The 63,823-nt window shown below is 37.9% G+C and overlaps 1 protein-coding gene across 3 annotated transcripts; it reads right to left on the bottom strand.

The window, feature by feature from the left end:
* Positions 1–26,914: 26,914 nt before the first annotated feature.
* On the bottom strand, positions 26,915–60,257 carry Gmnc (geminin coiled-coil domain containing). 3 transcript variants are annotated; one of them, XM_021209860.1, is made up of 6 exons: positions 60,079–60,257; positions 58,521–58,651; positions 35,119–35,293; positions 33,424–33,512; positions 32,464–32,580; positions 26,915–30,460 (listed from the first exon to the last, which is right to left on the bottom strand). In XM_021209860.1, the coding sequence occupies exons 2-6, from the start codon at positions 58,539–58,541 to the stop codon at positions 29,843–29,845; spliced, it is 1,020 nt and encodes a 339-aa protein (XP_021065519.1). In that variant the 5' UTR covers positions 58,542–58,651; positions 60,079–60,257; the 3' UTR covers positions 26,915–29,842. The 3 variants fall into 3 exon arrangements, with proteins under 3 accessions (XP_021065519.1, XP_021065521.1, XP_021065520.1); XM_021209862.1 differs by lacking the exon at positions 35,119–35,293; XM_021209861.1 differs by lacking the exons at positions 58,521–58,651; positions 60,079–60,257 and adding an exon at positions 37,374–37,779.
* Positions 60,258–63,823: the final 3,566 nt, after the last annotated feature.

Here is a 63,823-nt window from a genome sequence, read left to right on the forward strand (position 1 = left end):
GGCATATGATCTTCACAAGACCAAAGGCCTTTCCTCCCATTGATGGCCTATTAGGCCATTCTCTGCTACATATGCAACTAGAGACACAAGCTCTGGGAGGGGGGTTAGTTCATATTGTTGTTCCTCCTATAGGGTTGCAGATCTTTTTAGCTCATTGGCTACTTTCTCTAGAACCTTCATTGGGGACCCTGTGTTCCATCCAATAGATGACTGTGAGCATCCACTTCTGTATATGCCAGGCACTGGCATAGCCTCATAAGAGAGAGCTATATCAGGCTCCTGTCAGTAAAATCTTTCTGGCATATGCAATAGTGTCTGGGATTGGTGGTTGTATATGGGATGGATTCCTGGGTGGGGCAGTCTCTGGATAATTCTCCCTTCCCTCTCAGCTCCATACTTTGTCTCTGTAACTCCTTCCATGGGCATTTTGTTCCCCATTCTAAGAAGGAACAAAGTGTCCACACTTTGGTCTTCCTTCTTCTCGAGTCTCTTGTGTTATGCAAATTGTATCTTGGGTATTCAAAGTTTCTTGGCTAATATCCACTTATCAGTGAGTGAATATCATGTGTGTTCTTTTAGGATTGGTTCATAACCTCTCTTAGTTTCATTGTGTCTCTGTTTAGTTTCTGTTTCAATGACCTGTATATTGGTGAGAGTGAGGTGTTGAAGTCTCCCTCCCACTATTATTGTATGGGGTTCAATATGAATTTTGAGTTTTAGTAAAGTTTATTTTATGAATTTGGGTGCTCATACATTTGGAGCATAGATGTTCAGAATTGAGACTTTCTCTTGGTAGATTTTTCCCCTTAATGAATAGGAAGTGTCCTTCTTCATCACACTTCATAACTTTTGGTTGAAAGTCTGTTTTGTTAGATATTAGGATGGCAACTCCTGCTTTTTTTCCTTGGACCATTTGCTTGGAAGACGTTTTTCCATCCTTTTCCTCTGAGATAGTACCTGTATTTGTTGTTGACATGTGTTTTTTTTTTTGTACGCAGCAAAATGCTGGATATTGTTTGCATATCCAATCTGTTAACTTATATCTTTTTATAGGTGAGTTGATCCATTAATACTGAGAGATATTCAAAAGAGATGATAGTTGGTTCCTGAAATGTTTGTTTTTGTAGGTGGTTTTATGAGCTTGTGGCTCTCTGCTTTTGACTTTGCTGTGAGATGCGAAATACCTTGTTTTTTCTTTGGTACAGGTATTGCTTCCTTATATTGGAGTTTTCCTTCCAGGATCGTCTGTCAGGCTGGGTTGGTAGATAAATACTGTTTGAATTTGGTTTTGTCCTGTAATATTTCTACTATACCCAGTAAAACTCTCATTCAACATAGAAAATAGCCTGGGTTGGCATTTGTGTTCTCTTAGAGTCTGTATGACCTCTGACCAGGCTCTTCTGGCATTCATAGTCTCTGTTGAGAAGTCTGGTATAATTCTGATAGGTCTACCTTTGTATGTTATTTGGCATTTTCCCCTGCAGCTTTTAATATTCTTTCTTTACTCTGTGCATTTAGTGTTTTGATAATTATGTAATGAGAAGATTTTCTTTTCTGGTCCCATTTATTTGGTGTTCTATAGGTTTCTTGTACCTTTATGTCCATCACTTTCTCTAGGTTGAGAATATTTCTTCTATGATTTTGTTGAAGACATTTTCAGGTCCTTTAAGCTGGGAATCTTTGTTCTCTTCTATTCTGATTGTTATTGGATTTGGTCTTTTCATTGTGTCCTGAATTTCCTGGATGCTTTGGGTTAGGAGTTTTTTTATGTTTTAATTTTCTTTGATAGTTGTATCAATCTCTTCTACTGCATCTTCTACACCTGAGGTTCTCTCTTCTGTCACTTGTATTTTGTTGGTAATACTTAGATCTGTAATTCCTGACCTCTTTCTTAGGTTTTCCATTTCCAGGTTTGTTCCAGATCCTCCTTAAAGGACTCTGTTATCTTCATGAGATAGAATTTTAGGACAGATTCCTGATTTTTCAGGTGTGTTGGTGTATTCAGGGCTTACTGAGGTGGGATAACTGGACTCTCATGATGCCCACATGTTTTGTCTTCTGTCACTTATTGCCTTTTGCTTGCCTTTCACCATCTGGATATCCCTGGTATTTGTTGATCTGGGTGACTGTATGGAATCTGCTTCTTTTGTCCCTTGGTTGCTTCAGGTATCCTGGTAAGCTTGTGGCCCTGTCTGTATCAGACCACCTGTGGGGCCTTCTAATGGAGTTCTTCACAGAGGCAGAGAAGCTGCTGATCTGTTTCCCTGATGGCAATCGATCTCCTGGGAGGCCTTCAGACTGTTGGGTCTTCTGTGAAACAGTCAAACTGTTATCTAACTACACTGAGTGCAGCTGATCCTCAACTGTTCTGGGAGCAGCAGATCCTCAAGTGCTCTGAGGTCAGAGGGTCCTCTAGAATGGATCAGGTCATAGAGTCTTCATGGTAACAGACGAACTAGAAGTCAGCAGCAAGGAACAGGCAGAAGGGGTGGACAGGATGGAAGGAGCATAATTAATTTTATAAAACATAGTATATAAAATGTGTTTAAAAATGTTATTAATTATCTTGTATTAACACCTTTCTGGTGCCTTTTAAACATAGGAGCTGGAAATTCATATTCATCTAGTGAATTTTAACATTAAAATGAGCAAATGCATTATTATTTATGGAAATTACTTTACAATCAATTTGAAGAACCAGCCTTTCAGTCACCAGCACTTAAAAATAGTAACTTATTTTTATATAATACATAGTAACCTCATACAAAAAGTTAACATGATTAAGTTTATCTAAATTTATAACTATATTGCAACCCCAAATTATATTTATCCAGGATGTATTCATAAACAGCATCTGTACAAAAGAGGAATAAAATTTTTGTTTTTAAAAGTGACATTAAGACTCAAGTTAGACATGGAAAACACTTTTCTCATATTTTTAACCATAGTATTTCATAGACAGAAATGTCAAAAAACACTTTCAAGGGTTGACTGACATCAAGTTCATCCGTGCAACTCCTGCTGCCCTCTGAGAGAGCATGATGTAGGACTCTAGTACCTTTGCTTCTCTTTGACAAATTGTGAGTTTCCATGTTAACCACCACCTGCTGCTTGAGAGAGAGAATCAAAGTTGCTATGTGGAATCTACACCTAGAAACAAATCTGTTTGTACCAGATACTTTCACAATTATAACAATCAGAAGTTAACACAAATTCCCCTGGAGTTCTAGAAATTCTAAAAACAGCAGGAAAAAGGAAAGAGATAGTCATGTTCTCCAGTTACTTAAACATGAAATAAATTTATATAAAGTGTTTTATAATTATCACAGTATACCAAAGGCACAAGACTACTGTCTATTTGTCTAGAAGCCATCCCTAAATGTAGGTTCCTACTTCCTTATCATTTCTTAGAAACCTTTCATGTCCTCATTTTTATGTGTGGAATGTAGAAAACATTCTCGTATATTTGGAAGAGTGGAGTCTTCAATCCTAGGACCTTTCTTTATGACCCCATTCTTTCTCTTTCTAAGGAGGAAACAGAGAGGACAGAAGACACATCCTTACAGGATCTTTTGCTACTAGTAGTTGAACTGAAATTCTAACTGCATTATTAATAACTCCTGGCTAAATCCAAGTATGCAGAATGCTACATAGCTAATTACTAAAGAATTATATCTGTTGCTTGAATCAATGAAAATAAAAATACAAGCAAATATGAAAAATATTTACAGTGATGACAAATTGACCCAGGTCTGGTGTCCTCTATTTTAAAGAAAATATTTTTACCCGTGACTGTTTAAGTATTTATAAAGTTAGGTGGACAAACTGGCCCAAATTATGAAATTCTAGAACAGCTTCATATTAGTAGCAACAAAGTAGAGATAAAATAATCTTTAGCAATAAGTATATAAAGTAAATTATATTTCAAGAAAAGTAACAAGAATCAATCGCCTATGGCAAAACAGAGTATGTATCAATTCTTATACCCCAACCTTCCATGACATTATCATTCCATGTTTCTAAGATTCTTTACAGAAGAGTTCTTCCCCAACATCCAATGAAAATGTAATTATGATGTTGCTTAAGAACATAAACTATAGTCAGATAATTTTTGAGTTCCAATCCAAGACCACCTCTTTCCTTACAAATTCTAAGGGTCATTTCTGTGTAGCTGTAATATTGCATACAATCATGCTTATAAAGTTTATCAATCCATGAGGCACGTAGAGTAACAGTCAATAATGTTAATGTTTATTCAGCTTAGAATGGAGTTTATCTTTTTCTTTATTTACTTCTCTCTTTCTCTTACTCTTCCTTGTGTATGACTCTTCCTCCATTTCCCAAGCTCTTCTCCCTCATTCCACCCTGTTTTTCCTTCATTTAAAAGGTCTATACTTATTTTCCATATGCTGCGAACAAGTCTGCCTTGATGAAACAGGCCAAGGGCCAGGGGTCTTTTGAGAATCTCTAGTGTCTGGGCTCAACTCACTTGTAAGCTCCATTGAGCTAGGGAGAGTGCCAGATATGGATTTAATGAACCGCACTGTAAGTAGGTCTGAATTCATTGCAACTAATACAATTCTTTTTTTCTCTAACCCCGCCAAAATTTCTTGACATCATGCGTGACCTCCCATTACTTCCCAACAAAAGCTGGCAAGCCTAACCTGACTGATAAAGCAAAGCATACCAGCAGGCGCAACTGCTGAGTACCTCCATGCTAAAATGAACAGCACATTCCACAGAGATCCTAAGCAGCTCAGCCAAAGGGAGAAGAAAGAAGGAAGGCCCATAATCCCCTAGGAATACTGATATTTCTTCATTGAAAATCGTGTATACCCTAGAATCCAAAACTATTCTAATAAGTGTACCATGTTCTAAGATGTCATTTTCAAGTGACCCCATAAGGATTAACCCTCACAAAAAGAATCACAGATATCCTCCTGATGGTACAAGACTTTACAGTCTTTGAAGTTTCTGCTAGCAATTCCAAAGAAAAAGTGGTATGCCATATGTTTGAAAAGGTTTAGATACAGCTCAGCCTGATGTGAAATTCGTCTTCAATGAATGCTGCATTGCATTAGAAATGTGCAAGGAAACATTAAATATAAAGAACAGGAATTTGTTTCGTCTCAAAGGTTTTGACATTTCCTTCATGCTTTTGCTGAAAAAAATATTAAACTAATTTTTTTGTTAGGCGCCTTACTCTCCTATGAGCTCAAAGGGAGGTTTACATTTTTCATGACTAAAATACCATGTGTTTCTCCAAGCCTTTTCTATGATGAATATGTAAAGGACGTTAATGAATAACCATTAAGACAAACATCTTGTAAAACACCTTAAATGGGACATATGCATATATAATGCATATACATATATGCATGGAGGACAGTATGATTATGTTATAATGTGCAAATGCATGAAGATAAAATCTTGGTAAAAAGTACTAGTGACTTTTCTCAGTGTTTTAATCAAATCCTTGAATAAAAAAGTTAAGAGAAAGTATTGTCAGGGTTCTCTAGAGTCACAAAACTTATGGGTAGTCTCTATACATTAAGGAAATTTGTTGATGACTTACAGCCTGTAGTCCAATGCCCAACAATGGTCAGCAGCAGCTGTGAATGGAGGTCCAAGGATCTAGCAGTAGCTCAGTCCCATAGGGCAAGTAGGCAAAGAACAGAAAGAGCAAATCTTCCTTCTTCCAATGTCCTTATGTAGGTCTCCAGCAGAAGGTATGGCCCAGATTAAAGGTGTGTGCCACCATGCCTTTAATCCCAGATGACCTTGAACTCAGCAATCTCCCTGTCTTAATCTTCTGGGATTCATAGCCACTATGCCTCAAGATCTCCATGTCAAGATCCAGGTCAGAAATGTGTATGTTCCAGCCTCAAGATCAGGATCACAGGTGAGCCTTTCAATTTTGGATTGTAGATCATCCCAGATATAGTCAAGTTGACAACCAAGAATACCCAGTACAAAGAAAAATGAGTATTTTGGTTCAGGGTTTATAGCTTTTATTGTAGGGACGGAATGGAAATAGTACTATGAGGGAGCAACATACGTCACATTTCCTTCACAGTCAGGACACAGAGATGAATCAGAAAGTGGGGCCAAGCTATGAAATCTCAGGTCCAAGAACAATGGCCTATGGTGTCCAGCAAAGCTCTATATCCTAAACTTCCAGGCATGCCCAATCACCTGTGCACAGGTTGCATGCTTCTTGGGATAACTATGGCAATAGCCCAACATATTTGTAGACCACAATGAAATATCATAATATTAAAGGTTAGTTAGTGGTCCTGAGCCTTCCTAACACTGTGACATTTTAATACAGTTCCTCGTGTTGTGGTGATCCTCCAACCATAAATTGTTTCACTGCTACTTTATAACTGCAATGTTACTACTGTTATGAATCATGATGTAAACATATTTGGAAACTGAGACCCACATGTTGAGAACAACTGGGTTAGATGTTGCTGAGAGATTTTGCAACCTTCTTAGGCACCGATACCAAGAGTCACACAAACTGATGGGACGCATTCACACTTAAATCAAAAGTAACACCTAAAATTTTTGTTGATTGTAAGCCACTGAGTTCCATTTCTTTAGTATTTTATAAAACGAATAACATATTTCTGGGGAAGACTATAATTTCCTATTGTAGATTACCTTGTACCCTCCTATCTAGCTATAGACAGCTATCTGCTACTAAAACCTTTCTCGTCTTTTACCTTCTTGTTCATAGGCTTTAGCGAACACTATTCTATTCTATTTCTTTGAAGTTAGCACTTTCAGTTTTCTCATGAGTGACAAGATGTATTATTAGTGCTCCAATATCTTTATTTCATTTACAATAATTAAACAATATTTTACTCCACTTATTATTATAGATCGTGGGGTGGGGAAGAATGGTGTTGAGAATTTACTGCCCTCAGAAAAACTCATACTCTAGCGAAAAGGACCTGAGATGAAATGAATTGACAGTTGGAAAGGAACTAATTGAGTAGGAAATGTTTATGTTCCATGGGAGAAAAAAACAGGTGAAGTTAGAGAAAGGCATTCTCCAAGGTAAAGGGCATATCCAGTCCAAACTGTAAAAATAATAAAGCAGTCAGAATACTGATATTGTCATAATGAATTCCCACTGCATCGTAACCAAAGCACGGTTTAAATGAAGTTAGATGAAAAGACACAGTATTTTATGTTTAAGATTCAGTCCTTTCAGGCTCCTGTCAGCAAGGACTTATTGGCATCCACAATAGTGTCTGGGTTTGCTGTCTGTATATGGGATGGATCCCCAGGTCAGACAGTCTCTGGGTGGCCTTTCCTTCAGTCTCTGCTCCACACTTTGTCTCTGTATTTACTCCTGTGAGTATTTTGTTCCCCCTTTTAAGATGGACTGAAGTATCCACACTTTGGTCTTCCTTCTGCTTGAACTTCATGTGGTCTTTGAATTGTATATCAGGTATTCTGAGCTTTGGGGCTAATATCCACTTATCAGTGAGTGCATATCATCTGTGTTCTTTTGTGACTGAGTTACTTCACTCAGGATGATGTAGGATACTGGGATAGCAGAAAAAGGCATAACAAAGTGACTTATGAACTCTATGGACTATGAGAACAGCCACCAAGGTAAGTTGTGTGCACATGTTCATGAAATGAAAGTAACCAACCTCTCCCACTCAACAGGAAGGAATTCATGCTTGTACTGCAAACCTGATCAAAGCTCAAAAGCCAATGACAGGGAAGATTCTAAGGTTCACAGGGGTGGGGGTATACATGGTATTAATGTTTAGGTAATTGGCATATCATAAATTATCTTATGAAACTTGATGTATCAAAAAACATTGTTTTCAGCCTTATCATCAGCCTTTCATCATAGCAGCCTCTTTCTAGTAAATTGTGGTGATTTCAGACTCATCATTGTGCAAGGTGTTGAGAATAAGTGATAAAAAAGTGCTTAGTTTGAAGGAAGACAGACATTCATACTGTCTCCTCTAAGCTTTGGGGAGCATTGCCTAAGTAGTGACAAAAAGGATATGAGACAGCAAGATAGGGATAAAGACAGTGAAATATCATATTCTGGGTAAGAGATACATCATAAATAGATGCTCACAGTGGCTACATATACCTTCACTGAACAGCACATACCTGGCTACTGACAGCCATGGTTGATGCTCAGGGAACCCTAATTCTCCTTGCTAACCATTTGCTACTCATAAATTCAGGACTTAAGATGTGATTGCCTTCACTGTTGTAGTCAATGATGACCCTGCCAGCATTCAGTGGACAGTTCCAACCCAACAGTCACAAATGTGAACCTCATTAAACTAACCTGGCCACAAAACCAACCCATACATGGTGAATCTGGGAAAGAGACTAATAAATCGGAAGGAGGACATTGGTAGGTATGGGAGAGAGCTATGAGACAGTGTGGACAGGAGACAGAGTAATTGGAAAGCATTATATACACAGATGAATTTGTCAAATAACTAAAATAATTAATAGAATTTTACCTACTATAAGCGACTATTACCAGGCACCTGCTTAATCACTGCTACAGTTAATTTCACCAATTATAAAGGTATGTCACTGCACAGTAGTGTGCACCAGTCCATTTGGATATGCATGTAAAGGACATACTTTTGTACTGAGCTTCTTCAAGACATGCAGCAAATTATTTATGCTACTTTCAAACATTATTTCTGAAATGTCAATGATGGTTTACAAATTTGTAATACGGTGTTGGAGACTTTCCTTCATCACTCAGGGCAGCAAGTGATTATCAACTAGTGCACTGACACATTTGAAGAAATATAGAGCCCTTTGAGGATCCCTGAGTGACTGTATTCATTTTTTATCCCGGAAGTGCACACTTTCCAAGGCAGTGACATCTGTGCCCAAAAATTGAGAATAGCCAATATACTGTTAGCTAGGCTAGCGAGAAGAAGATGCTGTTGGTCAGTTACTTGGTTTTCTAGTGATTACAAGTCTTACATTTGAGCTAAATGTAGATAAATGTTATGATCAGTCCAAATTCACTCTACATTTTGAAATTAAGTAAGGTAATTTATAATGAAGTCCATTACTCTCACAAAAGAAACATCCACTTCAATTTGGACCAATCACAGAGTGACCAGTTTGATTTCTTTAGTTACACAGTTTTTTTCTCACATTTTTATTAGATTTTTTTCTTTATTTACATTTCAAATGTTATCCCCTTTCAAAATTTCCCCTCCAAAAATTCCTTATCCCCTACTCCCTACCCCTGCTCCCCAACACACCCACTCACATTCCTGGCCCTGGCATTCCCCTATCCTGGGACATAGAACCTTCACAGGACCTAGGGCCTCTCCTCCCATTGATGACCAGCTAGGCCATCCTTAGCTACATATGCAGTAAGAGCCATGAGTCCCACCATGTGTTTTCTTTGGTGGTTTACACCCATGGAGCTCTGGGGGTACAGGTTAGTTCATATTGATGTTCCTCCTATGGGGCTGCAAACCTCTTCAGATCCTTGGGTACTTTCTCTAGCTCCTTCATTGTGGACTTGTGCTCTGTCCAATGGATGACTGTTAGCATTCACTTCAGTATTTGCCAGGCACTGGCAGAGCCTCTCAGGAGACAGCTATTCCAGGGTCCTGTCAGGAAAATCTTGTTGACATCTTCAGTAGAGTCTGGGTTTGGTGGTTGTGTATGGGATGGGTCCCCAAGTGGGGCAGTCTCTGGATGGTCATTCCTACAGTCTTTGCTCTGAACTTTGTCTCTGTAACTCCTTTCATGGGTATTTTGTTCCCCCTTCTAAGAAGGATTCTGAGCTTCTGGGATAATATCCACTTATCAGTGAGTACATATCATGTGTGTTCTTTTGTTGTTGGGTTACCTCACTTAGGATGAAAACATCCAGATCCATCATTTGTCTAAGAATTTCATAAATTCATTGTTTTTAATAGCTGCATAATACTCCATTGTGTAAATGTACCATATTTTCTGTATCCATTCCTCAGTTGAGGCACATCTGGGTTCTTTCCATCTTCTGGTTATTATATATAAGGCTGTTATGAACATAGTGAAGCATGTGTTCTTATTACATGTTGGAGCATCTTCTGGGTATATGCCCAGGAGTAGTATTGCTGGATCTTCCAGTAGAACTATTTCCAATTTTCTGAGAAACCGCCAAACTGATTTCCAGAGTGGTTGTACTAGCTTGCAGTCTCACCAGCCATGGAGGAGTGTTCCTCTTTCTCCACATCCTCACCAGCATCTTCTGTCACCTGAGCTTTTGATCTTAGCCATTCTGACTGGTGTGAGGTGGAATCAATATGCCAAGCGATTCCACAGACACTCTTTTTTATTTTTTGTTCACGTGCATCACATATATCCATTTAGGCAACTGAACTCCATGAAATTGCCAAATGCATATTAAGCTATATATCTTTGATAGAAATAGAAATTTTGTATGGTTCAACCTAATAGATAGTTATGCTGATGGGAGCAGTTGGGGCTGCCAAACTCTATATCTTTCATGAAAACATTTTGTTCTAATGGAGTCACTTAAAATAAAATTAGAGGGGTTTGAAATGTACTCTTCTGTTATCATCTCTTTTCTTCATTTAAAGAAAATCCATTTCCCTGAAATTTCAAGGGTCCTTTCTAAACTTTCATAAAGGATGGTGATGCTAGTAAAATATGCAGTCGATAACTTGGGGGCAAAAATTATGGGCATTCAATGGCATATATTTTCCAAAAATGTAGGAACAGGGAAAGACACAGATTAAATCTCATATCGCTAAACTTGATAGTTAAGATGATGGTTGTATGAGTCGAAAATCATGTTTTGCCTACATCATCACACATAGTAAGAATTTCAGAATCTGCGAGGAAGGGAGTAGAGTTTTATATAACTAATTATAAATCAGTAGGGTTTGTTTTCATTTTAGTTTTGCTTGTTAAGTATATGTATATTTATGTGTGTGTGTGCGTGTGTGTGTGTGTGTGTGTGTGTGTGTGTGTGTGTGTGTGTGTGTGTGTGTGTTATATGGACACTGGGAAGTGAACCCATTTCCTCTGCAAGAACACAATGTGGTCTTAATCACTGAGTCAATTCTCTAGAACAAGGTGGTTTGGTCTTTCGTTAACTCTTTGTTTAGTTTGAAAAACTGTCATGTGCAGCCCAGATACTCGGAAACTTGCTAGATAGAGCACGTTTGCCTTGAACTTCTGATCCTCCAGCTTCTACCTCTTGAATGCTGTTACAGAAATAGGCCAGAAGATCAGGCCTGTTGTTTTGCTCTATTCTGCTTTGTGTTACCTACCCACAGTTGATTTTATTTACTTCATATTTAAATTTTTGAATATTTATCATCTTTATAATACTTACTGATTTTCTCCTCTGAGAAAGTTATGTTTTAACTTGACCTACATAAGTAGATCTAAGAACGTCCCAATACTGAATTAGCGATCTCCCCTCTTCCACTCACCTTATGTTTGTTAGGACCCTTTAATTCGATAGGTCAGGTTTGATATAATGAATAACATTCATGATGGTAAATAGAAGTCAGTGAACCAGCAGATTAGGAAGCCCATGACCTGATTGTTCTGACCTTTCAGAGTACTGTCTGTCAACCTACTTGGCAAAATGTTTTCACTCTTTCTATTCAAGCATATCAAGGGTCACTTAAATTTTAAGGGATTAAAATTGTCCTCAGTTTGACATTAGTTAAATCTACCGTTATTTTGTGATCCAGCATAAGGGACGATATGTGGGTCTCAATATGTTTTCTTCTGGGAATTTGAGTGTGTGCCTGACTAGGGTTGTGTGCCTTGGCAGTGATAAACTACTTTTAAAATGGAACCATATTTTATGTTTCCTCATTCTATACCACAAAGACATATGCAAATCAAAGACATCAGTTTGACCTAGAATGCCAACCACTGTTCATTGTCTTAACAGATAATTGTAACATGTAATCCTTTTCCATACCTTAAATATCTTGGTCCTTAAAAAGTTTACACAGGGATATTTTAGGCACACATAGTAAAATGTAGCCAAAAAAAATGTTGGGTCAAAGATGTTGATAAGTTATTTATGATATGTTTTTAAAAAATCCTGAAAATTGATATGATATAATATTAAAATCTTTGTTGATAACTAAGGAAAGAAATATCATTCATATCAAGTGAAATGTAAAATATGAAAGGCGAAGGGATGTTTGGGGAAGTGATCAGTTTGAAGTGAATGCATTAAGCGAGGCAAAAAGTACAGTGTGAAAAAGTCAATCAGGACCCAGACTTTGTTGATCATAATGATGAATACTGTTCTGATAAGAGAAAGCTCAACAACCTGGAAAGCCTAGAGATGGGCATCTTTTTTGTACCCATTAGTCAACTCCGAGTTAAAATAACAAAACACCTGAGATAAACAACTTACTAGAGAGGAAGGTTATTTTGCCTCACAGTTTTTGTCTTACATCATCCTGGAGTAAGAAGGTACCTCATGGTAGGAGTGCTGAACTCTTGATGACAGGTAAACAGAGAAAAGAGGGGAGCAAGAATAGCAATATGGCCTTCAGTTGTATCATTTCATATAACTGGAAGCCTTACAGGTATGCCCCACACCTGAAAGTTTCCACCACTTCTTCAGAGCACCATGGACTGAGGACTAAGCCTTTAACTTCACCTTTATGGGGACATATATATGTTCATATAGAAGTAGTGGTAGATGTATATCTATCTATCTATCTATCTATCTATCTATCTATCTATCTATCTATCTATCTATCAAATCACATCACTAACCCACCATACATTGATACATTGATGGATATTGAGGTCGATTTGGTATTTTGGTTATTGTGAATGCTTCTGAAAAAAAAAAAAAGTGGGACTGCTGATTACTCATTTCCAGACTCACTCTATTATCTTTGGAATTATAACGAAGACTGAGACTGCAAAATCATATGGCTGTCCTCTTTTTAATATTGGATGAATCCCTATATTGTTTCCACAGTGGTTATATAAATTCACATTTCCAGGACAGTATGTTAGAATCTACAACTCTTCACATCCATGCCAAGAGTCATTATCATTTGTATAGCAGCCATTTATAGAAGGGTTAAGTGTTATCTCGCTATGGTTGGCCAGGAAGCATGTGACACAGAGTGGGTTAGCCAAATCTTTCTTTTGATTTTGTTTTTAATTATTTTCTCTTTTTATGTATTATTTTCCAAATGCCATTAAATTTTATGTCAATGTATGCTAATAATTTTTCTGAGTAGTAGTCTTAATTTTTTTCACAGCATTTAAAAATTCTCTCCTATTTTTCATTCCATCATTGGACATTGACTAGGCTCTTTTAAAGTATCATAGTCTCTGATCATTTAATAACCTTGCATTGCTATCTTTGCAGAGCAGGATTTTTTGCCTTTATGGCTTTTCTAGGACAGCAATAAAACTTAAAAATCACTCTAGCCTCAGATTTTGGAGGTCCACCTAGTGAGGAGCCAGGCAGGCAAAACAACTGAGTTCTCTAGTTTTCTGTTGAATTTCACCAGTGTCTTATGGACATAGTATCTGAGCTTCAACTGTAAGAGTCTAATGAGTCCAGCCTTAACTTACCAGAGACCCCCTGAATGAACAATACAGAGTTGGGGATTGATGCAAAAGCAAGAGGAATTTTATTGTTCCAGCATGCTGGAGATGCCCTGCACACAAAGGAGAGAAAATGATCATGCATAGCCCATTTGGTGAGTTTTTATACAGTTTTCAGAGAAGCAGTCATTAGGCACAATGTGATTGGCAGAACAGTGTGACTTTTAAACTGATTGGCCATTAGGGAATGAAGTGGCAAGCACTTCCCCTGTCTGTAGGTGGCCAAAGGTCAGTCCACCCTTCAGAATGTGTCGAAGTGCTCTGGGCCTCCCGCAGCACCTGCAGGTGGCCAATGTTCAGTTTCCCCCACCCCCTGTGGTCTGAGGAATGTAATTGGCCTCTTCTTTCAGGAGAGGAAGGGTGCCTAAGTGCCCCATGACCTTCCTCTTCCAGGAGAGGGAGAGAGATCTGGTGGAATTTTCCAAAGATCCTGAATTGACCTCTTCACAATGACCAGTGAGAGTACTCCAGTGGTCTGCTCTCAGAAGGACCTGTTAGCTAGATGACACTGTTGTTTGTATAGTCTGTGGGGTTTGCCTATGAGTGTGACCTACTGCTATTTGGGTTCTGCAGTTAGACAGGCCTGTAAACTGGCTCTTGAGGTCAGGTGAAATAAGTCACTATGTAGACAAATTGGAAGGATATCCATGCTTCTTAGAAATGTGCAGTGTAAGAATTTTTGTCTGTTTGAGAAAAGGAATGGGGTACCCTTCTTGGCAATTTGAGTTGTGTGCCCTTTTAGATCAAACAAGAATAATCCGTGCAATTCTGAAAATAGTATGTAGACAGGAGTTTTCCTCAAGGCATCATCAGTGTTTGGACCATTTGGATGTCTGTGGCTATTCTTTGCTTTCACAGATATAGACATTAGAATACATTTGATGGTCTGAAAACTACAAAGTTGAGATTCCCTTTACCTAAACAGGATTTTCAGAGTTGGCATGGTAAGAAGATTAAGGAGTCTAATAGTTGAGTCTAGATTGTGTTTCCCACCATAGACTGTAAGGCCACCAGATCTCCTTTACAGATGAGCTGTGAGCTAGGTTTGCACTTCTGCTTGGGTATCACAGCTGGTGGCAACATGGAATCACCATAAAAGTATTTGCCTTGATCACATTCTGTGTCGAATAAAGAATTAAACCACTGCATTTTTCTTAGTGCTCCCATGAAGTGAGGATTGAATAGTATAAAAGTAACTTATATCTGTTTGATGTAGTTGTTGTCTCAGAGGCTTGCTGCTAAATAAGCTGACTCTTTCTAGTTCTTTCTGAACTCTGGTTGGCTGGTTCAACTCAGCTGTTCAGGCTCAAGCTCCTCTCCAAGCTGACTGATTGAATCTGGCTTTTCTCAACTTCTCACTGAATTGCACTGACTAGCCTAAAACTAGCTCTGGCAATTTATTCTAATCTTCTGTCTCCTTCTTCTCTGACTTCACTTGCCTCTGATGCCCTGAACTGACCTCCATGAACTCAAGAACTAACTCAACTGCACTGCACTGAACTCACTGCACTGACTTCAACATACTCACCAAACTGACTGAATTGTCTTCTCTCTTTATCCTATCGCTGAGTCATTCTGTCAAATCTTTCTTTGATTCATCACTTTGTCTGAACCTCAATTAGGCTCACATTCAACCACAGCTGCTTCCTTCTATAAACTAACATTACTTTCATTGTCAGGTTTTTAAAGGTGTGAATGCTAAGGGTATGTCTGTATTCCACTCAGATCATACTGTAATCCAAGACATGTCTGTATTTGGCCTGATTATGTAGACCTAGAAGGTATTTGGATGTGGTCCCTTGCTAGAGCAGCCATGTTGAAGGATTAAAATTCCACTACAGAGCAGACTTCCTGAGATTTCACAGGGCCAGAGAATCTGACGCCTGCTTCTGGCTCTTTTCGCTGTGGGAACCAAATACTGCATCCTGTGTATCTCAGCCTGGGCTGTCTTGAGGAAATAAATCTTAACCTTCTAACTCAAATTTCATCTAGTTTTGCTCATTGTGTAGGTATTTTGGACATATGCCTACATGTCTTCAAGAGTATATTTTAGTCTATGGATAATTTTTAGTTGAGGTTTCAGAAGCAAAGAGATTGGGCCCAAGATTTATTTCTCTGCTCTCTTGCTGATGTTACTCCCAACAAAATCATGTTATATTCTAAAATGACCTATTCTTGTCATATATCTGTATTTCTTCTAAGGTCATATACACTTTAAATTTGTTTGGTTTTTCAAGCATTCAAAATTTTATACAAATAGTTATATAATTTTAATTTTCACTGTCTATTCTAATTTTTCAATAAGTCTCTTGCTTTTAGGTGAACAGCACACATTGAAATAATTTTAACACTACCAACCAAACTGCTTGATATGATTAAAAATACAGCATAGAACTATCATAACTTGATTTCAGCACCGTGGCTAGAGCAGTGGAATTAACATTTATATATTTTATTCAGTAGGTTGGTAATGTTTTTATATAGCAATAAGTCTATGTCCAAAGGTGATTGATAAGGAGATACTGCAATCATCTAATCATTATGTGAGTAACTAAAGGAGTTAGAAACTTTACCTTTTATTAGCATACTTAAGAATATTAATAAAAATCAATTAGAGGGCTTGGGGCTGAGCTAATCCTCAAAGATCATATAATCCAGATGCTTCTCACAGCAAGGATGATGACTTTTCTGAATGTTTCATAATGAGAATTTATCCATAAAGGACAATTCTCTTTCTTAACATAATAATTGTACCTAATAAAAGACAGGATTTCTGGTATAATAAATTATTTATTTAATTTCAGAAAATCAATTTTTGACATCCACTTTTGTATGTAAAATGAAATGACCAATATCAATATGTAAATCAACAATTTTTAATTCATTCAACGAAAGTGGGAATTTTATTATACAGATTTTATTATTGTATGTTTATTACTATTTTATAAAAGTGTCACAAAGTATGTTATTTATAACAATTGGTTAGTATAATGACTAACATTTCTTCATTTGCTATGCATTATTATTTTATGAAAGTATCACAAAGTATATTGTTTATGATAGTTGGTGAGCATAATGGCTCTTATCTTTTCACTTGAATAGTGCACATGTTGAGTGAAGTTTGAAAATAATATCCAGTAATAATTGAATATGCATTCAATGAAAGAATTGAAGTGCTTCCAGAAACCCTAACCCTAGCCCTACTGAATCATTTTGGTTAGTGCCTAAAGAATGAGATCATTCACATTTACTTTCTAAGGCTGCACACTATAATGCTGATTCTGATTTACTCATGGATGAATCAAACTGTTCAGAGGGATTTAAATGGTAGATGTTAAAATGATACCTTCCAGATAACTACAATTCTCTCTTCCTCTCCCTCCCCTCACACTTTCCCTTACTTATAACAGCTTGGAGTACAACAAAGATGAGCAGTATTATGAAATGATAGCCATAGGAAGATAAAATGTGTATGCTGTGGGTCAAATCTTCTTTTGTATGCCTGCTTACTTTTATTTCCCAAAATGACTTCTAAAAGTACGGTGGAAAATGAAATGCTATACCATGCAGTCATAAGCAATATCAAATTTATTTATAATGAATTAATGCATTCAAAATCTTGTAAATTTTGCACAATAGATGATTATTTTTTAACAAATCAATGCTATGCACAAAAGAAAGCACTATTGTAATAAAAGGGACAATCTTTTTAGACATTTACATGTTGATCATTTTCCTTAGAAAGAATAAATGACTAGCAATTATTTACAGAATACTCACTGGTTAACATGCATAGTATAATACTAATAAATGAACTAAATAATACTTTGTTTTTCAAATACTCAAAACATTAGTCATAGCAATAGTAGTGACCAAATAACATGAGCCATTAATACTTATTGAATTTCATGGCATTTTCATGAAGGTTTAATGTTTATGTTTGGAATATGTTTGGAACGATGGCCAGACATGTGTTGCCTCTACTTTGGTTAGTCTTAACAAATACCAGCATCCAGGGAAGATCACAGTGAAGAGCAAGTCCAGGAAGGATAAACATTTTTCTCAACTTCCTTTGGAGATTTTAGGGGGAACTGTACCCCTGTTCAAGAAAAAGAGAGCTTGACTCTCACTTTCAGAATATTGTGTCTCATTTGCATCGCCTACACTGTTACATGAACACATGCACACATGGCTTGTAAAATTTAATTGTGTAGATGGTGGTGGTAGTGCTGTGTATGTCTCGTGTGTGTGTGCATGTATGTATGTGTACCCTCAAGCATACATGAGGGAACATGTGTGCCTCAACACATCCTGTGGAAATAACAGGCTGAGGAATTCACAGGTCAATCTCAAGAACTGGACTTCAAATGCCACTTTGAGGCCATGGAGCCATGTCTAGGACAGCTGCCCTGCAAACTTGCAAAGAATTCTCCTGTCTCCGTTTCCATCCCAATGGAGGAATACTAGGGTTACTGACATGTATTACCACGCCCAATGTTTATGTAGGTTCTAGAGATCAGGATTTCACACAAGTTCCTTTGCCAACTGACCCATCTCTGCAGTCCAAGCTTTTGAAGATCACATATTCTAACCACTAGCTGGTTCTGTTTTACATCTTTTATAGTGAAAGATTTTGTTTCCTATATTGGTTCATAATAATAGGCCTTTTTCCATATTTCTTGAAAGTCAGTTTCCCACATTGTCACTTTTAAATTTTGCCTACACATAAAGTAATATTTCAATTAAAAATATAAAAGTCTTGAACTTATATGATAAATTATTTTAAGCGAAGGTAGTTTAAGAATTAAGAGGACACTTGAACAGAGATGACCTAAGAAAATAGGGATGTGGCTCTGTTGACTCTCCAAGGTTAAAATACCACGGTCCCACCAAGAAGTAAAATGACTTGAAAATTGGTTGCTCAACCATCTAACTCAGTCACACTACCACTTACCTCTTCCCGGGGGACCACTCGTTCTTTGTTGATTTGGGAGGATGAAAGTCTACCACCTGTCCATCATTCTGATCTATGCTCACTTATGTTTTCTGCAGCTTCTTTTGGTTTCAACATTAGCAAAAGTACATATGCGAGGGGAGAGATCACCCTAACTCTTTTCTACTGCTCTCCACACCCACTGTTTATTGTTTATTCGGTTACTTTTTATTATCTGCTTATATATAAATTAGTACTTTTATACAGTGATATAACCATTAGTTTTTGTTTTAATTTAACACATTGTTTCTAATTGAATTATGTAGATATAAAATTCAAACCATAAATTTTGTTAATTCATATACATACAAGTAAAAGACACATTATAGAATCCTTTATACAACTGTGATCAGATGATTCAATACAACAAATAATATTATCAATATTTTATGCATTGAATAACTTTATGACAGCCTGAATCTTTTTCTAGAAGAGAAACAAAAGACTCTGTGTAACAATGTAAAAAAAAATCAGAAAATAATTCTCATGACATTACATTTCTAGATCAGCATCGACTTTCTGACCAGCTACAGCAAGCATTTATAATTTTCCTACATGCCATTTACACCTGAATACACCTAATAAGGAAAGTCACTGCCTAGTGAGAATCCCATTTGTCTATCTTATTCCATAAAACATAATTAATGTATAAAATGAACTTGGATTATACCTATAATGAGAAATTAATATGGATTATTTATAAAAACTAGCCTCTTATATCTCAAAGGTCATGAGCGTTATCAATTGACAGAATCAGAACTTTGAAATTCCAGGAAATTTTAGTAAGACAATTAAAATATTAGTACCGGTGCATGAGGGATGAATCAGTAATTGAGAGCACTGTCTTTCAGAGACCTGGGTTCAATTTCCAGTACCCTTATGGCAGTTGACAGCCATCTGCAACTTCAGCATTATAGAATCCGACACCCTTACACAGACAAACATGTAGGCAAAACATCAATGCACATAAAATTATATTAGTTCTATTGATTTCAGTAACTTTATTAACTTCATCCTCTAAATCAGCAGGTAAGATTTTTTTTTAACCTACTAGACACTCCATGAGTACTATTTCAATAGATGAGAACACAGCAAACATGACCTAACAATTATTTCAGAGTTACTGTAGCTGCTTTCTTTAGGATAGCATCATTGACTGCAGAAGTACTTTGTGGCTAAAACCCAAATGGTGTGATTTCCAATATACTGTAGACATGTTCCTGGTTTACAGGATCTTTTCAGACAGATGACAACACATGCTTAGAATTCATATTACATGCTCATCTTATGTAATGTTTTTCAAGGAAATATTAAATTATTAGTAGTAAAACATTAAAATGGGGAGTTTGAAAACTATTTCTTTTCTTTTTCTTGAGGAATATTTGATTTAAACTTAAGACATTCTGAGTATTTTAAAAGAAAACCTGTAAGAGTTAGACTCACCACTTACTGTTTTAAGGACAGTGTAAACTGACATGAAGTGTGACCCCTGCTGGTAAGGATAGAGACAACACGTCTAAGCCATCTTCTTACTCATGTGGACTCAGTGCCCATTATTAGCTACTATGATAGATACATAGAAGTTCTGTTTATGGAGAAACTTCTGTTGGATTCTAGGGACATCGTCATCCTTTATGAAAAGAAATCATGTAACCAACAATGCTGGTTCCCATTCCTGAGAGGTCTCACACCTTGTCTTTGTTTGTCTCCTGTTATCCTTCCCAACTGTGCTTAAACTCCTTGTAATGACAACTTTGCAATCCGCTGAATGCCCCTGATACCATGCTTTCAGCGTACACTTTCCTGATTTTCCTGTATTCAAAAAACTATGTACCATAGTCCCTAGGAAACAAGATTATAGTTTGAAATATGTGTGTGTGTGTGTGTGTGTGTGTTTTGTGTGTGTGTGTGTGTGTGTGTGTGTGTGTGTGTGATGTATTATTTATTTAAAATGACCTGCTTTAGGAAATATGAAGGCTTTTCCTTTGATAATTTAAAGAGGGATACTTTACCTGTATGTGATTGGCAAGAATAAAAACCGGAATCTTAAGCTATACATCATCCTTTAAAAAAATGTACCACCACTTTCAGGTCAAAATACTGACATGGAGAAGAAGAGTTTATTCCTTAGGCCACTGTGAGCAGAGGATCCACGTTCTTTTTCTAGTAATTAATTTTACTCCCTTTACATATGATTGCAGCACTGTCTCTTCTACCAGTTCTTCTTCTCACATGGTCCCTCTCCCACCCCTTTCACCTCTGAGAAGGGAGAGGTATTCCCATGTCCATCTGTCTCTGTGTTGCCCCCAGCCACCTCCTGATTTCTATTCATTCTCCTGGCCCTTTCTCCCTAGGATCCACATAGTTTTAACTGCAAAATCCTTTATAGGTACACACTCTCATGGCTGCAAAAGGAAGGGATATTGGAGCACATTGTGTTTTGATTTGCTGACATAAACATATCAATGTAATTGCTACAGATATTAATCTGTCTGTGTACAAAACACTGAGAAAGAATGCTTTTGGAGTTCATCCATGGGCTAGTTTAGAACCCTAGACCATTTTGGCCCCATTGTTGCTAATGAGATGGTTCACAACAAACTTGATTCGGCCTCTATCCTTTCAAAAGGTTATTGACTAAAACGTTAATGCAAATGTTTAGTAAGCACAGTAGGAGGGCAAAATGACATTAGTCATGATCCTTACACACCAAAGGAGAAAAGGCAGTCTTTGGCAAGATGGTCCTCTAACTCCCGATGGAGGATGTGGTGTTGACATTCAAACAGCTCACCAGGCAGTTGGGCCCAGGGGAGCACATGTACAGGTGCCACTTCCAGATTCCACCTGGAACCACACCCTGCTCAGCAGGGATGGAAAAAGGGGGGATTCTACAGCCTCCTAAGGTAACAAATCCCAAGAGGCCGACATGAATGGAGGGTGTGTTTTGGCCTTTTGCCTGAAGGTAAGGAGAGGTTTTGACTTCTCGCAGAGTCCTCATTAAATAGCGGCTCCGGCTGTCATATTCCCTGCAAAGGAGGATCCTGAGGGACCACTCCCTCCACAGGGTCCTGAGGTACTGAGGCCTCAACCCAGCAAGACATCCACGCCTTTCTATTTCAAATTATCAACCTGGCATAAAGATGAAGGCCAAAGCCAAAGCCAAATACACCTATTGTTTCCCTGAAAAAGAATATTTAATCCTCCATTTCCAAAGAGAGGAGACGGAAAGCTCATGGGGTGTACGTATGTACAGATATTGCATTGCATGTGTCTTCAACCACTATCTTACCACCTCTTCAGGATTTTGTAAAATAGTCACATTCAAAAGAGAATAATGCCAATAACTCTACGAATATGAAGTCTATTTCCTGAAAGCCTTTGTGTGCTATGCGTGTACATGTGTGGTACCATATGCATAGACAGTTACACGTATGTAAGCAGACAAGTGTTATGTAGATGTAGAGCCCCAGATGATATGAGGTGTCTTCTTCAATTACTTTCCACTGTACTTATTGGGGCAAGATTTTTTTTCCTGAACCCAGAGACCACAAATTCCATCCAATCTAGCTAGTCCATCTGCTCTATTTTAAATGGATCCTGGGGATTTGCACTTTAGTGCCCTTGCTTGCTCTGCAAACACTTATTTCTTTAGCCATGCCTTGCCTACCTTCCAGCCAGACTTTCATGTGAAATATTTGTACATTTTTTACTTTAGGATTTAATATGAGCAGGCATAATTGGGAAAGAGATTCATTTTCCTTTTTATTTCTCTGCCTTTTGGAATGAGAGGCCCATTACTATTTTCAAGGGCTAGTCACTGCCTGATATTTTTGACAACATTCCATCCTAGTCCAAAATTTATGAGATTTGAATGAGATCTCTGTTGTACATGATGAGATTTTGAGTCTCCAACTAGACAAGTGGCAACTGTTCACATCAGGACCTCTAAAAACTGTGACATCACATAAGTGGGACCTACAGACCTGTTGCCAAGACAACAGCCACAATATTCTCAGAATCCACCTGACTCACCGCCCACCTTTACCTATGTTATGTTATTATTCATATATATAAGGGGAACACCCCTCCCCCTCTCTTCCCCCCTTCTCTTTCCCAATAAACCTCTTACACATTTGTTTTGGTCTAGTGTGCTGTATTCAGACGAAGCTGCTATTCTATTCTAATACATCATTTGGTGCTAATGTATGATGTTTGGAGTGACCTGAGGCAGGCACAGAGGAAGGGGAGGGGTCTGGAGAGGTAGAAGTAGCAGGCTCTGGGGTGTCCTGATAAAGAGAAACCGAGGCAGCAGTTCGGGTTTTGGCAGTGTGGAAACATGTCTTAAGCGGAAAGGAGGTGGTTCATTAGCTGGATCTAGCATTGTAGCGTCATCTGGTCATCTGGTGGAGGTTATGTAGGTTTCATGGCTAAGAGAAATTGGGTTGGGGAACAAGAAGGGCACATGGAGGGATTGGAGCGAAGATAGAGAAATGCTTGGACATAGGGAACCTCTTTCCATTACCAGTTCGCTGGCAGTATGTATTAAGATCCCTTAAAATAATTGATCTAGGGTACCATTAAATAGCCAGCCATTTGGAGCTATTATCTAGCTGGTACTGAATCCAGACCTTATTGAAGAGGTATATTAATTTTGATGCCTTCAAATCAGGTGTTAGCTTCAAAGATTTTCCATGAGATATGCCAGTGGGTGCCTGGAGATGCATTCAAAGACATTGCAGCACCCATTGGGTTTTTTGTTTTTTTTTTTTGTTTTTTTTTTTTTTTTTTTTTTTTGGATTATTGGTACCCGTGTCCAAAGAACAATTCAATAACCAAAAAGAAATCAGCCAGGCTAGAGGCCCAAGTTGTCACTAGGACCCCCTAGAGACTACACAGTATATCCAGGACTTACTGCAAAAAGGGCCCTACCTGGATCCAGGGATTTCTTAAACAGCTGCAAGAGTCCAGAAGGGGAGGGGAGCGAGAGCCGCGTTTGAGGGAATGGTCACTCAAGGGTTGATTTCTTAATTCATATGTCAGCTAGGAGGTGTGGCTATAAAACGCCAACCCCATGCACTATCTGGGAAATTAGGGGCCCTCTAGTCAACTGATCATACCAATTAATATGCTGGTGTCTGTGCAAGAATTCTAGCAAATTGGTAAGTAGAAACTTGGAACTGAGTGGGTAGGTGTGGGCCCAGCAGAAGCCAGCCCCTTAAGATGGACTAGGGCGGCACAGCTCATGTGGTAGAAGTTCATATGTCCTCCGGTGGCAGCAGCAAGCAGCAGCTCCCATGGCGGAAGCCTGTGATTCCTCCAACAAACAGCTGAGGGGCCAGGATGCCAAGTCTACTGCTCCCAGCCAGTACGCACAGTGGGCCGAGCAGAAGTTCTTCCAGGCAGTGAGAGTTCCAGCCTGTTCAGCTGGCAGCAGTATTAGCTGAGTGGTGGTAGCAAGCCTGAGCACTCACAGCAGCCTCGGTTGCAGGCTGCAGCAGTCAGTGGCAGCAGCCCACTCTGCGACAGTCCACATGGCCGTGATCTCACCGCTTGTGCTGGACCCCACTGCGGCGCTCCACAGAGTCTATCCACAGAGTCTATTGACCGTGCCACTGAGTTCCCGAGTTTCAGCATCAAATGATGTGTTAGAAGAGTGGCTCAAGTCTGAACACAGCACACTAGGCCAAGCAGTTCCACATGTAAGAGGTTGATTGGGAGAGGGGCAAGGAAGGTGGCAGCGAAAGAGAAGGGGGGAAGAGAGAGAGGGAGGGGCATTCCCCATATGTATATATATATATATGAATATGAGGTAACAGGTAAAGGTGGGAGGTGAGCCAAGTGAATTCTGGGAATATGTTGGCTATTGTCTTGTCCTGTCTCAACAGCTCTGTAGGCCCCACCTATGTGATGTCACATAGGTTTCAGAGGTCCTGATGCCAACAGTGACCATGAAATAAAGGATTAAGAGAGCTGTCTACTTTCAGAGCCTCTGTGTCAAAGGCTGGTGTATTCTGCTACAGCCATTGTGCCATATATTCATTTGGCTTCTATAAAGTCAGCATTCTATATTATAGCATGAAGAACATTTCATTGGGCTTCAATTAATTTTTGTACTTGACCAGAAAACTGGCACTAAGTTTCCTAATATGTCTCCTATAGATACTTGCATGATTTTTCCCATTTCCTTTTCCAGTAGCACCTCTTCTGTGTGTTCCCCAAGCTGTGCCCTCTCTCCAATGTATGTCTTTTTCTTTGTTCTTATTACATATAGGTATACATGTACAGATATGTAAATGTGACCTCCTCAGCCTGCTTGGTGTTGTTTGCATGTATATAATTTTAGGGCTGACCACTTGGTATTGGATAAGCAGTTGTGCGGCTCATCCCTGAAAAAGACTAAGTCTCCCTTTTTTCTCAGTAGCCATCAGCTTCCTGTAACTCTTTGTGTAAGGACAGGACTCCTAGAGATTTACCTCTTTCTCTGAAGCAGGTCTATCATCCTTAATGTTCAAGTCCTGTTTAAGCAATGATCGTATTGAAGGATAACGAGGGTAACTTCCCTGCCATTTGTCTGCATTCCCTTTTTTTCTTGATGTTCCTTGAGACTAAGGTGGAGAAGTTGTGCCGTAGTTGTATCCATTGCTTCAGAGCAACCCATGGTCAGTTTTTCTTTGTATCTTGTCCAGTGTAATCTAATATTCAATGTAATATTCATACTACAGTAGCATTCTGTTACAATCTTTGCTGCAAAAAGCAGCTCTGGATGAAGGGTAAGAGGTGCATTAATCTGTGACTATAAAGATAAGTATTGAGAGTTTAGTCAGGAGTTATTTTGTGTTATGGGTTAGGAAAGTAGTGCCAGAAGGTTCTCCTTCAGATCGATGACATCTCTGGTCCTTGAAAGTTGGGAAAGTTTCCTATAACAGACATGATTTTGCTTCTGTTGAGCAGTTCTTTGTCCAACTAGAGACCTGCTGGCTACCACAAAGGTATAAAGCTATACTGTTGCCCTAGGGGATCTGGTGCCATGCTGGTCCTTGATGGGGTTCATAGGTGTTACGGTTGGAAGTTGGTTGCTTCCCTCCCTGGGCAGCTTGCCTGTACCTTCACTGCAATGAAAGCTCGTCCCCAGAAAAGGCTTTCAGGTTAGATCCAGCATGGATCCTGGAGTTCTGTATCTGAAGTGCATGGTGTCTTCATCAAGAGCGACTCACCTTCAACCAAAAACAACAGCAGTAGCCTACATTGTTTAGGGAGTCTGCTCATCCTGTGTTCCCTTCAGGTCATTTGTATCCTGCTATTCCCCTAACAAGCACTTGCCAGCCTCATAGTACTTACTTTCATGATGTCTGATGTTACTTCTGCTTGTATACACACATCTAAGGATTTTAAGCTCAGAACTTACTGATGAGGAAGTATATTTGGTATTTGTATATCTGGGCAACATACTACTACACTCAGTATATTTTCTAGTTCCACCTATTTATCTGAAAATGTCATTATTCTTTATACACCTATCATAAGAGCATTCATTATGTTCTTATTCAAGTTTCATTCAGAGAGAAATTCAGTCATAATTTTCTCCAACACAAAAAATATGAAATAAATCTCTATGCATTCCCTCCAGATATTAATATTCTCCTTGTGAATGATGGTCTGGAATAGATCACAGACTTGGAAAACTGCTCAATTTCTAGGTGCAGTTAGTCCGGTGTGCAGATTATTCACCTTGGCCGAGCCTTCCTTCCTCCCATCATTTAGGGCAATTATAGGTGAGAAGAAGATCAGAAAGGGTTTTATGAGATGAAGCTTGCTTTTTACCTTCACAGAAGTCCTCACAGCCTCTGTAAGCATCTCTTTATCACCATTTAAGGATCTGTTTCCAATCACAGCTACTCTTGAGATCCCAAACAAGATTCCTGTGGTCACGCCTTGAACACAGATTAGTTCACGGTGGAACAGACTTTCCCAACTTGAGAGCCAGTACTTTCCATGCTCTGATGAAACACATTCAAGTTGTTCTTCTCATTTGTAGCTACTTTAACTTTAAAATATGTTGTATTCTAATACCCTCATTAGAGTGCATCACAGGTCATAGCTATTAAACAGTTTCTCCATTTTAAATAATTGTGCTTTTTAAAAACTGATTTAGAAAAGAAAATATATTTTATGATGTAATATTTATAGCAGGATTAGGTACAAAATCTCTTTCTTAGTACATTGTTCCATTCACTACAAACCATTTCTAAAATAAAGAGCCAAAGGGCCATAAAATAAGTTTTCTCATTTATTAGTCAGATTGATTACAAAGTTGACTTATATAATTAGAAATAGTTCCAATCAAAAATAAATCATAGTATTTACACTCCAAGTAGTAAACTGTACTTGATATTTGTAGATAGTCTTTATAAGAATTAAAGCTAAATGCTTATGTTCATCTGTCAAAATGAAGATTTTAAACATACTGTAAAACATACCTATGTCATATGTTTTAAGAACTAAGCCTATCAGATTTATTCATAAATATCCCAAAACAAAGATGTTGGGTGCATATGGGGTTAAGGGTAGATAAGATGGTAATGGGAGGGGTTGGAGGTATTGATCATCAAAATACATTGTATAAAATTTTTGGATAGTTAATATAATATGATTAAAAAATCAACATTAGATTCAAATTTTCATGTGATGTTATGTTTAAGACAATTGTATCCATTAGGCATTTGAACATTTTTAGGCCACAGATTATTTAAAAGTCTCAGTTATATACCTGGAAAAAGGAAATAATCAGTAACCCTAAGTGCCAACGATAGTAATCCAGCTATAAACATGTTACAAAATTAGTGCAAAGAAGGTTATGGTTACAACCCAGAGAGAAAAATAGCTAATGTTGGAAATCATTTGCACCATATGAAAGTGCCCATCACATTCAGAAAGAGATAGGTTTTTTTGTCATTTTTTTCTTGTAAAATATTAAGTGGATTGCTGTAGAGATAAAGTCAGAACATGCACTCACATAATAAAATCAAATTTCTTACACATCAACAAAATGATAGTCTCTATATAACTCAAATAAATATCAGAAATGTGAAGATATAATTGCAAAAATATGTAGTAATTCCTCTGTTTCCACCTTTCATATTATAAGTCTAAACAAGGTATCAATGGGATCTAACTTCTACACACCAGGATGAGTCCAAGTTGATTGGAAATGATCTCAAGAGCCGTGATATGTATGTAGCTGTTCTTTGTGCACCAGTGCACCATGCTGAGTATTTCTTCTTGGCATACATCACACAATACAGTGTTTAAACAATGCAACATAAGTATCTTTTAGCTAATTTGGTTTTCTGTTTAATCTACTTTCAAAATAATTGCATTGTTTACTCAATTCCTAGCAGAGTAACATACAATCGATTTTAATGTTCACTTTGTTATTCTAAAATGGGATTGATGTCACCCACCAGGGATGTGGATACTAAAATATAAAAGGCACTCCTTTGAAAAGAAAGATTTTAATAGTTCTATTGCTCCATAAGTTTTGAAAACATCCCAGCATGTACCAGTGCCTTCAATGATAGTAAATAAAACAGATTGGCAATAGAAAGTATAACACAGATTCTTTGATTTTTCTGATCAAACTGAAACAGAATAAAGAACAAAAATCAAAAGAACATCCTTCTTACAAAAACTTACAGACAGTATACATTTCAGACACGCTTTCTGTGAAGTGACAGGTTGAGAAGGATGGTGAAGAGAGAAATAGCAATGGACTGTATGCAGACAATATGGGCGTGTGTCCATGACACATGCTTAATTCTCACAAGAACAGGGTGCAAAGGAAACAAACATGAGGAAACATTTCTTTAATCCAAAAAGGGATGAATCCTTGATGTCAGGATTTGCATTCAATCAATGCACAGCTTGAAAATTAATATGTATCTATTGGTAGATGCAAATGACTTTCCAGTAGACTATACTAACACACAAAACTGGCTTATGCTGAAGAATATCAAGAATATATATATATATATATATATATATATATATATATATATATATTGCTTATATTCATTTTTCTTGTTTTGGTTGTATATAGGTTCACCCTACATAATATCTGCATCACTTATCAAAGTTAAAGGGAAGAATAGAATGGGATGTCATTTTGGACTAAAGCAAATGCAACCCACACTCTACTCAGAATGCTAGTGGTTTCCTAGCAACAACTATATTCTAGAGTCAGGAAAACTGAACCATTACACAAATGAAATAACTTTGTGAAGATTAACTTGTGCACTTGTATAGGTCTTGGGACACATGTCACCTTACCTTGTCTGACATGGATACTAAGTATTCTATAAATGGTTTAATGGAATGCAGAATGGAGGATGAAGGAGGATAAGACAATGTCAAAGTTAAGCAAGACTTCAGTTCCAGTGAAGTGGATGTCAGCTCCGTGTAGTCTAGGAAACCTTTCCTTTTCTTTATTTTAATTAAAGTCCCTCAAAAAGGTTTGTACCATACTGCTCAAAGAAACAATGTCAGGTACAAAGAGAGATTGATATACCACATGGCACATTAAAGTAGATGTAGTTCTTTGACTGCTATAATTTGTCATTGGTATTGCATATCGGTAAGGTTAGCTTTGTTTGAGAGATACTTTGACAGCATTACCATGGGACATTTAATCATTTGATCTTCCATGAACAGAATGTTACTTATATTGACCCTGCATCTTCAGTAGTGCTAAAGGGCAGAACCCCCATCTGTGAATATCCAGTAGCAAGTATGTGAAATAGAATTGGGACTCATTCTAAAGGCCATCTTCAGACACAAAGACAAGCAGAGGAGGAAGAGAAGCCATGTTTAGACAATCTGATAGAAAATGATATGCTGTTAAACTGTCCATAATTGGAAAAGGACAGTTTTGTCTTGAAAAACTATTCAGGCCTCAGACAATGAGAGAAAGCCAACTGCAGGTATGAACCTGTAAACAGGTCAAGTCTGAGTAAAGGAAGAACAGATCCCTATCAGTATGGTTTATTGATAACCATACCCTACAAGTTTATGTGTGTAACCTAAAGGAACACTGGCAGTGGCAAGAGGCAGGCAAGAGCTGGTGTGTTATCAGTGGCCAAGTCCATTTGCAAGAGATCTTTGTAGACAGAAGTCCTGGCAGTACTTTGTGATAGAAGGAAGGAACCACTAGGTCTGCTTAGGGACCCAGGTAAACTTCCAACCTCCTTCCTCATCTCGACGCACAAAGGCTTGTCCCTGGTGGAAGGAATGAGTTTTCACATTACAGTGAGGGCTCAAAGATGTGGAAAAGGCCACCTCTGTCTTGTTGGGTGACACATCTGCAGTGTGGTAAGGAAGAGTCTGCACCATCACTGGAGGATTAGAAAGTCTAGCAAAACTGTGACAATCTTCCTGGTGGATGGAGGTGGTATGTGAGCCATGTGTTCCCTGACCTATGTAATCGAGGTGTAGATCTCTGGGGACATTTGCATAGACATTTGTATCATGTACAAACTGGGAGGAAATACTGGGAACTGCTCTGGGATGAGAGGCTACGGCACTGTAGTTAGCTGGTAGAGTGTCATCAATGGTATTAAGGTCTTTTAACCCAAGGGTTTGAAGAACCCAGGGGTCCACTTGGGGCCCAGGTTGTTCTTCACAGTTAGAAAACTCCGTGGAGAGGTTTCTCTTGGCAGTTTTGGACTGGGGGATCTCGGCAGGGGAGTGTCTGTGTTCTTTGGGTTTCCTCTTCTCTTTTCTGAGTTTTCCAAACACTTTTGAAAACTCATCTGATGACAGCAATTTCTGGAAAAGCAATATTTGAAAACTATACTTCCTTCAGATAGTTACTGTTCACACAATTGCATAGGGAAAAGAAGGCTAAATGTCTTGTGTGTTCCCATACAAGTAAAACTCATCAACTGGCCACTGTTTGTTACATAAATATTCTTAATAAGTTGTTTCTTTCGTTCACATCCTTTACTCAGTTTTTAAAAGTTGAAGGAAGCAGATGACATCTGTAAGGTTTCAACTAAGAGAAGGAAAAGCTGATGTCAATAGTAGGTGTCACATATAAAACTTATTTATAAGTAAATAAAATAAGACCACCATTTATAAACAATCGATTACATGTTTTTTCTCATTGTATGCAGATGCTATTAAAGTCATTAATAAATAAAGTAAGACATAGTCATAAAAGTGATTGAGTACTCCTTAGCCTAGATTTAAACCTCATTCATCTGAGTCTAGACAGAACCTCTGATTTAAACACTATAAACCACCTCTTACTTTTATTATATTAACTTTTAAAACAATTCTATGTGATGTGTCACATAAATTTAGAAACCTAATATCAAGAAAGTTAAAAATAATATCACTTTAATGATTTTATAAAGTATTTTTTTATAGATTGATAGCCAGTGTTAGGACTTCATAGTAGCAACTGTAAAACACATGTTTTAGTCAAAGCTAACTAGACTACAAAGGAATCAAATTTAGTGACTCTTTGAACTGAAAAAACAAATGGTAGCATCAAATCTAGATTAATGTCATAGTTTGTGTATAAATAAGATTAAACTGATGCTAGACACAGTAATGTGAGTGAGGGCAAATGCAAACTAAAATGTAAAATGGAAGGAAAAACATAACACTTACAGGTGAGCTATTTATCATTGAGTTAAAGCAGTTCACTTAGAAGTGCTAGAAAAATGGGGAGAAAGATAGAATGCTTGCATATCCCTAATCACCAGTGAAGAGTCTGGGAGGGTGTGGGGGAGGCAGAGTTTGAGTTCTGTGTCTTCCTCTACAACTTTTCACCTTATATTTTCAGGCAGAGTCCCTTACAGATCATCCTAGACTTGCTGACCAGTGGGATGCATGGATCTACTCAGGTTCCCTGTAATCTACTGGGATTGCAGGTGCATCCAGCAGCTTTTAATGGGAACTTTTCAGTATCCAAATTCACATTTTTATGGATGCATGAAAATGCTTTACCTACTTAACCATCTCCTCAAAGCCTAGAGAGAATTCCAACAGGGCACTTAGTCCATCCATTTGCCAATTAAGATAACAAAGGCCCTGTACTGGTTTGAATAGGAATGGCCCATAAGTTTCCTGAATTTGAATGGTTGGCCTATAGGGAGTAGTATTATTAGGAAATAGGGATAGCCTTGTTGGAGGAAGTGTGTCAGTGTGGCGGTGGGCTTTGAGGTCTCTGGTCCTTGAGCAGGGCCTATTGTGGCAATCTCTTCCTGCTGCCTTGAAATGCAGGTGTAGAATTCTCAGCGACCTCTCCAGCACTATATCTGTCTATGTGCTGCCATACTTCTCTTCATGATGACAATGCAATAATTCTCTGAATTGTAAGCCAGCTGGAGTTAAATGTCTTTCGTTATAAAAGTTGCCATGGTCATGGAGTCTCTTCATAGCAATAAAACCCTAACTAAGACAGGCCCTAAGGAAGAACTTTAGCTAACATCTAACACATACTCAGAACTACAAATATTTTTTTTTCCATTTGGTTTCTACTCAAATATTCCACACTTTATGAACACCACAGTCCTCAATCCCTCTGATTAACTTTAGTCTTTAAAGAACTTCCTTAGTCACATCTAGCTAAAATCTAAAACTAGAAACTTCTGGGAAATGGTCTACCAAAAATCCTGTTGAAGCCATTTGAATCGTGAAGGATAACGGTTCTATTAAGACACCTTGTTCAAGTGAACTTCATGTACTCAGTCATGGATGTTATGTAGTGATTTCCTCCGTCAACTCACTGCCTTGAACTTGTAGAACAGATAATTACATACCTTGGCCTTCTCTTCCAGACGTTTAACCAAAGTAGAATTCAGGTATTGTCTGAGGTGATTATTCTCTTCATGTAGCCTAGCAAGTTCTTCCTCCTTCTGCAGTAGCGTATCCTGGAGCTGCAGGAAGCACACAAAGGTACAGGGTGCTCCCCTCTATTGGTTTTGTAACCTAATAATAACGCACTGCTCCCCAACCTTCTTAAACTTGATTATTCTTGTTTGTTTTATGAACATAATTTCGAAAAGCCCTAGTCCTCAGAGTCCTAAATTAAATCCACACTCCCTACCACCTGATTGTTCAGTTTTGCGCCCCGCATATTCCATTCATTGCAAAGTATTTAAAGAGATCAGATGACTCTCAAAACTGTAACCACGGGGAATCGGGTGGGTATGGAGGAAAGTGAGCTACCCGGAACTGTTTAAACCTAAGAAGGAAAAGTTAGAAGGTTTGACTGGACTCTTTCCTTGCACGTTTATGAAAATAAAAACAAGAGATGTGACTTTGCTTCCCCTGGGGTCAGACTGGTTTGCCTGTGTGTCCAATAAATAAGACTGCTCTGCAGGAGGAGCCATAAATGAAACCTGGAGGAGTGATCTTTGGAAAAAGTTTATCACCATCCCTCCTCTCAAAGATGAGCTATGTTTACTGTTGAAAACATTACTGTATTCCTTCTTTGCTCTTGGCAGCAGCCCAGAGAGTAGGGCTGCAGAAATATTCCACAGAAAATGAAAAATAGAAATGGTGAGTTGAGAGGTTGATCACAGGTTTGCTTGAAGCCACTGTTTCTGTGAGTTTGTTCAACTAACCGTTATCTCTTTGGACACACAACACTGAGCCACAGTGATTTTAAAAAGAGAAACAATGTAAAACTAAAAATCAATATGATTAAAGGGGAGACTCAGGAAAGAACGGACTTTATGGAATTGGATAGTCTCAATATTCTCGATAGTTTTCCATACCTGTTTATTTCTGTAGAGCTGAGACGACAGCTGAGCCTCTTCCCATGAACATGAGTCCTGAAGAGGGAAACTTAACTCAGAGGACGGTTCTGTGTGAAAATATAAAACAAATGAATGAACATCTTTAGAACTGTGTGATTAAAACTCAACAAATGACTTCAAATGTTTAATAGACTTTGTCACTTCTCTTTCACACTGGAAAACAAATTATTTAAAGATTTCAGAGGAAGGAAGTGAGGAAATATTTATTATATATTTAGTCTACAATGGTGGCTAAAGGGATGCCCTCTGAGAGAGCTGAGCAGCTCCTCTAATAGATATGTACATTCTTGCTGGCCAAATGAATAGAGGCTCTCTCTACCTCATAAGAATATTTCCTGACCCTGCTTTCCACTAGGCACAATCCTGTGATTCCAATACCCCTTTCTAGTGTCTATCATATTTTCTGATTTTTAGCATTTGATAGTGCTATGTTAGGCTTCGTGATCAACTCCTATATTGGGAAGCTGTGTTTTCCCCTCACTTGGCTTACTTGTGAAATCTGAAAGGGCAGAATTTGATGAGAATTTTATGTCATGGTATGATAACATTTTCCAGCATTTGTTTATTTATTAGTGCTGGACATTAAAACCAGGACCTTGTATATGCTGGAGAGGCCCTCCATGGCTCAGCTAAGTCCCCAACTCTTGTTGCCATTTACCTCAGTGATATACTTCTTTTTTCTCTGAAGAATTTCATAGAGATTTTACTACCATATCATACATGATGTATTTTACATGTTTATATCTGTATATTTTAGTGCCTTTTTTTTCCCAGAAAGGTTTTATGTTTTTTATAATATACAGCAACTATACCCAACAATCAAAATTGTTTCCGACTCATTCTTAATCTTGATCTGGGCTAGACTTAAAATGTTGTTGTTGAAACATTTAGTATTAAATCACAATGATGAGCAAGAAAATAAAAATGAAACTTGGGTTCACATCCTGAGACACTCTACTTCTGCTTTTGCTTATAGTAAAAAGACAAGATGGAACAATTTCCTCCATGGCATATGTATTGGCTTTTGCTTCAGCATCTTGCCATAAACACTCCAGTCTCCAAATACCTCGGGGCAGAATGAATGCATGGGTCTTTGATTTTGCAGTGCCTGGGAGTTTTACAGAGGCCACACATTAAAATAGAAACCTCTTTAATATGTGTAAGCTCCAGCCCAATGTTCTCTGTATAATTTCCATCAACATTGAACATCTTTCTCAAGCTGAAGTGAATATGTGAAAGGGGTATGTATGTAATATTGTCCTCAGAATTTGTACTATGAAATAAACATTGTTACTCATTCTTGATTTTCTCTCAAGGTCACAGAGAATCTGACCAAATTACAAAATAAATGCTCCACCTGATGATACCTTGACTCCAAATATGTGCTGTTTATGAAACTTTGTTATAGACCCAAAGTTACTCCATGAATCGGAAATCTCTAAGAACTGTACAATGTAGAAAATAACATGTTAGCTAACACACAAGAGGAAGGGCTTCATTTTTACTAGTTGATGAGTATAGAACAACCAGATTTATCCTACAAAATGTAGTAGTTTGGGGGCTTACTTGAATTCCCTACAATATCTCCTTTTCTGTCGAGGTTCTGCTGTGAAAAGGCCCATTCTCCCAGAGAAGCAGAAGAGTAGAACTTACCCAGCACTTGTGGTGCTTGCTGGAGCTCAGTGTTGTCCAGGAGACCAGCAGCCCAGAAAGAGACCCAAGTTTCCTTGGAAACGTCAACACCAGATTCTGACGTTGTAGTGGAATACGGGCAATTATAACTCTGGCTTCCTACAAAATACTGATCTTGGCAAGGCAGAATGGTGTTCTGTGAAATTCAGTATGATAGGGGTGTGAGAGAAGTCATGATGGCAGGTGGGAGAAGGAAAAAGTAGGAGAAACATAGAGAAATTATATGTGGTGAAGCAAATAAACAATGAAGGTGATAACTACAGGTCCAGATACATATTTGAATGGTGTGGTTATAATTACTAAAAAGGAGTAGGCTCTTGAGTTACCCAGTACTTCTTAAGGCCTTTTCACAAAATAAGTATAGTATTGGATGGGTCAGGTTAGTAAACATCAGAAGAATATTTCCTACTGTAGTACTTAGTTCAACTATAAGCTACTCAGAAATTAAATAAAAACAATTAGGTTTCATGATTCAAAAGTATAAGAACTATCTGTTACTCTGTAGGAGACATATTGATTATGTTTCTCATAGCCTTTAGAGATAAAGATCACAGACTGCAAAGTGTTAAGTGAACAGTTCTACATGGCATCATATCAAAAAACCTTCTAAACTGGGAATCTGAGTCAGGTGTGAGCCTTATACTGTAGGAAAACCAATTCAAGCTTATCCCCAACTAACTTACAAATAAACGAGACTCAGGCTATGGGTATTTTATTTGGCTTTCACAATCACTGGGGTTAACCCCTAATCTACTTTTCTAAACATTGACCTGGCTACCTCCGCAGTACTATACCCCAGAAATTTGCTATTTCTTCTGCCCACATGCTCATGGTTCATCTGTCAAGGTGGCTTCCTCCTCTTCTCCTGTCCTTTTTTCTTTCTCCTCCTCAGATCTCCTCTCTCCTCCTCTAGACTCTCCAGTCCCAACCAGGTAACTCAAAACCCTCCAGTAATTGGCCGTAGTCAATTTCTTATAACCAACAGCTTTAAATTAAGGAGCAAGTTTGCACAACAAAAGCTTATAATTTACTCCTAGGGCTAGAGCTTCTGGTACAGAATTTAGCATTACAATACCTAGCAACAAGCCAAACCTCAACATTGTGGTTGGATGATATATACGTGAATGGATATACATATATAGGTATATATGCATACAGAGGTGATTACATACATTTTGCCCCCAGCTCCAGTCACTGGAGCCTAGCATCACTCCATGGAAACAGTCAAAGGCTGAGAATAAAGAAATAAAGGCAGTGGGCTCTAGTTCCCTCCATCACTAAAGCTTAGTACCCTTTTCAGGTTCTCTTGCCTGGCATGCTTTCTCCACTGTGTTCTAATTCAGTGAACACCTTCCTGCCCTGCCGCACTCAGGCTGCACTCATGCCTCAAATCTCAGATAGGGTCTTTCCAAATGTCCACGCAGGGCAGGTAGGCTGCCAGCTAGCTTAAGTGGTCCAACAGCCCAGTCTTAATTCTGTGTCAATGTTTAATCAGGTAAAAGACATCTGTGGCAACAGAGTCTAGGTTTGAACAAACTCTTTTTAAACACTGTAAGTCTGTTGCAGCCTTGAAGACTTTTTTGGACATAACTTAAATAAAGAAACCAGAAGAGAAGACAGAAAGGAGGGAGAAGAAAGGAGGTGAAGGAGGGGAGAGGAGGAGAAGGAGGAAGACAATAAGAATAAAAGAACAGATTTATTATTATTGAGTCGCCAGAGTAATACTTGGGCCCTGCTCCCAGCAAGTGAACCTTTTGGAGTACAGCCTGGACAGCAGTTGCCTAAAGAAATTCAGCCAAAAGTTTATCAAGTGCTATTTTCTTTTTTTTCTAAAAGTATATTTGTAGACTCTTTTCGGGGGGTTATTATTGGAATCAGAGCTGAGCTATTATGCAATTGACACCGGAGAGGAAAACAAACCCCAAACACTCCTAAGTAGTTTAAATCTAAGTGTTTGCAAATATGCGCATCATCAGGAGGAACAGGTGGAAGGAAAGAAAGCCCTTGCAGGGTGAGGGCAAACGGGTGGGGTGGGAAGGCAAATGTGCAGAGAAAGGGAACAGAGGATAAAAGGGGGTGCGGGGCAGGAGACTTTGCCTATGTTAATTGTTAAGTACAAAGATATCTCCCAAGGAGTATATTTTAAATGCAGTTTGTTGTCTTCCAGGGCCCCCAGGTCCTGGCAGCAGACCAGTTAAGGCCAGCTCCTCACTTACCATCTTGCAGAAGAAAACTTGCAGAAACTAGACCCACTCAGCTTTTTCTTAAAGCCAGACTTAACTTTAAATGGGTCTGCAGGGAGGAGCAAGGAGGCGAGTTCTAATTCTCTGGAGCTGCCAGCGACGCGCACGCGAGGCTCCTGGCTCTTGCTGCTCTCTGATTTAGTAGGAGGCTGTCAAACAGGTGACGTACGTGCCTAGGGAGCCGCCCAGCCTAAGCCACCGACACTTCAGAGACACCAGCACTGGCACCTGAGACCTGCGCGTCGCCTTGCGGGTGCGGAGGCAGGATCCAAAGCCGCGCCCGGTCAAAGCCTGTGCCTGTGAGAGCTGAGTCTACAGAGTCTACCTGGCGCGGTGGCAGCCGGAGATGGGGACTTGGCTGCCCTGTTCCCTCTGTGCCACGCGCCCAGCAGCCGGCAGGGCGGGGCCGGGCAGGGCGGCCAGCCAGCACCGGGAGGCATCTGAAGGCCAAACTTTGGTCTCTGCGCAGAGCTAAAGAAGCCCATCCAAGGGACCCTAGTGTGAGTGGCACTCTGTGCATTCCCTGGTCACAGGATGTCAAGTGATGGTAACTTAATAGGGGCGACTTGATTTTATTTTTTTATTTAATGCAAGAACACAGTTCTTGCAAGGTTTAAATGTGAGGAGAAAGTGTGTAAAATCTAGAGTGCACATTTTCCAAGACATGTACCATGGACAACTGCCTGCACACAAGTACCCAATAAAATTTGTTCAAACAATGAATTAATGTTTATATTTAGGAATCTAAAGTGCTTTTCGCTGAGTTGGGCTGATACACACTACAATTATATAAAATGAGAAATTATGATTAAGAAAAATAATGTCTGTCAATACTTCATAGCATATTTTATTTCTCTATCTTTTATTTTATCCTCACAGGTATCTCTATATTGTTCGAGTAGGGGTGACAGAAGCAATACCTCCTTTCAATAAATCCCCGGTAGCCAACTCTCACTTGTGCTGACCATTTAAAGGATAGAAAGCAGTCGTCAAATGGGATCCAGCTCCAGCAAGCCTGGGAATATCCACAGAAGTCTCGAGGTCTGCCAGAGACACCTGCACAACCCTGTCTATTACTGTTCAAGTCACAGTACACAAGATGTGGAGAGTGCCCACCAACAGATGTATACATGAAGAAAGTATATAAACCAGGGAGTTTTATTCAGCTATAAAAAATGACACTATGCCCTTTGCAGGAAAAAAAAAAAAAAAAAAAAAAGGTAGTCTTGGATATCATAATGCTGAATGAAATAAGCCAGACTTAGAAGAACTAATAACTTATTATTTTGTATGAAGAGTCTCTATTTAAAGTGCATGTATATGCATGTGAGTGTGTGTGTGTGTGTGTGTGTGTGTGTGTGTGTGTGTTAAATAGAAAGGGTACTATTTTACCACTTGATAAGAGAAAAAGGACCAGAGAGTGCAAGGGACAAGAGAAGGTAATGGGTATAAATATGAGCAAAGCCCATGATGAATATGCATGACAAGATTATAAGGAAGCCTGTTATTTTGTACAAGGAATAAATACTAATAAAAAATAGCTAAAGACATTGACAGTTAACATAGACGCCATGTTCTACTGTTCTCTCAGTGTAAAAGGGAAGCCCGGGAATAAGAAAACGAACACTGTCAGCATAATAGATGAGCATTACACTTGGGTTTTGAGGTTCAGGCTAAGGCAATCGAGCTTCATCCTACCTATCACAAGGACATTGCCCTCAATACTCTCACTTCTACACATCAATGTGTGTTTGATGACCACAATTAAAATACTGATTCGCGTTTCTTTCAAATTCATAGGTTGAAGTTCTAGTGCCGGGGTTAACTGTATTTAAATAAAGATTACGTCAAGAACTAAGTTTAAAAGTGTTCCTAAGAGTGGGCCTTATGTCTGGTGGTATTATCAGAAGGCAGACACACCAGGGACCTGGGATGGCGCTCACACAAACAAAAGGTCATAGGAGGACAGGGAGGAGTCATCTGTCTGCGAGACAAGAAGGGAAAGCTCAGGAAAAGCCAAGGTGCCCAGCAGAAATCTTGACTGGGCTTCTAACCTCTGAAACTGAGGCTAGTCCTACGACATGATTGCTAGGTAGCCCTGGCAAACTAATATGTGCATGACACAGAAACTGAGAGCCAGAGTTTGAGTCCTGCTTAAATATAGGTTTTAGAGAATAACTTGACATTTCTTTGATTGTCCTCGTCCTCTGTCATGGATAGAATTTAGGAAAATTATGAAGTGACCAAGGGCTCAGCACCCCAAGATCAAGAAAGATATAGGGGAGGGAGTTGAGAATGTGCCAGATTCAGTGACATCCTTTCTCCTGTCCTGATAATATTTATTTGTAAATTTTAAAGAACAAGACTACGTGTGAAGATCGCTGCATAGGAAGTTGAAGATCTGGATCACTCCGTGCCAACCCATTCTAGTGTGTTCTAAGAGAAAGTGGTCCCCACTCTGCTCTGGCAGTATAAAGGACAAAGCCACAAATTAATAAAGATCTTGCAAATGAACGGTCCTGTTCAAGTCAAAGAGCTGTTCATGCGTTCGTCCTGTAAACACCTAAGCTCTTTAACAGAACCAAGTGAGCTTTCTGATGAGCAGCAGAGGCAGAGAAAGGAGGGCTGAGGAGACTTGCCTTGGGAAGCTGTCGCAGATGAGAAGCATGAGAAGTGTAAGCCTTTGCCATGACACAAAGCAGGGCAATGAGCAAATGTAGCATGATAAAAAGAAAAGAAAGGGCCATCAGCTTTGCATTATAATACATGTGGACTCCTATTCCTGGTATTTTTTTAGATGAACTGTGTGGGTGGCTAGATCAAGGTCTCTAAGTTCTCGTAATCCATTTGATGAATTAGAAGCAAAATGCTTGTAAGAGACTTCAAATATGAATCATATCTGCTAATGCTCATTCATTTCCCTATTTCCTGATTAAATAAGAGGAAAGTTTTTACTATTACTTATAGGGAGATTCTGACGTTGATTATGAATAAATGTCTATTGCTCTGCTGGGTCTGTTAAATTTTCTAAAGGGCATGTTGGATTTGCAAATTGGGTATTTTTTGAAGGCTAGATATAGGTTTTAAAATTCTTTAGGGCATTTTCAGCACATACATGCTTTGCACATCAACTACTTTAGCAAAGCAGAGATGGGTGAGCTCGTGGTGATATAGAATCCCAGAACACTGAAGAGCTATTCACAATTGAGTGCAGATCAGATCATATGTTCTTGGTGAAATCATTACACAGTGGAGCTGTGCATGGTGGTCCAAACACTTAACCCTAACATGTGGGAGACAGAAGCAGGCAAATTTCTGAATTCTAGGCCAGTCTGGTAACCAGGGCTGTCACACAGAGAAACCCTGTCTCAAAAAACAAAATGGGAAAAAAAGGAACCCCAATGTAAAACAAACCAAAACTGAAACCAAAATCTGAAAACCAAAAATCATAAATTAAAAACCAACCAGAAAAATAAAACCAGAAAACCTACAATGGCAACGCTTCAAATCCTTGAGCTCTGGCTCTGCCCGCTATTTTCTTGAGATTTATTGCTGAAGCATGAGCTTGATTATTATTAAACAAACGAAACAAGGACAAGAACAATACTAGACAAAATATGCAAAGATCTGAAGTACTTTGCTACATATATCTATGTGTATGATACGAAGGCCCATAATTGTTTGTGATGCATATCAAACCATGCCAATTCTTTTTTAATGTAAGCCATGAGATCAGTTAAAATCTGTCTTTATATTGTGTTAGAAGAGGTGGTGTTGAAGAGGAGGCTAATAACAGTTCAGTTGTTGAATCAGGGTAAAAATATAGCAAAATGGGAGGTAATTTGACCTGCACAAGAACCAAGTCTGCAGACAGCGAAAGGTAGAGTGTGATCAGAGGTGAGACGAGGATATAAATAGACGGGCATATGGAATGGTCTTTCATTTCACCCCTGGAGAATGCTTTCTTCGATTTGCCCATTAGTGGATTCAGTAGCTAGCATATATAATAAAGAAGAATCATTTTTCTTTGTAAACACAGCTCCTTCCCATAGTATAGACAGCTGAGTCTCCAAGTAACAAAAGGATTGTGTTTCTCCTTTCTCCTACAAGTTGAGTTTTGTTACATGTGGAAAAATTTCAATGCAACGTTTGCATTGACTTTTGCTATTCTTTAGTATATTTGGGGAGGCATTACACATTCAGTTTATGAGATACAGTTTTAACTTTACTCATCCAAAAACATATCATAATAAAACATATTTTATTATGGACAGAGACTTCCTTATTGCTCACCACTTGGATGTCATTGGAGATTTCTCATGGATAGGATATATATATATATATAATATACATTTTAAAGTAATAAAAATAGTTTCTACAGAAACAGGGTGTGTAAAAAATCATCAACATTTAATTCTGAAAACAGAAATAACACAGTTGAGAAGAGCGTAGTGGTCATTAGCTAGAAAAGAGAAATGCCTTGCATGAGGTCAGGAGTGAAATGTGACAAAATACAAAAGATGCTTCTGGGTGAAGTGTGTGTGTGTGTGTGTGTGTGTGTGTGTGTGTGTGTGTGTGTGTGTGTGTGTCTGTTTATGTCAGCCAGATTTTCTTTAATAGCTTTATATCCACCATTATTAATTGACTCACAAATGATTGCTGATAATTCAGTTATTCTTGGTGTATTTTGTTAAGGCAAATGACACAGGACTGTCATGTTGAAAAATCAGAAGGTTATCAAGATAAGGACATATCTTTTCAATATCATCTATATAGTGTGCATATGTGAGATTGTTTTCAAATGGATAAAGGCCTGTATTCATTATTCAGGAAATCTTTTCTGTTCCTGGGAGCCTTGCTCTCCGCCTTTTGTCATAATTTAGTGTTTCAGCATAGTATTTGAATCCAGGTAGATTGAAGCGGCTTCACTTTGCTGTTGATAGATATGGGATTTCCTCCTTCCTTCAGGTCCCGCCTGGGATCTGGGGCAATCTATGCCTTACCTCTCTGCCTCTAACTATGTGAACAGTGGTGGGAAGCTCTGCTCCATGAAAAGCTATCTATTTAAAGTGAAATAAGAAAGGTCAATAGTACTATGAAAGAACATTAAAAAAAAATTGAAATTTACCTCACATTAACACAAACATTGGAGAGGAAGCATTTTAACCCAAGCAAAGAGTTCTCAGGGCTAAGGGGAACCTCTGTGATTCAGTCCCTGGCTATAGTGTGAAACCTCAGAACCCATGCCCAGCAGCAGTAACAAAATACATAAACAAGTCAATAAATCAATACAGTTTTATTCCACACACTTTACCTCAGTGCACTGAAAAATGATTAAAATAGTTATGATGATTAATGTATGTCAGGGATATGCTCATCTAACTTTGATATAAAATAAAATTCTGCCTCATGAAAATCAATATTTTACCAACTAGATTCCAGTGCCCACATTGTTCAAAACTTCCCGTCAGGGATGCTTGGCAAACTAGATGACACAAAGCCAGTGCAACATTGACAGCTTGGAAGGTGAATTGGCTGTGACTGTAGCATTTAAATTTATTGAAAATATAGAAATCAGAACATTTATTTCTATCAACATAACTGGACTCATTCCATTCCAGACTTACCTGAGAAACTAAAAAAAATGTTAATTATATCATAAAATGTACACAAAAGCTGAAAAGAATCTTAATATTTATTAGTAACACATTAATTCAATTTAGTTACAATCACATCAAAGAAATTTAAGGCAGTCAAATTTCAATTTCCATTCAAATTTTATTTTCTATATTTCCTTGTTTTAGAAAATAAAAGCATAATGCCCATTTGTACTAATGGAAGCATATACATACTTTAAAATAGTCTAAGAGAATATGCCTAGTGTTTACTGCCATGAAAGTAACATTATTCCACTCTGGAAAACACTTTAGTGAGAATCCCAAAACTCCCACCATCAGCTAAGGACAAATCCAAACTCTCTGTGACTTTGAATGGGGGGCACTGCAATGGCAAATAAGAACAGTGCAGAATCTCAGTCTCCCTCTTTCCTTCCCTCCTTCTTCCCTTCATCCATTTCTCCTTTCTTCTCTCTTGCTTTGTTTGCACATGCGTGCGCACGTGTGTGTGTGTGTGTGTGTGTGTGTGTGTGTGTGTGCTTGTATTTGTGTATGTGTGTATGTTTATCCCCCTCAGTTGTACTTTTGACAGACATATTCATTTCAGTGGCTTCTTCTCTGGGTAAGAGAGCAACAAGAATAAGGTGATAGGGTGGTGCTGCACATCTTTGATCTCAGCACTGGGGAGGTATAGGAAGGTGGATCTCTATGAGTTCAAGGCCAGCCTGATCTACAAAGAGACTTAAGAACAGATAGGTTTACAGGGAGAAATCCTGTCTTGTAAAAACAAACTGAGAGAGAGAACATTTTTTTAGCAGGTAAAATGTTTTTGTTCCTTCATAAAATATTGTATTATGTGAAAACTTTCATTCTTTGAATTCTCTAGTATTCATGAATATACATCTAGGTGTACATATGTTTACATACTGTGTTTATTTATTCCTATCCATGCATCTTGAGCACTCAGTAAAGACCAAGCCTCAAAATCCTTGGAGATAAATGAAAACATTCAGATGTTAGACATGAGCCCTTACTCTGAACTACCAAATTCTCAGTAAAAGACAATAATCAGTCTAGACATGTTTGATTCATGATTCTGGAAAAATGAAAGCAATATTTTTCCCTTTGCTAACATCAGTGTTTGTGTACCAATGAATCTCTACTCCTGGGGAGAACTTAGAGAGAAGCCTGTTCCTTAGGTGTGTCTTGTTGGCTCCATATTACTCTGGATAAGGTATTTACTTTCTTCAGACATGCATACCAAGAAGCCCACTCAGCCTATACATAGACATTTTACACCTGTTAATTCACAACATCCTTTTCTCTTGAACTGAAACCACAACTACTTAAAAGATAATAAAGGCAACTTATATTTCTGCATCTATATTGGATATCTGTGATATAGGTGGTGTTTCCGCAAGTGTTGAGAGCACTACTAGTGTATGCAAAGAAGCAATTGAGCGTTTCCTCGGAAATCAAATCGCTAGGAGAAAAAAAAAATGTTTACGTACATTTGGGTATATAGAATAAGTTTCTAGAACCATTCCTCCTCTTCCAGATGGAAAGGCAAAAGAAACCAAGCAATAAAAAATCTTGATCACAACTAGTTTATACTTTGCTCACATATCAATATAATGACCACACATCATCATTTTGTATTTTGTGTGCATGGTGTATTTGCACAAGTTTGACACTGGGTAGTTTCACTTCTCATTCTCCTGTATTAAAGCAGTCTCTTGCTGTACCTGAGCTTGCTGTGTTTGACAGTCTATCTACCCAACTTGCTTGAATCATTCCTTATCTGCCTGCCTTGCACTAGGGTTACAAGGAGGCCACTGACCAGCTTTATTGAGAATATTAAGGATCCAGACTTGGTCCACACACTCACACAGCACATGTATTTCACACAGAGTCATCCCCCTTGCCCCTAATAACATTTACAAAGCTAGAACAATAAGAATAGCCTCAGTAAGTTAGACTTTCTGTAGTGTGCATTGCTACTCCTGGGAAACAACACTGTGTTCATTATGTTAAAATGTATGTAAACATATTTTCATAACCATAAATGTGTTGCTATAGCAATGTCTTAACTGTGTTTAATGTAAGCTCCTGCACAGCCTTGTTGTTCATCAATGCTGGGAAATAATGCACAGAAACTGCATTAGTTCTGCAGTGTTTAGTGGGTACCCATTTTAAATCTGAAGCCTGGGGGCATTTTATTCTCTATTTCACAACAATTTAGAGCTTTAAGATGTGATTCTAATATCATTATTTGATAATTCTTAGCATCATGACAAACATTTATCAAATATTCTGAATTAAATTATATTTGGATTCTCATACTGTTTCATTTGATATAGTATCAATAATATAGAAAGCACCATATTCTTAGAGGGGGGAAACAAATAATAAATTAACATGTCTAAACAAATAAAGGAATTTCATAATTATGACAAAAAATATGCACAAAGGAAAATAAGCGGCTGCCAGTATGCAAAAATATCCAACTTACCTGTTGAAATAGGAATCCAAAGTTATATAGAGGCCACCTGGGGTAGTTGCTCTATGTGACAGCCTCTTATCTCAGCCTACAGCCTATAGTTAACCCTTAGCACACCTTTCCCCTGATTTCAGAACTAGCCTTGTGCCCTGACCCAAAGTGGCCAAGGTAATTTATCCATGTCCCTATAATTTAATGTCCACAAGCAAATATGTATATAGTAATTGTGCATACAAAATACAAGACAATCTTAATAGTACTTTACAAAATTGAGGGTTTTATAAACATTTATATATATATATTTTTCAATAATATCTTGCAAGAATAAAGTAAACTGAAAGAATTCTTATGCACTCTTTCAGATTTGTTATAACCCAATAAATTTCTAAACTGTTACATTGGAGAGAGATTACATAATGCATTCACTGCTTCCTATCTTAAAGGATATGTTCAGATGTCTCTTATGCCTTTGTTTCTATAAACAATATACAGGCTTGTCATCCCAATACCCAGGGGATGCAATGAAAGGTTTAGGAGTTTAAAGTCATCCTTACCTCTGGAGTGAGTTTGAGGTCTGTTTCAAATACAAGGTAGGTAGGAAGGAAGGAAAGAGGGAGGAAGGGGAAAGGAGAGAGGAGAGAGAGAGAGAGAGAGAGAGGGAGAGAGAGAGAGAGAGAGAGAGAGAGAGAGAGACCGAGCGAGTTATTTTAAAGCAAAACAGTGCAAAGATTTAAATCGCTGCTCTTAGCAGGCAGAGGTAGGCACAACCTGGCATGGCTGTCCCCTGAGAGGCCCTACCAGCAGCTGGCTGAGACAGAAGCAAATACTAACACCCAACCATTGGACTGAAGTTGGGGACCCCATGGTTGAATTGGAGGAAGGATTGAAAGCCAAAGGGAAAGTGACCCCATAGGAAGGCCAGCAGCCTCAAATTATCCAAACCCCAAGGAGCTCCCAGAGACTGAGCCACCAACCAGGAGCATGCAGGGGCCAGTCCCAGTCCTAGGCCTCTGGCACAAATATAGCAGAGAACTGCCTGGTCTGGCTTTAGTGGGAGAAGATGCATGCTTAATCCTCATGAGACTTGAGGCCCCAGGGAAGGAGGAGGCCTGCTGGGGTTGGGGGAGAGAACCCTCTTGGAGGCAAGGGGAAGAAGGAATAGAATGAGGAATTGTGGGAGCAGGGACCAAGAGTGGGGGCAACAACTCAAATGTAAATAAATAAAATAATAAAAATTGAAGAAAAAAAAGAATAAAGAAAAAAATCTAGGTCAGTTTATTAAGTAAAATCCAGGCCATCAATACTACATAATGAGACTGTCTCAATAAACAAATAATCAAACAAAATTTACTGATTTCTTAAATGTACATCTTTTATTTTTAATGAAAACTCCAAAATAATTGTGCTTGATTTTTAAAGATTCCCTTCAGTTAGCTAGAATCATCACTAGCAGGAAGAAGTGAGGTTCTTTCCCACATTAATGTTAATTTGTTTCTTTATCCAAATGCTTTCACTTTCACAGTCACAACTGAAATAGAACAGCAACAGCGGGCTAGGATATTAAAGCTCTGACCTTAGAAAAAGTGACATCAAGCATCAGGCATTTTTGATTTGTAACCCTAATTGCTCCTTGATTTGTCTACACCCAAGTATTTGTCTAGTTTCTCTTCACTTTTCCATTTGATATAGTTAGGAATGGCTCCTTCTTGTATCAAGGGCCTCTCTAGTATTTCTGACTGTAGGGTTTTGATAGTCAGCTATTTCTCCATCTCTTTAGTGTATCAGAAGCACCCGTTCTTCAGTTGTTTCATAGAAAACCCTATAAATCTATCTCTACATATTTCAGTGTACCTTTTTTTTCATATTTTCTACTGATAAACTTCAACCAGAGTGGTTATATAATTTTCCCAAACCATCCATTGGTTTGCTAAAAGTCCATGATAGGAATCACATCACAACACACATTCTATTCATGTCTCTGCCATTTGATTCTTTTTTCTCATGCTTGTCAATTTTACTTTCTTTCTGTTGTCTTTGATTGGGATTTTGAGGGTATCATCATATCAAGCATGGCTTTTCAAAGCTTTGCTGATTTATTTGTCTTTTGTGTCGTCCCTCACTTGTAAGCAAAACTTACAGTAGAAACATTAAATAATAATGTGCAATATACATAATGGGTACTATGGTGATAACTGGGCTCATCTTCATGAGATGTTTATTTTGCTCAAGGACAAAATGAAAAATTTGCAAAGTTCTTACTGTCCTTGTAGTTTATCAAGTTGCCCATGTACTAACAAACAGTTCTCCTTTCTGTCGTCATCTACTCAAGCTTTTTATATGGAGGTCTGTGACTGGGTGTCTTTCCACAAATGCACATTTATCAAAGGACATCAGCCTACCTCATCTTTCCGATCGGTCTCACTACCCAGAGTCTAACTGTGAACATTAGTATTGTGGCTCCTTTATCATAGTTCTACATCCTATTGTCTTTTAGATGTTCACTGCTTTTGGTTTATTCTGATTCTTATAAATTGCACACATACATGTTTTTCAAATTAAATGGCATGAATCTTTTTGGAAGATTATAATACACTCAATGTTATAATTTAATGTCTGGCATTGTACTTAAGGTATGAGTTTATACTTTATATAAGTTCACCAGCTTACTAAATTCTTTCCAATATCCTTAAATCAAAACAATTTGCCTATATTTTCTTTGTAGTTAGACACTATTTATAATTCAAAAACATAAGCATAAATGTCATTATTCTTTTTGAGATTATTACAATCATATATTTATGTATACATATGTACTTTAATACAGAAAATTATAAATTGTCAATACTTTAAGCTATAGTTAACACAGTATCAATTCATATATTAAAAACTAATACAAATGTATCACATTAAATGGTTGACAAATTTACACCAATGGATGATTTGTACAGTACAACAGAAAAATACATCACTTTGAAAATTAGTACTATTTTAGTTCTTTTAGCACTAAAGAAAAGTTGAATAGGAAGTATGGAATTTCATGATCAGATTTTCATCCCTCAACCTCCCCCACGAACTAACATGCCATACTAGGAATAAATGTGGTAAATTTTCAAAACAACATTGGATTATGAGAACCGAGTCCGTGGTTCAGATTTAGGTGGACTCTCTGTGGTGTCACTTCTGGGATGTTGACTGATGTGTAACATCACATGTTCACAGGTAAACTGTCAACAGCATTACCTCCACTGCCATAAGCCATCCTCGTTCCCATCATTCACCTCTTTCCCCTCATTTCCTCCTTCATTTTAAACATTTATGAATCATGTTTTCCTTTCTATTGTACTTTTGCCTTTTTGATAAGTTAGCGTTCATCATCTTGTTCACTGTCTGTTATTTATTTATTTTACTTTCAGTGTTCAAACTTAAGACATATATCTACTGATATTTCTCTAAAATAGGATTAATTTTTTTTTACATTTTATGTGCTTGCCAATCATTAATAATCAATAGTATATGTTATCTGTAGATTATAGTTAATAGTCTAGAATTATCCATAGTATCTAATCCAATCTTTACATCCTTACAAGGTGGGCAAAATAATTAATCACAGAGGAAAAAAGTTTTTGTGCAAATTGTGCAGATAATATGAAATGGAGCTAGCATTTGTTGAAATCAGGTAGATTCAATTTGGGCAAAATTTGGTATGTTTTTGTATACTTTTTTCAATTCCTTTAAAACTTTAGTTTTAGAAATTGAAACTATATAATGACTTAGAGATACTAAGAGAGGCATCAAGAGAAAAAACTATAAAATAATTTAGTAATCCTACTATGGGCTTTCCAGATTCCATCTCAGTTTCCCCCTGCCCCCATTTGATATTTTATTTATTTACATTTCAAATGTTATCCCCTTTCCTGTTTTCTTCTCTGGAAGCCCCCTATCCCATCCTCCCTCCCCCTGCTTCTATAAGGTGTTCACCCACCTGTCACCCACTCCTGTCTCCCTGTCCTGGTATTCCCCTACACTGGGGCATCGAACCTTCAAGGGCCTCTCCTCCCATTGATGTGTGACAAGGCCATCCTCTGCTACATATGCAGCTGGAGCCATGGGTCTCTCCATTTGTACTGCTTGGTTGGTGGTTTAGTTCCTGGGAGCTCTAGGAGGTTTAGTTAGTTGATATTGTTGTTCTTCCTATGGGATGCAAACTCCTTCAGGTCCTTCAGTCCTTTCTCTAACTCCTCCATTGGGAACCTCATGCTCAGTCCAATGGTTGGCTGCAAGCATCCACCTCTATATTTGTCAGGCTCTGGCAGAGACAGCTATATCAGGCTTGTCAGCAAGCTCTTCTTGGCATCTGCAATAGTGTCTGGGTTTGGTGTCTGCATATGGGATGGATCCCCATAATGGGATAATTTAGAAAGTTTACTTGTAGATTATTATTTTGAACAATGCTTTCCCATGTCATAGAATCAAATGAGATTCCATTACTCACAGGACAAATCAAATTAAGATTAAAGTGAATATCAAGAAATGTCCAGAGCACACAGAGTAAGTTAGTGTGGCATTTTTGAAAACTGGTGTGTTGATAGAAATACCCGCATACTGAAAAATATTTATTCCCCTCTTCCATTTGCAATTCATATCATAATCATTCAGAATTAAAATGTAAGTTAAATTAAAATGTTTATCACAACACTAATAAAATTCATCAAAAATTAATTAAGCTAGATATATTAATAACATTTAATCTTATGAAAGAATCTTATTTATCCATTAAAAATAATATGTAAAAGAGAAAAATCGACTATAAATTAAAAAAATGCTGAATTCGGAGGCAAGTAAGATAAAGAAAAGATGAGATAATTAAATTAGCATATCAAAGAATTATTGAAAATATGCAAGTAATTCAAGTTAGAAATATCTCACACAGTCTTGGGATGATAAGAAGGGAAAGCTATGTGATTTGATAGCAAGCACAAGCTGCTAAGAACATCACTATGGCTGCCTGAGCTTAGGAACATAATTTCACATGCAGTTTTATAAATCTGTAAAGATTTTAAAATGATTATTTATTCATGATGAATTTGGACCCTGACATTCTGATATTTTATACTTCATTTGTCCATTACCACTTCCCTGTAAGCACCATTTTATTTCATACTTCTGTATATTTGACAACAATATTCTTTTTTTTTGAGATTATAATATACATAATTTCTCCCTTCTTTTTCTTCTTCAAAACCCTTCCATGTAACTCTCCTTGCTCTCTTTTGAATTCATGGCCTTTCTTTCTTTTTCTTTTTTTTTTTTTCAAATCCGTGTTACACACACACACACACACACAAACACACACACACACACACACACACACACTTATTCCTAATTGCATAAATATGTCCTAAAATGTAATTGTATGTATGCTTTCATAGCTGACCTTTTGGTACTGGGTAACCTTACATAAACATCTACAGGTAATTAAGGAATACTGAGTGCATTATATTCTTTATAGCAAAGTAGGGTCTCCTACTAAGACAACTTGAACCATACTGCCCTCTATGGGATGTTGGCTGATTTACAGCATTTCTATTTTTTCATTTTCCTCCCTCTTCTATTCCCTTTCTCTTTTCACATACTCTTCCCTCCTCTGTACATTTGTTCTTAAAGACCTAGTCACAGACTGAAGAATGAAGTAACATGAGCAAAACGTATGTGTACTCATGGAATTTAACATAGACTACAAATGCAAGACCAAAATAAAGCCTGAAGTTTGCACATATGCACACAGACACTGGTTTGGATAAAATTTGTTCTACAAATCATAGACTGATATGTAGACACCAACTTTTGAGGAAATAAACAGAAGGAAAGACCACTAACGGCAGGTGATTTGATGCTCAGTGTTCAAAGGCTCCATGTTCTTGTGCCTCGATTTGGCCTTCCCTCTGGGAGATTTATGTAGAGATAATTTAATGACAGAGAAGAGGCATTAGTGAAACCACTGTGGGTTTTGTCTTAGTAACAGAGACCCTCTGAGCAGAGTTCACTCACTCTTTATCTCTCTCTTTCATGATTTTTCTTTAAATTTAAATATGATTACACAATTTCACCATCCCTTCAGCCTATCCTCTACCCCTCTTCTCAAATTCCTGGCCTCTGACTTCCTCCATACTATTGTTATATAGATATTCAATCTGCTTAGTCTCTACAGTGTTGCATGTATATTATCTGAGTTCACAGAGAACCCTTGGCATTGGATAACTAATTGGGCAGCTCTTGCTTAGAGAAGACTGTTTCTCCTCCCAGAATTCCTTAGTGGCCTGTAGTTTTTTGACTAGAGTTAGAGTCCTGTGACATGACCACCTTCTGTGGTATCATTTCTGTTTGTGTTGTCCTTATTCAGGTCCTGTTTATAGCTCTTTCTTTAACAAGTTTTCAGGATTTGTAGTCCAATGATCTCTCACTTCACAGATAGACTGACTCGGTTGGGTCCCGGGTTATATAATTTCTGCTCACTCCTTTCTAGGTCTTCCTGGGCAATGCCAACTTATTCTTTGTCTTCTTCTTTGTCTTCTGCTTCCTCTTCTTCCTCTTTTTCTTGTTCTTCTTTTTCCATCTTCCTTTTCCTTCAGAGTTTCCTCAAGTCCAGTACCTATTTGTTACAGTACCTAAGGGTTCTTTGCAGTCAACATGACATTTATCCCCTTTCTATTCATAACCTAGATTTTTGATATATACTGAATACACCACAGGACACATAATTTCATCTGTGTATTAAGTTGAAGGAGGCAGAATGGAGGGAGAATTATTAATTGGAAGAAAGCTTTGTCTTAAACCAGAGCCGTCTCCTGTTAGAAACAAGTATGTATGCTAAGTTCTTCTGTGCCTTGATTTCTTTATCTCTAAAATCCTTTATTCCCATATGCTTCGTGTTTTGAAGAATAAAAGAAATACTATATGTAAAGATTGTTATGCATATTTATCAGGCCTTAATACATTATGTGAAAAGTAATTAAATATTTAATGAAAAGTCAAACTTAACTATCTTACTTTAAAACTATTAAAACTATTAATTATTTTGAAATAAGCAAGACAACATTTTCATTTATACTGTGTTGCCTTTATAATCTCATTAGGATGTTTTGATATTGGGCAATATAATTTTAAAGTGGTTCAGAGAATATTTTCTTCATATCAATTATTGTCCTATATTTAACTTGTTGGGCTGCTTCAAAGTCAGAGTGTTTTCTTTTTGTCTCTCTCTCTCTGAAGTTCTTATTGTTTTATCTCATAAGTTGGACTTTCTTCCTATGCTGGTCTTCAGAGGCCCCTAAAACATTATAGGCCATTGTCACTGCCATTGGTTGCTAAGCAGAAATATTGGGTGAGTATAACAGTGAACTACAACATAACATATTTATATAAAATTAGTATATCCTAATAAAAATATAACAAAATTTGTCAAAGAGGAAAGTGCACTGATGCTCCAAATTGTCTGCAAGGAACCTATCACTGTGATACTAAGATGCATAACTAGACTGAGATTTAAGATGCTAATAAGATACATGATGCATGAAGTCATATGTAAACTAACTCACGACATGTAGGGCTTGTATAGAAAAGCTATGACGTAAATGAGGCAGACACAGTATTTCTATGCATTACATAGTAGTGGGGTGGAGCTGTTGTCTTTCTCCCTGCTCTGGCCCACTGCCTTTCTTGGAAGTGGATTTTTAATAATTTTCCTATATTGCTGAGAAACAATCCCCGTATCTTTAGTATCTGTGTATAAACTTCCTGTTGCCCAAAACAGAGGTTAAGATTCATCTTTATCAACAGATTCAAATTGTTCCGCACACTTCTTGAAAATAATCTGTAGCCTACTGCTACATGTCACCATGCATATTAGTTATGTGATCATATTCTGAATAAGTCTTTTGGATGTTTTATTCCATTCTCTTCTTGTTTGCATTCTCTACAGTATCACATGTCACAATTACTGTATTGTTAACAATATACACTCTAACAACTTTTCCAGGCAGGTTCAAATTTATTAATTTCACAGTCAATTTTTGACAAACCCTACTGAGGTTTGGTTGGGAACAAAAATAAATTTATGTATTGTGTTTTCAAAAAAATCAGTGTGTGAAAACTGAGTCTCATAATTGTGGGCACAATGTATCAAGTTAAGAATTATTAATGAAGCATGTCACTATGGAGATTGCTCTAGTATTTTCTTATTTCTATGACCCAAATACCTGATTGAACATGTAATGGAGGAAAGCTCTATTTATTAACACAGTTTCAGAGAATTCAGCTTATGGTCATATGTCCCCCGAGCTTGGACAGAACATCATGGCTAAGGATATTATGTCAGGAAAGTGCTCTTTAGCACAACGATAGAAACAAAAATAAGAGTAAGACAGGAAGGAGCCAGAGAGACAATCCCAAGAGGACTTGACTTCACCGACTTACTTTCATCCAAGTAGAACCCAAACCCTAAAGCTTCCAGAATTCTCTAAAATATTGCCACCAAGTTAGCCTAAGCTTTAAGAAAAGAGTCCTAGGAGATATTTCATATTTAAATCGGAATCTAATGGGTTGGGGATGTTATCTGTAAGGCTATAGGACAAGGTATGGAAAGAGGTTTGGAGTGACATATTTTAGGAGAAATATGAAGAGTTTACTTGATAAGTTTAATTTTCTCTCTGAAGTAGAAGATAATGCAACCACTGATAGATAAATGTAGCTGTGTGAACAGCTAGGGAGGTCAAAAACTGGCACAAAGAGACAAGAAAGGGAAGTGACCATCAGGCAAAACCATAAGACACAGATGTGTATGGAACTAAGTTTTATGACGTTGAGGCAGACAAACGTAAGACAAGGGTTAGGATGGATTTGTGTTGGAGGAGTTTCCTCAGAAGAGTGAGATCCCAACTCAGATGTCAGGACGGGTTGATACCCATGGGAGACCTCCCCTTCCTTCTCTGAGGAGAAGAGGATGAGAGGTAGGTGGTGGGGGAGGGGATGTGAGAGGAAGGGACTGGGAGGAGAGGACAGAGAGCATCTGGTTGTAAAATAAACAACTTAATATAACTTAATTAGTGGTTTGTGTGTGTGTGTGTGTTTCTCTCTCTCTCTCTCAGTCATCTTCAGTGAGCTGTTGCATCCTTCAGACACTAGAGGGGGCTTGCTGAAGCCAGTTCTAATTCCCAAAAGGGAAGCAAAGAACAACTCCATTAACAGGATTAATCATTCTAGATAAAGTGATGAAGTTCCATTTTGCATTTTAAAGTGCATAAAAATGAAGTGAATGTTGCAAAAACTGTAGAGGGATGTTTATTTTGTAGGACCTTGCAATATGACGCTCAGTCAACTTGCTTTAAAGTTAGGCATGACTGCACACACTTGTAATTCCTGTACTAGAGAAACAAGGACAAGGACATTGTGGGTTCAATGCTAACCTCGGCTTCAGAGTAAGTTTAATGCCAGCCTGGGTTGCATGAGACCTGACTCAAAAACAACAAGCAAATAAACACCACACAAAGGGAGAAACTAATACACCAATCCGCTCTAAAGACTGGTCGAATCTAGAGCATTCTATTTTCTACCTTTAGATTTGTGAATGAAAGGCATTTTTAGGAAATAAAACTCAGAATATATGCAAATATGAGAATAAGATTTAGTATGTTTTTCGGTCTTGGAATTTTATCCTACCAATGACCTGAAATCCACTGACTAGTGGAAACTTGGCTGGTTCATAACTTGGTATTTCAAATAGTGTTGTGATAAAGGCAGACAAAGGCAGTTATCTCTATTGCGAAGGAAAATCTGTAAAAATGCTGCGCAGGATGGGCAAGACGAGTGTTTGGATCGATTTGAGTTGGAGGATTTTTCTCAGAAGATGTCAGGGCAGGTTGATATCCATGGGAGGCCTCCCCTTCCTTCTCTGAGGGGAAGAGGATGAGAGATGGGCGGTGGGGGGAGAGGATGAAATAAGAAGGGAACACTAGTATTATTGGTAGATATATAAATTTCACACTCACTATATAAATTAATATGGAAATCCTTAAAAATCTTAGGCTAGAACAATGATATGATCCAATAGAATGCAATGTAACCTTTGACCCATATCTCTAGATTTCAGTTTTAAAATGTATAATATGTAAATAATAATAGCAATAATTTTATTTTACTCTTGATTCTACTAGCTGTTAAATATATGCATATAAATATATATGAAAATCAACATCTGTGTATATGTGGTGTGTGTGTATGTGTATGTGTGTGTGTGTGTGTGTATGTGTGTGTGTGTGTGTGTGTGTGTGTGTGAGAGAGAGAGAGAGAGAGAGAGAGAGAGAGAGAGAGAGAGAGAGAGATTTGGGCGTCTTTTTTATAACCTTCAATATAGGGCTTTTCGGGAAACAACATAATGTAGGCATAAACCCATCAAGGAGACCTGAGATTCAAGTCTACTGAATCTTGAGTGGGCAGACTTGTAGGAAACGTTCCAAGACAATTTTTTCAACTAGATAATACGATATTTCAATAAACCTTCTATTGCAACTTGGCTGGAGCAGAGAGAATGAAGCAGATTCAGGTCACTGGAGTGGGCTCTAATGACTGCGTGGCTACTGTGCTCTCCCCCAAAACATGTATCTTCAGCAAAAGATAAACACGAAAGCAAGCAAATAAATAACACACCCCTGAGTCTCACAATCATGTCAGTGTGAAATGCATGATTTATACTATTTCCTGAAATATCAAAATCCCAATTTGAATTATTGTTCATAATTCTAATGGGGGACTCAGTGGGCTTAGATTTTGATTTCTATAACACGCTATCAACAGGATGTTCAACCATTAGATTTCCTTGTTAATGTTATTTTGATCAAATGGTCAATTTGTACTTTCTTCAAATACTCTATTTTCTTGAATGCTATCATTGATCACATCACCTCATCATTGGTATAAAGTCCTATAACATCTTGTCTTTACTTTAAAGCTTTACTGGATTCAAAGGCTAATATTTAATCTATAGTAAATTACTGGATTTTTAACAAATTTAGAAATCAATATTATGAATTAAAACACATTCAAACTCCATGATTAAATGGCTAAACAGTAAATTCAACAAAAAAATAAAAGTTACAATGGAAATTATAAAATATTAAGAACTATAGAAAAAGATGGACTTTTCATCAAAATTTGTTAGGAATAAATATATTAAAAAGTGTTTTATAGACTTAAAAATACTGAGAAGAGTTGGGGCTGTTGCTTGGTGGTAGAGCATTTGCCTAACATGAAATCATTTTCACTTCCTGACAAACAAACAAAAATCCTCAAAAGACCCTGGAAGACAAAAACTGAAAATTGACCTTAATATTTAATCTACAAAGCTAGGAGAAAAATGTTGAAAGTAGGACAAGAAAGAAAAGATTGGTGACAGAATAGGAGTCATTGTAATAAAGAACTGAAAAATGCTGAGCTCATCAGAAAATGTCTTTAATTACTTTTTAATAAATCTATTCAATAGGCATTCATGTAATTATCTGGTAATGAGAAGAAAGAATGTTAAACTGTCTGCGATACTAAGATAACTATGAAATTACAGTTCCTTCAATAAAAATGTATAAGCACTTTGAATTTATGAATGCATATAACTTTGAACATTTTCTTCTTAATATTTTAGAAATATTGATATTTAAAGTGTTCTTTATGGAGCTGGGGAGATGGCTCAGCTATTGAAAGCACTCCTTGTGCTTGCAGAGCACCTATGTTCAGTGCCCAGCACTCCTGCTAAGTCCCTCACAAATTCTCCCGGCTCCAGTTTTAAGGGACCTAAAACTCTCCTTTGGCCTCCATGGACAGACACATGCAGTGCTCACACTCACACATGGTCATAACGTGCACAAAAATGTGAAAACCTAATTGAAAATAATAATGATGCACTGTGCTCATGTGTTTTCATTAATCAGTGTTTAATTCTACTTACAAAACCTCAGTGATCTTATTTCATTGACATTAATGGTAAAGAGAGAGAGAGTTCATGTATGGAGTGTGCGCGACAAAGCTAGTGCAACACTCAGGTGAAATCTGATTGAGCATTGCCTCATATATCCCAGGGTGGGATGGTACCCAAGGGGGCAGACCCCTTCTCTGAGGAGAATGGGAGGGGGCAGTGGGGGGAGGGGTTTGTAAAGGTAGGACTGGGAGGAGAAGAGTGTGTGTGGGGGGGGGACCTGTGATGGGGATGTAAAGTGAATAAAAAAATAAAGTATTGAAAAAAAAAAAAAAAAGAATTGCCTTAGAAAGGAAGACACATTACTCAAGCTTCCCTGTAATGATAGCTGCAAAGTTCCAACATCAGGAAAACGTTGCCTTTGTCTGTGTGATGTCACTCCATCCTTACCACCCATGGTTTGGAGAAGGATTTGAAGGATACCAATGCTCTCTGACTTCTAGCCATTTCCTTCGTGCTTGCTCTCTAAACTTCACAAAATGTTTGTTACCTTTTCTGGCTGTGCAGAATGGACTTGTAGAGCCGCTTTCAGAACGTTTTCCCAATATCCCAGATCTTAGTCTTGACCTCTCGGCTCTGCAGTCTGCTCATACAGGGCACAAAACTTTAGGACCCAGACCCCACTGCCTTGAGTGCACCGCTCTCTTTGCAGCAATGGCTCCCAGTGGAGGAGCTGCTGCACTTGAGCATCAGGCATCTGGTCCTGCCAACCCTTCTGCTTCGCTGTGCATTCTCACTGATCCATTCTAATTAGACAGACAGCAAACTCCGCATATTCTGTGTACCAACAACTGGCTTCTAATATACTCGTGTTCATGCTTTTTCTGACACTCACATTTTATTAACACATGCTGGTTTGGCATTATTAACGTCTCTCTCCCTCTTCTGCCAGAAAGAGCCTCTGAGTCAGTCCTTAGCATTTCTTCTCTCTGCCTCTTTCTAACTGGTCTTACTGGCACCACGTTGGCCACGAGCCCATCACTAACCTGGAACACAGCATCTTCCATAGCCTCTCGTTGCCCAGACAGTGATTCTCATCACTGCTCAGTTTTTAACAAGCATCATGCTCATCTGTGAGCTCACCCGAACGCCTTCTTCAGCGAGTCACTTTTTCTTACTGCAAAAAACGCTAGAAGATTTTAAGAGCTCTCAAAATCAGTTCCCCGTGTCTAATCAATGTAATTTTCCATGTCCAATCTGCACCTCTTTATGTTTCTGGTTATAATATTCACAATAAGTGAAATCTCACTGTACATTAATCACACTGAAAGTGAATGTAAAGACCTCCCACTATGACCTAGCAAATAAGTCTCTTGCTATGGAAACAAGATTATAGTTTGGGTCAATTAAATTTTCTTTTATTAAAACACATCCAAATAAGAATGTAGGAAAGATTAAACTGAAAAAGTAAGTTTATTAATTTATACTTTTATTTTTAGTTTAAAAAGAATTGTTTCTTGCTTAGTGACAGTCATAAAATATATTTTTTTATGATGGCAAATTGTGTTTAAAAAAACAAACCTTTGGCTCTGCTTGCTAACCAGTTTGCTCCACAGGGGGTAGTGAAGAGGGTTTGTGCAGCTTGTCTAATATTATCCTAAAGGGTTATTAAGAAAATTGCCTGTAACTTGTACTGATCTGTGGTTTCTGCAATTTCCCATTGACTTATGTCTTTTAATTCCCTGGTCATACACCATATCAGTTGTTTCTTAATTCACTTTAAGCCACATATCATTATGTCTTACTCAGAAGCCCCAAGTCCCTTGCCACCCTCAATGGTTATTTAATATGATAGCAGAGATTATGTAATCGACAATGAAACTGGATCGCAAGCTGAGGTTTAAGTTGTAAGGGACAGTAGACTATTCTCAGATTGCTTCATAAAAGGATTTACAATAATAGCAACAAAATCACAAGTCTTAAAATAAGCATTATTTAAATAGCCAGTTTCCTATTTATATTTAATTTTCTAGATTCTTAAGTTTTATATTTTAACTACTGCTTCTGTTTTCTTGTGTGTTTATATCCACATTCCTGGTCCTATATATGTCATCAACGAAGATTATTCTTTCTAACTACTATAATATATTCAAGAATATTAACTCAAAATAAAATATTGTAACATTTAAATTACAAGAAATCTACCCATTTTTAAAGTTGAGAAATGTATTTCTCATAGTCATACTAGGTTTAAAAAAAGTAATGCTGCCAAATTCTGGTAGCAAAATTCAATATTCGATGCTGTGATTATTAGTGTTATTCTTTCAATAAAAGCTGTATTGATAAGCTTGGTACAGCATGCATATGTGAATGTACATTTGCTCAAAGTATTCATCAACTTTTCATTTATATTGAATAGGCATATTTAAAGCCATATATACATTTTCAAAATATTAGGGTCTTTTTTTGTGTGCAGTCAATAACAACTAAAACAATTCCAGAAAGTTCTCATTTCTCCCCCACACATTTTGAGACAACTATTTCCCAGAGAGATAACCCAGACCTGCAAATACATACATGTAATTTTATTTGTAGCACTCTTACCTTGAGATGAGATTTCTTAGCCAGAATCGCGCACCACTGTCTCTAACATTTAACTTCTCATTACTCTCTGGAAACCTTACTACTACCTCTAAATGTGTTCCCTGGCTCATAAACAATTATATCATCCGTCCCTTCCGTCTGTAACAAGAGACCTTAACCACAGAACTGGGAAATAAAAGGAAGACTTGTGCCAGGAGCAATACTGATGCCAAAAACCTGCCTTGCAATGATTGGCTGAATGGGCCAACCAGTTGAGTTTCATTCACCACACCGGACTCTTGAGTTAACCTACAAGCATTTTTTTTTTTTTCATTTTCTCTATTTATTTTTTCTCTTCTAAGGTCCCCTTTGATTTCATGCTGGCTTTTTAAATTGAGGATAAAGTTAATTCACTTAACAATGCCACAGCTGGAATTAAGTATGCCTCTTTTACTGCTGGGCTGAGCGGGGTGTACAGCTTGGTTGTGTCTTATTGGATGCCCAACACCCTTGACGGCTGTTGCTGACTGAGTGGTGCCTCTAGCGACAGGAAAGAAGTTAACTAATTATGAACATATGGTTTGGCAGGCATCTTGTTAGCTTGCTGCTGCGTAGGTGTTTGGAAGCAGGAGAAGGGGAAACTTTGAGGTAGAAGGTGTGGTTAAAAGTCCCACTGATAAGCCTGGGGGAGATTTGACTGATCCTAATCTATTCTTTTTGTCAGGAGTCAGCGTGCTTCTGGCAGCAACAGCTTGGTAATAACAGAGATTTGTGGCCCTTAAGCTCTTGTGGTGATAGCCGGCACACGACCAGACCAGTCAACTGGCTGCTTAAAAGGCCTTGTATTAATTGGCCATAGTGGTGAGAACAGAAATGAGAAGTTAGGTCAAGGTGGAACACATGGTCTACCTGAAATGGCTCACCATGATCGGCTGCACAGATGTCGTTCTTTATTGATGTGATCCACAGTAGAGGAATAAGAGAATCCTTGGGGAATGGGCTGCAAGAAAGCGTGTATAAGAGCAGCTAGTGCAGCCTCTGTGTGCAAATTGCCTCGAGGAAAACACAGGTGTATTCAGAATTGGAAGAAGACTTATCACATTGCTTGTGAGTTATCAGATTTAAAAAAAAAAAAACAACTGAGTGCACTTTATAGAAAGGAAACAAGTAAAAACTAAACAGAGAGTACTGTAGAATTGAACAATTCTGTGACTTTTACAATTATATCAGATAAAATAGTGTTCATTCACACTCAGTGATCAACAGCAAGTCATATGAAATAGGATATTTTCTCATAACTATGTCTGCATATATACAATGGACTTTGTATGTTTCATTATATTTTCTTTTGTTAATCGTATGTGTGAACATGTGTGTGCGTATTTGTGTGTGTGTGTGTGTGTGTGTGTGTGTGTGTGTGTGTGTGTGTGTCTCAATGGATTTGTGCATGTTGTACAGGTGCAAGGAGGCCAGAGGCATCAAATGCCCATGGATTTGGAGTTACAGTGGTTGTGAGCTTGCTGGACAGCTGGACGCTGGTGCTGGGAAAAGAACTCTGGTCCTCACCAAGAGTGCTATGTGCCTGTAAGGACCAAAACCAGTACCTAGTTCCTAGTATTTATGATTTAAGCACAAACATTTAAACATTTCAGCACATTGTTTGTTGTACTATAAAGGTTTCCACTTAATATGAGCCACAATGGACTTATTGGTTTTATCAATAGGCTCATTTTTATCTAAATTTTACAACTTTCTAAGACTAAATTTCTCCATCTCTCTGTCTTCTCTCTCTGTCTCTATGTCTCTGTCTCTGTCTGTCTCTGTCTCTGTGTGTCTCTGTGTCTCTGTGTCTCTCTTTCTCTCTGTCTGTGTCTCTGTGCCTGTCTGTCTGTCTGTCTGTCTGTCTGTCTGTCTGTCTGTCTCTTTCTGTTTTGCTTTGGTGTGAGGCAGGATCTCCTGGCTATATGATTTTCTAGGTCATCCTCATGAGTTCTGAGATTATAGACTTGGGACTTATCCACAGAAGCATGTTGTTCTCTGAGAGGTTCCACCCAGTAGCTAAATCAGACAGATGCAGACACACACAGCCAAATAGTGGATGGAGCTTGGGAACTGTTATGGATGAATAGGAGGAAGGATGTAAGCCCGGAGGGGATAGGAACTCCAAGGAAGACCTAGGCTTTCGCACACAAATGTAGCAGATGTGCAGCTTGGTCTTTATGTGGGTCCTGAACAACTGGAGCAGAAGATATCCCAAAAGCTGTTGTCTTTATGTGAGATATGTTCTTCTAGCTGGGCTGCCTTCTCTGGCTTCAATGGGAGAGGATGAGCCTAGCCTTTCTGAGACTTGAAGGACCAGTGTGGAGGGCTCCTGACCTTTCAGAGAAGGGGGAAGGAGATAGGGGATAGATGTGGTAGGGGGTGGCTGAGAGGGGGGCACTGAGTGAGATATAAAGTGAATAAGTAAAAAAAATTTAAATTAGAAAAATGAAAGAAAAAGAAAAAAGAAAGGGAAAACTGAGGTTCATTATTTTTTCCCATGACTAAAAAGCAATAAGTATTTCATCTCCTGTTTCCATTGGGCAATTTCAAGTATATTTGACTCTACCCACAAGTGCCCATGTACATGACTTCATGCTAATTATATCACTTAGCTAAGGGATAGAGAACACTCCCTGCATGTGGGCTTCAGGTTAGAAGAATGACTGAGTCTAGTTCCTAACTGTGACTCTGATACTAATTAGCTATATGACCTTGACCAGGATGCTTAGCTTTTCAAAGTTTGAAATTTATCTCCCTAGAATAAGAACATGATATAATGAGTTCTTTAAGGATGATATAATGAAAGATGCAGAGTATCAATTATATGCAGACACCCAAAATCTTAAAGTATAATAGAAATTGTGTCTGAGATAGGTTTTTGTGTTTCAGTTACTAAGCACAGATCTGAAGTCTTTTACATGTAGAACAAATTCTTGAAGGAAGAATAGTTGAAAATACAAATGCCAGTGTACTTGTGTTTCCATAATCCACATGTAATATGCACAATATGATCACAATGGATTCTCACAAAATTGGTTCAAACAATTCTTAGCAATAAGTGGCTGGTTTCAGGGAACTGAGTTATACAATCAATAATAAAACCATTCAGTTATGGAAGACTCAAGCAATAAATGTCTCCGTATCAGACATTGTCAAAGCTTGGACTTTCTGATCTTGTGTAGAGAGTACCTAGTCATCAGTACTCAGCAAGGTTGCACTGGCGAATGACAGTAAGACTGACCACATTTCAGACAGTGCAGACTCAGGCAGCCACGTAGCAGGAAAATCTCTTTCTTAGACACTGAAGTGTGGACAGAGCCTGGGGAGATAGCTTAGCCAGTAAGACCACTTGCTGAAGAAGAAGAAGGAGAATCAGAATTTAAAAATAAAATAAAAAGCAGCACCCTTATAAAAAGACATGTGAAATTTTGCCACCAATGAATATATATATATATATATATATATATATATATATATATATATATATTCTGATATATATATATATTCTGATATATATATATTCTGATATATATATATATATTCTGATATATATATATTCTGATATATATCAGAAGCCATATTTTCTGCATTTATTAATTTATATTAATTTTTGAGAATTTTATACATGAGTTCTAATTTTACATAATTTTCATTCCACTCTCTTCCTATCATCTCTTCCTGTGTACTTGACTACCTCTCAGTTTCATAGTCTCTCCTTTAATAA

This window comes from Mus pahari, chromosome 12 (genome assembly GCF_900095145.1).
Source record: "Mus pahari chromosome 12, PAHARI_EIJ_v1.1, whole genome shotgun sequence".
Taxonomy (NCBI): Eukaryota; Metazoa; Chordata; class Mammalia; order Rodentia; family Muridae; genus Mus; species Mus pahari.

Bases quoted from the DNA above. Each gene is read 5' to 3' on its own strand.
- Gmnc (XM_021209860.1), bottom strand. From the start codon at position 58,541: ATGGAAGATGCTGTGTTCCAG. The intron at 32,581-33,423 runs GTATGGAAAACT...TGCTTCCTGCAG, and splicing joins AGCTCTACAGAAATAAACAG to CTCCAGGATACGCTACTGCA. The intron at 30,461-32,463 runs GTATGTAATTAT...TTGCTTTTCCAG, and splicing joins GTCTGGAAGAGAAGGCCAAG to AAATTGCTGTCATCAGATGA.